The following is a 72,089-nucleotide window of genomic DNA, read 5'->3' as shown; positions in this document are numbered from 1 at the left end:
AATACTGGAGTATCAGCGTTATCCACTGTATAATAAAGCTTGTACTGCAAAAAAATATTTTTCATCGAAAAGTCATATACTGCAAAATGGGCAAGTGCTGAAATCGCATAGTTACATACGTTGTGCAACCGCAAAAGCAATACTGGAGTATCAGCGTTTTCCACTGTATAATAAAGCTTGTACTGCAAAAAAATATTTTTCATCGAAAAGTCATATACTGCAAAATGGGCAAGTGCTGAAATCGCATAGTTACATACGTTGTGCAACCGCAAAAGCAATACTGGAGTATCAGCGTTATCCACTGTATAATAAAGCTTGTACTGCAAAAAAATATTTTTCATCGAAAAGTCATATACTGCAAAATGGACAAGTGCTGAAATCGCACAGTTACATACGTTGTGCAACCGCAAAAGCAATACTGGAGTACCAGCGTTTTCCACTGTATAATAAAGCTTGTACTGAAAAAAATTATTTTTTGTCGAAAAGTCATATCATGCAAAATGGACAAGTGCTGAAATCGCACAGTTACATACGTTGTGCAACCGCAAAAGCAATACTGGAGTACCAGCGTTTTCCACTGTATAATAAAGCTTGTACTGAAAAAAATTATTTTTTATCGAAAAGTCATATACTGCAAAATGGAGAAGTGCTGAAATCGCACAGTTACATACGTTGTGCAACCGCAAAAGCAATACTGGAGTACCAGCGTTTTCCACTGTATAATAAAGCTTGTACTGAAAAAAATTATTTTTTATCGAAAAGTCATATACTGCAAAATGGAGAAGTGCTGAAATCTCATAGTTACATACGTTGTGCAACCGCAAAAGCAATACTGGAGTATCAGCGTTTTCCACTGTATAATGAAGCTTGTACTGCAAAAAAATATTTTTCATCGAAAAGTCATATACTGCAAAATGGACAAGTGCTGAAATCGCATAGTTACATACGTTGTGCAACCACAAAAGCAATACTGGAGTATCAGCGTTTTCCACTGTATAATAAAGCTTGTACTGCAAAAAAATATTTTTCATCGAAAAGTCATATACTGCAAAATGGACAAGTGCTGAAATCGCATAGTTACATACGTTGTGCAACCACAAAAGCAATACTGGAGTATCAGCGTTTTCCACTGTATAATAAAGCTTGTACTGCAAAAACATATTTTTCATCGAAAAGTCATATACTGCAAAATGGACAAGTGCTGAAATCGCATAGTTACATACGTTGTGCAACCGCAAAAGCAATACTGGAGTACCAGCGTTTTCCACTGTATAATAAAGCTTGTACTGAAAAAAATTATTTTTTATCGAAAAGTCATATACTGCAAAATGGACAAATGCTGAAATCGCACAGTTACATACGTTGTGCAACCGCAAAAACAATACTGGAGTACCAGCGTTTTCCACAGTATAATAAAGCTTGTACTGAAAAAAATTATTTTTTATCGAAAAGTCATATACTGCAAAATGGACAAGTGCTGAAATCGCATAGTTACATACGTTGTGCAACCGCAAAAGCAATACTGGAGTATCAGCGTTATCCACTGTATAATAAAGCTTGTACTGAAAAAAATTATTTTTTATCGAAAAGTCATATTATGCAAAATGGACAAGTGCTGAAATCGCACAGTTACATACGTTGTGCAACCGCAAAAGCAATACTGGAGTACCAGCGTTTTCCACAGTATAATAAAGCTTGTACTGAAAAAAATTATTTTTTATCGAAAAGTCATATACTGCAAAATGGACAAGTGCTGAAATCGCATAGTTACATACGTTGTGCAACCGCAAAAGCAATACTGGAGTATCAGCGTTTTCCACTGTATAATAAAGCTTGTACTGCAAAAAAATATTTTTCATCGAAAAGTCATATACTGCAAAATGGACAAGTGCTGAAATCGCATAGTTACATACGTTGTGCAACCGCAAAAGCAATACTGGAGTATCAGCGTTTTCCACTGTATAATAAAGCTTGTACTGCAAAAAAATATTTTTCATCGAAAAGTCATATACTGCAAAATGGACAAGTGCTGAAATCGCATAGTTACATACGTTGTGCAACCGCAAAAGCAATACTGGAGTATCAGCGTTATCCACTGTATAATAAAGCTTGTACTGCAAAAAAATATTTTTCATCGAAAAGTCATATACTGCAAAATGGACAAGTGCTGAAATCGCATAGTTACATACGTTGTGCAACCGCAAAAGCAATACTGGAGTATCAGCGTTATCCACTGTATAATAAAGCTTGTACTGCAAAAAAATATTTTTCATCGAAAAGTCATATACTGCAAAATGGACAAGTGCTGAAATCGCATAGTTACATACGTTGTGCAACCGCAAAAGCAACACTGGTGTATCAGCGTTTTCCACTGTATAATAAAGCTTGTACTGAAAAAAAATATTTTTTATCGAAAAGTCATATACTGCAAAATGGAGAAGTGCTGAAATCTGATAGTTACATACGTTGTGCAACCGCAAAAGCAATACTGGAGTATCAGCGTTATCCACTGTATAATAAAGCTTGTACTGCAAAAAAATATTTTTCATCGAAAAGTCATATACTGCAAAATGGGCAAGTGCTGAAATCGCATAGTTACATACGTTGTGCAACCGCAAAAGCAATACTGGAGTATCAGCGTTTTCCACTGTATAATAAAGCTTGTACTGCAAAAAAATATTTTTCATCGAAAAGTCATATACTGCAAAATGGACAAGTGCTGAAATCGCATAGTTACATACGTTGTGCAACCGCAAAAGCAATACTGGAGTATCAGCGTTATCCACTGTATAATAAAGCTTGTACTGCAAAAAAATATTTTTCATCGAAAAGTCATATACTGCAAAATGGACAAGTGCTGAAATCGCACAGTTACATACGTTGTGCAACCGCAAAAGCAATACTGGAGTACCAGCGTTTTCCACTGTATAATAAAGCTTGTACTGAAAAAAATTATTTTTTGTCGAAAAGTCATATCATGCAAAATGGACAAGTGCTGAAATCGCACAGTTACATACGTTGTGCAACCGCAAAAGCAATACTGGAGTACCAGCGTTTTCCACTGTATAATAAAGCTTGTACTGAAAAAAATTATTTTTTATCGAAAAGTCATATACTGCAAAATGGAGAAGTGCTGAAATCGCACAGTTACATACGTTGTGCAACCGCAAAAGCAATACTGGAGTACCAGCGTTTTCCACTGTATAATAAAGCTTGTACTGAAAAAAATTATTTTTTATCGAAAAGTCATATACTGCAAAATGGAGAAGTGCTGAAATCTCATAGTTACATACGTTGTGCAACCGCAAAAGCAATACTGGAGTATCAGCGTTTTCCACTGTATAATGAAGCTTGTACTGCAAAAAAATATTTTTCATCGAAAAGTCATATACTGCAAAATGGACAAGTGCTGAAATCGCATAGTTACATACGTTGTGCAACCGCAAAAGCAATACTGGAGTATCAGCGTTTTCCACTGTATAATAAAGCTTGTACTGCAAAAAAATATTTTTCATCGAAAAGTCATATACTGCAAAATGGACAAGTGCTGAAATCGCATAGTTACATACGTTGTGCAACCGCAAAAGCAATACTGGAGTATCAGCGTTATCCACTGTATAATGAAGCTTGTACTGCAAAAAAATATTTTTCATCGAAAAGTCATATACTGCAAAATGGACAAGTGCTGAAATCTCATAGTTACATACGTTGTGCAACCGCAAAAGCAATACTGGAGTATCAGCGTTTTCCACTGTATAATAAAGCTTGTACTGCAAAAAAATATTTTTCATCGAAAAGTCATATACTGCAAAATGGACGAGTGCTGAAATCGCATAGTTACATACGTTGTGCAACCGCAAAAGCAATACTGGAGTATCAGCGTTATCCACTGTATAATAAAGCTTGTACTGCAAAAAAATATTTTTCATCGAAAAGTCATATACTGCAAAATGGACAAGTGCTGAAATCGCATAGTTACATACGTTGTGCAACCGCAAAAGCAATACTGGAGTATCAGCGTTATCCACTGTATAATAAAGCTTGTACTGCAAAAACATATTTTTCATCGAAAAGTCATATACCGCAAAATGGACAAGTGCTGAAATCGCATAGTTACATACGTTGTGCAACCGCAAAAGCAATACTGGAGTACCAGCGTTTTCCACTGTATAATAAAGCTTGTACTGAAAAAAATTATTTTTTATCGAAAAGTCATATACTGCAAAATGGACAAATGCTGAAATCGCACAGTTACATACGTTGTGCAACCGCAAAAACAATACTGGAGTACCAGCGTTTTCCACAGTATAATAAAGCTTGTACTGAAAAAAATTATTTTTTATCGAAAAGTCATATACTGCAAAATGGACAAGTGCTGAAATCGCATAGTTACATACGTTGTGCAACCGCAAAAGCAATACTGGAGTATCAGCGTTATCCACTGTATAATAAAGCTTGTACTGAAAAAAATTATTTTTTATCGAAAAGTCATATTATGCAAAATGGACAAGTGCTGAAATCGCACAGTTACATACGTTGTGCAACCGCAAAAGCAATACTGGAGTACCAGCGTTTTCCACAGTATAATAAAGCTTGTACTGAAAAAAATTATTTTTTATCGAAAAGTCATATACTGCAAAATGGACAAGTGCTGAAATCGCACAGTTACATACGTTGTGCAACCGCAAAAGCAATACTGGAGTACCAGCGTTTTCCACTGTATAATAAAGCTTGTACTGAAAAAAAATATTTTTTATCGAAAAGTCATATACTGCAAAATGGAGAAGTGCTGAAATCTCATAGTTACATACATTGTGCAACCGCAAAAGCAATACTGAAGTATCAGCGTTTTCCACTGCAGAATAAAGCTTGTACTGCAAAAAAATATTTTTCATCGAAAAGTCATATACTGCAAAATGGACAAATGCTGAAATCGCACAGTTACATACGTTGTGCAACCGCAAAAACAATACTGGAGTACCAGCGTTTTCTACAGTATAATAAAGCTTGTACTGAAAAAAATTATTTTTTATCGAAAAGTCATATACTGCAAAATGGACAAGTGCTGAAATCGCACAGTTACATACGTTGTGCAACCGCAAAAGCAATACTGGAGTACCAGCGTTTTCCACTGTATAATAAAGCTTGTACTGAAAAAAAATATTTTTTATCGAAAAGTCATATACTGCAAAATGGAGAAGTGCTGAAATTTCATAGCTACATACGTTGTGCAACCGCAAAAGCAATACTGGAGTATCAGCGTTTTCCACTGTATAATAAAGCTTGTACTGCAAAAAAATATTTTTCATCGAAAAATCATATACTGCAAAATGGACAAGTGCTGAAATCTCATAGTTACATACGTTGTGCAACCGCAAAAGCAATACTGGAGTATCAGCGTTATCCACCTTATAATAAAGCTTGTACTGCAAAAAAATATTTTTCATCGAAAAGTCATATACTGCAAAATGGACAAGTGCTGAAATCGCATAGTTACATACGTTGTGCAACCGCAAAAGCAATACTGGAGTATCAGCGTTTTCCACTGTATAATAAAGCTTGTACTGCAAAAAAATATTTTTCATCGAAAAGTCATATACTGCAAAATGGACAAGTGCTGAAATCGCATAGTTACATACGTTGTGCAACCGCAAAAGCAATACTGGAGTATCAGCGTTATCCACTGTATAATAAAGCTTGTACTGCAAAAAAATATTTTTCATCGAAAAGTCATATACTGCAAAATGGACAAGTGCTGAAATCGCATAGTTACATACGTTGTGCAACCGCAAAAGCAATACTGGAGTATCAGCGTTTTCCACTGTATAATAAAGCTTGTACTGAAAAAAATTATTTTTTATCGAAAAGTCATATACTGCAAAATGGACAAGTGCTGAAATCGCATAGTTACATACGTTGTGCAACCGCAAAAGCAATACTGGAGTACCAGCGTTTTCCACTGTATAATAAAGCTTGTACTGAAAAAAATTATTTTTTATCGAAAAGTCATATACTGCAAAATGGAGAAGTGCTGAAATCTCATAGTTACATACGTTGTGCAACCGAAAAAGCAATACTGGAGTATCAGCGTTATCCACTGTATAATAAAGCTTGTACTGAAAAAAATTATTTTTTATCGAAAAGTCATATTATGCAAAATGGACAAGTGCTGAAATCGCACAGTTACATACGTTGTGCAACCGCAAAAGCAATACTGGAGTACCAGCGTTTTCCACAGTATAATAAAGCTTGTACTGAAAAAAATTATTTTTTATCGAAAAGTCATATACTGCAAAATGGACAAGTGCTGAAATCGCATAGTTACATACGTTGTGCAACCGCAAAAGCAATACTGGAGTATCAGCGTTATCCACTGTATAATAAAGCTTGTACTGAAAAAAATTATTTTTTATCGAAAAGTCATATACTGCAAAATGGACAAGTGCTGAAATCGCACAGTTACATACGTTGTGCAACCGCAAAAGCAATACTGGAGTATCAGCGTTTTCCACTGTATAATAAAGCTTGTACTGCAAAAAAATATTTTTCATCGAAAAGTCATATACTGCAAAATGGACAAGTGCTGAAATCGCATAGTTACATACGTTGTGCAACCGCAAAAGCAATACTGGAGTATCAGCGTTATCCACTGTATAATAAAGCTTGTACTGAAAAAAATTATTTTTTATCGAAAAGTCATATACTGCAAAATGGACAAGTGCTGAAATCGCACAGTTACATACGTTGTGCAACCGCAAAAGCAATACTGGAGTATCAGCGTTTTCCACTGTATAATAAAGCTTGTACTGCAAAAAAATATTTTTCATCGAAAAGTCATATACTGCAAAATGGACAAGTGCTGAAATCGCATAGTTACATACGTTGTGCAACCGCAAAAGCAATACTGGAGTATCAGCGTTTTCCACTGTATAATAAAGCTTGTACTGCAAAAAAATATTTTTCATCGAAAAGTCATATACTGCAAAATGGACAAGTGCTGAAATCGCATAGTTACATACGTTGTGCAACCGCAAAAGCAATACTGGAGTATCAGCGTTATCCACTGTATAATAAAGCTTGTACTGCAAAAAAATATTTTTCATCGAAAAGTCATATACTGCAAAATGGACAAGTGCTGAAATCGCATAGTTACATACGTTGTGCAACCGCAAAAGCAATACTGGAGTATCAGCGTTATCCACTGTATAATAAAGCTTGTACTGCAAAAAAATATTTTTCATCGAAAAGTCATATACTGCAAAATGGACAAGTGCTGAAATCGCATAGTTACATACGTTGTGCAACCGCAAAAGCAACACTGGTGTATCAGCGTTTTCCACTGTATAATAAAGCTTGTACTGAAAAAAAATATTTTTTATCGAAAAGTCATATACTGCAAAATGGAGAAGTGCTGAAATCTGATAGTTACATACGTTGTGCAACCGCAAAAGCAATACTGGAGTATCAGCGTTATCCACTGTATAATAAAGCTTGTACTGCAAAAAAATATTTTTCATCGAAAAGTCATATACTGCAAAATGGGCAAGTGCTGAAATCGCATAGTTACATACGTTGTGCAACCGCAAAAGCAATACTGGAGTATCAGCTTTTTCCACTGTATAATAAAGCTTGTACTGCAAAAAAATATTTTTCATCGAAAAGTCATATACTGCAAAATGGGCAAGTGCTGAAATCGCATAGTTACATACGTTGTGCAACCGCAAAAGCAATACTGGAGTATCAGCGTTATCCACTGTATAATAAAGCTTGTACTGCAAAAAAATATTTTTCATCGAAAAGTCATATACTGCAAAATGGACAAGTGCTGAAATCGCACAGTTACATACGTTGTGCAACCGCAAAAGCAATACTGGAGTACCAGCGTTTTCCACTGTATAATAAAGCTTGTACTGAAAAAAATTATTTTTTATCGAAAAGTCATATACTGCAAAATGGAGAAGTGCTGAAATCGCACAGTTACATACGTTGTGCAACCGCAAAAGCAATACTGGAGTACCAGCGTTTTCCACTGTATAATAAAGCTTGTACTGAAAAAAATTATTTTTTATCGAAAAGTCATATACTGCAAAATGGAGAAGTGCTGAAATCTCATAGTTACATACGTTGTGCAACCGCAAAAGCAATACTGGAGTATCAGCGTTTTCCACTGTATAATGAAGCTTGTACTGCAAAAAAATATTTTTCATCGAAAAGTCATATACTGCAAAATGGACAAGTGCTGAAATCGCATAGTTACATACGTTGTGCAACCACAAAAGCAATACTGGAGTATCAGCGTTTTCCACTGTATAATAAAGCTTGTACTGCAAAAAAATATTTTTCATCGAAAAGTCATATACTGCAAAATGGACAAGTGCTGAAATCGCATAGTTACATACGTTGTGCAACCGCAAAAGCAATACTGGAGTATCAGCGTTATCCACTGTATAATGAAGCTTGTACTGCAAAAAAATATTTTTCATCGAAAAGTCATATACTGCAAAATGGACAAGTGCTGAAATCTCATAGTTACATACGTTGTGCAACCGCAAAAGCAATACTGGAGTATCAGCGTTTTCCACTGTATAATAAAGCTTGTACTGCAAAAAAATATTTTTCATCGAAAAGTCATATACTGCAAAATGGACAAGTGCTGAAATCGCATAGTTACATACGTTGTGCAACCGCAAAAGCAATACTGGAGTATCAGCGTTATCCACTGTATAATAAAGCTTGTACTGCAAAAAAATATTTTTCATCGAAAAGTCATATACTGCAAAATGGACAAGTGCTGAAATCGCATAGTTACATACGTTGTGCAACCGCAAAAGCAATACTGGAGTATCAGCGTTATCCACTGTATAATAAAGCTTGTACTGCAAAAACATATTTTTCATCGAAAAGTCATATACCGCAAAATGGACAAGTGCTGAAATCGCATAGTTACATACGTTGTGCAACCGCAAAAGCAATACTGGAGTACCAGCGTTTTCCACTGTATAATAAAGCTTGTACTGAAAAAAATTATTTTTTATCGAAAAGTCATATACTGCAAAATGGACAAATGCTGAAATCGCACAGTTACATACGTTGTGCAACCACAAAAACAATACTGGAGTACCAGCGTTTTCCACAGTATAATAAAGCTTGTACTGAAAAAAATTATTTTTTATCGAAAAGTCATATACTGCAAAATGGACAAGTGCTGAAATCGCATAGTTACATACGTTGTGCAACCGCAAAAGCAATACTGGAGTATCAGCGTTATCCACTGTATAATAAAGCTTGTACTGAAAAAAATTATTTTTTATCGAAAAGTCATATTATGCAAAATGGACAAGTGCTGAAATCGCACAGTTACATACGTTGTGCAACCGCAAAAGCAATACTGGAGTACCAGCGTTTTCCACAGTATAATAAAGCTTGTACTGAAAAAAATTATTTTTTATCGAAAAGTCATATACTGCAAAATGGACAAGTGCTGAAATCGCACAGTTACATACGTTGTGCAACCGCAAAAGCAATACTGGAGTACCAGCGTTTTCCACTGTATAATAAAGCTTGTACTGAAAAAAAATATTTTTTATCGAAAAGTCATATACTGCAAAATGGAGAAGTGCTGAAATCTCATAGTTACATACATTGTGCAACCGCAAAAGCAATACTGAAGTATCAGCGTTTTCCACTGCAGAATAAAGCTTGTACTGCAAAAAAATATTTTTCATCGAAAAGTCATATACTGCAAAATGGACAAATGCTGAAATCGCACAGTTACATACGTTGTGCAACCGCAAAAACAATACTGGAGTACCAGCGTTTTCCACAGTATAATAAAGCTTGTACTGAAAAAAATTATTTTTTATCGAAAAGTCATATACTGCAAAATGGACAAGTGCTGAAATCGCACAGTTACATACGTTGTGCAACCGCAAAAGCAATACTGGAGTACCAGCGTTTTCCACTGTATAATAAAGCTTGTACTGAAAAAAAATATTTTTTATCGAAAAGTCATATACTGCAAAATGGAGAAGTGCTGAAATTTCATAGCTACATACGTTGTGCAACCGCAAAAGCAATACTGGAGTATCAGCGTTTTCCACTGTATAATAAAGCTTGTACTGCAAAAAAATATTTTTCATCGAAAAATCATATACTGCAAAATGGACAAGTGCTGAAATCTCATAGTTACATACGTTGTGCAACCGCAAAAGCAATACTGGAGTATCAGCGTTATCCACTGTATAATAAAGCTTGTACTGCAAAAAAATATTTTTCATCGAAAAGTCATATACTGCAAAATGGACAAGTGCTGAAATCGCATAGTTACATACGTTGTGCAACCGCAAAAGCAATACTGGAGTATCAGCGTTTTCCACTGTATAATAAAGCTTGTACTGCAAAAAAATATTTTTCATCGAAAAGTCATATACTGCAAAATGGACAAGTGCTGAAATCGCATAGTTACATACGTTGTGCAACCGCAAAAGCAATACTGGAGTATCAGCGTTATCCACTGTATAATAAAGCTTGTACTGCAAAAAAATATTTTTCATCGAAAAGTCATATACTGCAAAATGGACAAGTGCTGAAATCGCATAGTTACATACGTTGTGCAACCGCAAAAGCAATACTGGAGTATCAGCGTTTTCCACTGTATAATAAAGCTTGTACTGAAAAAAATTATTTTTTATCGAAAAGTCATATACTGCAAAATGGACAAGTGCTGAAATCGCATAGTTACATACGTTGTGCAACCGCAAAAGCAATACTGGAGTACCAGCGTTTTCCACTGTATAATAAAGCTTGTACTGAAAAAAATTATTTTTTATCGAAAAGTCATATACTGCAAAATGGAGAAGTGCTGAAATCTCATAGTTACATACGTTGTGCAACCGAAAAAGCAATACTGGAGTATCAGCGTTATCCACTGTATAATAAAGCTTGTACTGAAAAAAATTATTTTTTATCGAAAAGTCATATTATGCAAAATGGACAAGTGCTGAAATCGCACAGTTACATACGTTGTGCAACCGCAAAAGCAATACTGGAGTACCAGCGTTTTCCACAGTATAATAAAGCTTGTACTGAAAAAAAATATTTTTTATCGAAAAGTCATATACTGCAAAATGGACAAGTGCTGAAATCGCATAGTTACATACGTTGTGCAACCGCAAAAGCAATACTGGAGTATCAGCGTTATCCACTGTATAATAAAGCTTGTACTGAAAAAAATTATTTTTTATCGAAAAGTCATATACTGCAAAATGGACAAGTGCTGAAATCGCACAGTTACATACGTTGTGCAACCGCAAAAGCAATACTGGAGTACCAGCGTTTTCCACTGTATAATAAAGCTTGTACTGAAAAAAAATATTTTTTATCGAAAAGTCATATACTGCAAAATGGAGAAGTGCTGAAATTTCATAGCTACATACGTTGTGCAACCGCAAAAGCAATACTGGAGTATCAGCGTTTTCCACTGTATAATAAAGCTTGTACTGCAAAAAAATATTTTTCATCGAAAAATCATATACTGCAAAATGGACAAGTGCTGAAATCTCATAGTTACATACGTTGTGCAACCGCAAAAGCAATACTGGAGTATCAGCGTTATCCACTTTATAATAAAGCTTGTACTGCAAAAAAATATTTTTCATCGAAAAGTCATATACTGCAAAATGGACAAGTGCTGAAATCGCATAGTTACATACGTTGTGCAACCGCAAAAGCAATACTGGAGTATCAGCGTTATCCACTGTATAATAAAGCTTGTACTGCAAAAAAATATTTTTCATCGAAAAGTCATATACTGCAAAATGGACAAGTGCTGAAATCGCACAGTTACATACGTTGTGCAACCGCAAAAGCAATACTGGAGTACCAGCGTTTTCCACTGTATAATAAAGCTTGTACTGAAAAAAATTATTTTTTGTCGAAAAGTCATATCATGCAAAATGGACAAGTGCTGAAATCGCACAGTTACATACGTTGTGCAACCGCAAAAGCAATACTGGAGTATCAGCGTTATCCACTGTATAATAAAGCTTGTACTGCAAAAACATATTTTTCATCGAAAAGTCATATACCGCAAAATGGACAAGTGCTGAAATCGCATAGTTACATACGTTGTGCAACCGCAAAAGCAATACTGGAGTATCAGCGTTATCCACTGTATAATAAAGCTTGTACTGCAAAAACATATTTTTCATCGAAAAGTCATATACCGCAAAATGGACAAGTGCTGAAATCGCATAGTTACATACGTTGTGCAACCGCAAAAGCAATACTGGAGTACCAGCGTTTTCCACTGTATAATAAAGCTTGTACTGAAAAAAATTATTTTTTATCGAAAAGTCATATACTGCAAAATGGACAAATGCTGAAATCGCACAGTTACATACGTTGTGCAACCGCAAAAACAATACTGGAGTACCAGCGTTTTCCACAGTATAATAAAGCTTGTACTGAAAAAAATTATTTTTTATCGAAAAGTCATATACTGCAAAATGGACAAGTGCTGAAATCGCATAGTTACATACGTTGTGCAACCGCAAAAGCAATACTGGAGTATCAGCGTTATCCACTGTATAATAAAGCTTGTACTGAAAAAAATTATTTTTTATCGAAAAGTCATATTATGCAAAATGGACAAGTGCTGAAATCGCACAGTTACATACGTTGTGCAACCGCAAAAGCAATACTGGAGTACCAGCGTTTTCCACAGTATAATAAAGCTTGTACTGAAAAAAATTATTTTTTATCGAAAAGTCATATACTGCAAAATGGACAAGTGCTGAAATCGCACAGTTACATACGTTGTGCAACCGCAAAAGCAATACTGGAGTACCAGCGTTTTCCACTGTATAATAAAGCTTGTACTGAAAAAAAATATTTTTTATCGAAAAGTCATATACTGCAAAATGGAGAAGTGCTGAAATCTCATAGTTACATACATTGTGCAACCGCAAAAGCAATACTGAAGTATCAGCGTTTTCCACTGCAGAATAAAGCTTGTACTGCAAAAAAATATTTTTCATCGAAAAGTCATATACTGCAAAATGGACAAATGCTGAAATCGCACAGTTACATACGTTGTGCAACCGCAAAAACAATACTGGAGTACCAGCGTTTTCCACAGTATAATAAAGCTTGTACTGAAAAAAATTATTTTTTATCGAAAAGTCATATACTGCAAAATGGACAAGTGCTGAAATCGCACAGTTACATACGTTGTGCAACCGCAAAAGCAATACTGGAGTACCAGCGTTTTCCACTGTATAATAAAGCTTGTACTGAAAAAAAATATTTTTTATCGAAAAGTCATATACTGCAAAATGGAGAAGTGCTGAAATTTCATAGCTACATACGTTGTGCAACCGCAAAAGCAATACTGGAGTATCAGCGTTTTCCACTGTATAATAAAGCTTGTACTGCAAAAAAATATTTTTCATCGAAAAATCATATACTGCAAAATGGACAAGTGCTGAAATCTCATAGTTACATACGTTGTGCAACCGCAAAAGCAATACTGGAGTATCAGCGTTATCCACCTTATAATAAAGCTTGTACTGCAAAAAAATATTTTTCATCGAAAAGTCATATACTGCAAAATGGACAAGTGCTGAAATCGCATAGTTACATACGTTGTGCAACCGCAAAAGCAATACTGGAGTATCAGCGTTTTCCACTGTATAATAAAGCTTGTACTGCAAAAAAATATTTTTCATCGAAAAGTCATATACTGCAAAATGGACAAGTGCTGAAATCGCATAGTTACATACGTTGTGCAACCGCAAAAGCAATACTGGAGTATCAGCGTTATCCACTGTATAATAAAGCTTGTACTGCAAAAAAATATTTTTCATCGAAAAGTCATATACTGCAAAATGGACAAGTGCTGAAATCGCATAGTTACATACGTTGTGCAACCGCAAAAGCAATACTGGAGTATCAGCGTTTTCCACTGTATAATAAAGCTTGTACTGAAAAAAATTATTTTTTATCGAAAAGTCATATACTGCAAAATGGACAAGTGCTGAAATCGCATAGTTACATACGTTGTGCAACCGCAAAAGCAATACTGGAGTACCAGCGTTTTCCACTGTATAATAAAGCTTGTACTGAAAAAAATTATTTTTTATCGAAAAGTCATATACTGCAAAATGGAGAAGTGCTGAAATCTCATAGTTACATACGTTGTGCAACCGAAAAAGCAATACTGGAGTATCAGCGTTATCCACTGTATAATAAAGCTTGTACTGAAAAAAATTATTTTTTATCGAAAAGTCATATTATGCAAAATGGACAAGTGCTGAAATCGCACAGTTACATACGTTGTGCAACCGCAAAAGCAATACTGGAGTACCAGCGTTTTCCACAGTATAATAAAGCTTGTACTGAAAAAAATTATTTTTTATCGAAAAGTCATATACTGCAAAATGGACAAGTGCTGAAATCGCATAGTTACATACGTTGTGCAACCGCAAAAGCAATACTGGAGTATCAGCGTTATCCACTGTATAATAAAGCTTGTACTGAAAAAAATTATTTTTTATCGAAAAGTCATATACTGCAAAATGGACAAGTGCTGAAATCGCACAGTTACATACGTTGTGCAACCGCAAAAGCAATACTGGAGTATCAGCGTTTTCCACTGTATAATAAAGCTTGTACTGCAAAAAAATATTTTTCATCGAAAAGTCATATACTGCAAAATGGACAAGTGCTGAAATCGCATAGTTACATACGTTGTGCAACCGCAAAAGCAATACTGGAGTATCAGCGTTATCCACTGTATAATAAAGCTTGTACTGAAAAAAATTATTTTTTATCGAAAAGTCATATACTGCAAAATGGACAAGTGCTGAAATCGCACAGTTACATACGTTGTGCAACCGCAAAAGCAATACTGGAGTATCAGCGTTTTCCACTGTATAATAAAGCTTGTACTGCAAAAAAATATTTTTCATCGAAAAGTCATATACTGCAAAATGGACAAGTGCTGAAATCGCATAGTTACATACGTTGTGCAACCGCAAAAGCAATACTGGAGTATCAGCGTTTTCCACTGTATAATAAAGCTTGTACTGCAAAAAAATATTTTTCATCGAAAAGTCATATACTGCAAAATGGACAAGTGCTGAAATCGCATAGTTACATACGTTGTGCAACCGCAAAAGCAATACTGGAGTATCAGCGTTATCCACTGTATAATAAAGCTTGTACTGCAAAAAAATATTTTTCATCGAAAAGTCATATACTGCAAAATGGACAAGTGCTGAAATCGCATAGTTACATACGTTGTGCAACCGCAAAAGCAATACTGGAGTATCAGCGTTATCCACTGTATAATAAAGCTTGTACTGCAAAAAAATATTTTTCATCGAAAAGTCATATACTGCAAAATGGACAAGTGCTGAAATCGCATAGTTACATACGTTGTGCAACCGCAAAAGCAACACTGGTGTATCAGCGTTTTCCACTGTATAATAAAGCTTGTACTGAAAAAAAATATTTTTTATCGAAAAGTCATATACTGCAAAATGGAGAAGTGCTGAAATCTGATAGTTACATACGTTGTGCAACCGCAAAAGCAATACTGGAGTATCAGCGTTATCCACTGTATAATAAAGCTTGTACTGCAAAAAAATATTTTTCATCGAAAAGTCATATACTGCAAAATGGGCAAGTGCTGAAATCGCATAGTTACATACGTTGTGCAACCGCAAAAGTAATACTGGAGTATCAGCTTTTTCCACTGTATAATAAAGCTTGTACTGCAAAAAAATATTTTTCATCGAAAAGTCATATACTGCAAAATGGGCAAGTGCTGAAATCGCATAGTTACATACGTTGTGCAACCGCAAAAGCAATACTGGAGTATCAGCGTTATCCACTGTATAATAAAGCTTGTACTGCAAAAAAATATTTTTCATCGAAAAGTCATATACTGCAAAATGGACAAGTGCTGAAATCGCACAGTTACATACGTTGTGCAACCGCAAAAGCAATACTGGAGTACCAGCGTTTTCCACTGTATAATAAAGCTTGTACTGAAAAAAATTATTTTTTGTCGAAAAGTCATATCATGCAAAATGGACAAGTGCTGAAATCGCACAGTTACATACGTTGTGCAACCGCAAAAGCAATACTGGAGTACCAGCGTTTTCCACTGTATAATAAAGCTTGTACTGAAAAAAATTATTTTTTATCGAAAAGTCATATACTGCAAAATGGAGAAGTGCTGAAATCGCACAGTTACATACGTTGTGCAACCGCAAAAGCAATACTGGAGTACCAGCGTTTTCCACTGTATAATAAAGCTTGTACTGAAAAAAATTATTTTTTATCGAAAAGTCATATACTGCAAAATGGAGAAGTGCTGAAATCTCATAGTTACATACGTTGTGCAACCGCAAAAGCAATACTGGAGTATCAGCGTTTTCCACTGTATAATGAAGCTTGTACTGCAAAAAAATATTTTTCATCGAAAAGTCATATACTGCAAAATGGACAAGTGCTGAAATCGCATAGTTACATACGTTGTGCAACCACAAAAGCAATACTGGAGTATCAGCGTTTTCCACTGTATAATAAAGCTTGTACTGCAAAAAAATATTTTTCATCGAAAAGTCATATACTGCAAAATGGACAAGTGCTGAAATCGCATAGTTACATACGTTGTGCAACCGCAAAAGCAATACTGGAGTATCAGCGTTATCCACTGTATAATGAAGCTTGTACTGCAAAAAAATATTTTTCATCGAAAAGTCATATACTGCAAAATGGACAAGTGCTGAAATCTCATAGTTACATACGTTGTGCAACCGCAAAAGCAATACTGGAGTATCAGCGTTTTCCACTGTATAATAAAGCTTGTACTGCAAAAAAATATTTTTCATCGAAAAGTCATATACTGCAAAATGGACAAGTGCTGAAATCGCATAGTTACATACGTTGTGCAACCGCAAAAGCAATACTGGAGTATCAGCGTTATCCACTGTATAATAAAGCTTGTACTGCAAAAAAATATTTTTCATCGAAAAGTCATATACTGCAAAATGGACAAGTGCTGAAATCGCATAGTTACATACGTTGTGCAACCGCAAAAGCAATACTGGAGTATCAGCGTTATCCACTGTATAATAAAGCTTGTACTGCAAAAACATATTTTTCATCGAAAAGTCATATACCGCAAAATGGACAAGTGCTGAAATCGCATAGTTACATACGTTGTGCAACCGCAAAAGCAATACTGGAGTACCAGCGTTTTCCACTGTATAATAAAGCTTGTACTGAAAAAAATTATTTTTTATCGAAAAGTCATATACTGCAAAATGGACAAATGCTGAAATCGCACAGTTACATACGTTGTGCAACCGCAAAAACAATACTGGAGTACCAGCGTTTTCCACAGTATAATAAAGCTTGTACTGAAAAAAATTATTTTTTATCGAAAAGTCATATACTGCAAAATGGACAAGTGCTGAAATCGCATAGTTACATACGTTGTGCAACCGCAAAAGCAATACTGGAGTATCAGCGTTATCCACTGTATAATAAAGCTTGTACTGAAAAAAATTATTTTTTATCGAAAAGTCATATTATGCAAAATGGACAAGTGCTGAAATCGCACAGTTACATACGTTGTGCAACCGCAAAAGCAATACTGGAGTACCAGCGTTTTCCACAGTATAATAAAGCTTGTACTGAAAAAAATTATTTTTTATCGAAAAGTCATATACTGCAAAATGGACAAGTGCTGAAATCGCACAGTTACATACGTTGTGCAACCGCAAAAGCAATACTGGAGTACCAGCGTTTTCCACTGTATAATAAAGCTTGTACTGAAAAAAAATATTTTTTATCGAAAAGTCATATACTGCAAAATGGAGAAGTGCTGAAATCTCATAGTTACATACATTGTGCAACCGCAAAAGCAATACTGAAGTATCAGCGTTTTCCACTGCAGAATAAAGCTTGTACTGCAAAAAAATATTTTTCATCGAAAAGTCATATACTGCAAAATGGACAAATGCTGAAATCGCACAGTTACATACGTTGTGCAACCGCAAAAACAATACTGGAGTACCAGCGTTTTCCACAGTATAATAAAGCTTGTACTGAAAAAAATTATTTTTTATCGAAAAGTCATATACTGCAAAATGGACAAGTGCTGAAATCGCACAGTTACATACGTTGTGCAACCGCAAAAGCAATACTGGAGTACCAGCGTTTTCCACTGTATAATAAAGCTTGTACTGAAAAAAAATATTTTTTATCGAAAAGTCATATACTGCAAAATGGAGAAGTGCTGAAATTTCATAGCTACATACGTTGTGCAACCGCAAAAGCAATACTGGAGTATCAGCGTTTTCCACTGTATAATAAAGCTTGTACTGCAAAAAAATATTTTTCATCGAAAAATCATATACTGCAAAATGGACAAGTGCTGAAATCTCATAGTTACATACGTTGTGCAACCGCAAAAGCAATACTGGAGTATCAGCGTTATCCACTGTATAATAAAGCTTGTACTGCAAAAAAATATTTTTCATCGAAAAGTCATATACTGCAAAATGGACAAGTGCTGAAATCGCATAGTTACATACGTTGTGCAACCGCAAAAGCAATACTGGAGTATCAGCGTTTTCCACTGTATAATAAAGCTTGTACTGCAAAAAAATATTTTTCATCGAAAAGTCATATACTGCAAAATGGACAAGTGCTGAAATCGCATAGTTACATACGTTGTGCAACCGCAAAAGCAATACTGGAGTATCAGCGTTATCCACTGTATAATAAAGCTTGTACTGCAAAAAAATATTTTTCATCGAAAAGTCATATACTGCAAAATGGACAAGTGCTGAAATCGCATAGTTACATACGTTGTGCAACCGCAAAAGCAATACTGGAGTATCAGCGTTTTCCACTGTATAATAAAGCTTGTACTGAAAAAAATTATTTTTTATCGAAAAGTCATATACTGCAAAATGGACAAGTGCTGAAATCGCATAGTTACATACGTTGTGCAACCGCAAAAGCAATACTGGAGTACCAGCGTTTTCCACTGTATAATAAAGCTTGTACTGAAAAAAATTATTTTTTATCGAAAAGTCATATACTGCAAAATGGAGAAGTGCTGAAATCTCATAGTTACATACGTTGTGCAACCGAAAAAGCAATACTGGAGTATCAGCGTTATCCACTGTATAATAAAGCTTGTACTGAAAAAAATTATTTTTTATCGAAAAGTCATATTATGCAAAATGGACAAGTGCTGAAATCGCACAGTTACATACGTTGTGCAACCGCAAAAGCAATACTGGAGTACCAGCGTTTTCCACAGTATAATAAAGCTTGTACTGAAAAAAAATATTTTTTATCGAAAAGTCATATACTGCAAAATGGACAAGTGCTGAAATCGCATAGTTACATACGTTGTGCAACCGCAAAAGCAATACTGGAGTATCAGCGTTATCCACTGTATAATAAAGCTTGTACTGAAAAAAATTATTTTTTATCGAAAAGTCATATACTGCAAAATGGACAAGTGCTGAAATCGCACAGTTACATACGTTGTGCAACCGCAAAAGCAATACTGGAGTACCAGCGTTTTCCACTGTATAATAAAGCTTGTACTGAAAAAAAATATTTTTTATCGAAAAGTCATATACTGCAAAATGGAGAAGTGCTGAAATTTCATAGCTACATACGTTGTGCAACCGCAAAAGCAATACTGGAGTATCAGCGTTTTCCACTGTATAATAAAGCTTGTACTGCAAAAAAATATTTTTCATCGAAAAATCATATACTGCAAAATGGACAAGTGCTGAAATCTCATAGTTACATACGTTGTGCAACCGCAAAAGCAATACTGGAGTATCAGCGTTATCCACTTTATAATAAAGCTTGTACTGCAAAAAAATATTTTTCATCGAAAAGTCATATACTGCAAAATGGACAAGTGCTGAAATCGCATAGTTACATACGTTGTGCAACCGCAAAAGCATTACTGGAGTACCAGCGTTTTCCATGGTATAATAAAGCTTGTACTGAAAAAAATTCATTTTTTGTCGAAAAGTCATATACTGCAATAGGAGAAGTGCTGAAATTTCATAGATACATACGTTGTGCAACCGCAAAAGCAATACTGGAGTATCAGCGTTTTCCACTGTATAATAAAGCTTGTACTGCAAAAAAATATTTTTCATCGAAAAGTCATATACTGCAAAATGGACAAGTGCTGAAATCTCATAGTTACATACGTTGTGCAACCGCAAAAGCAATACTGGAGTATCAGCGTTTTCCACTGTATAATAAAGCTTGTACTGCAAAAAAATATTTTTCATCGAAAAGTCATATACTGCAAAATGGACAAGTGCTGAAATCGCATAGTTACATACGTTGTGCAACCGCAAAAGCAATACTGGAGTATCAGCGTTATCCACTGTATAATAAAGCTTGTACTGCAAAAAAATATTTTTCATCGAAAAGTCATATACTGCAAAATGGACAAGTGCTGAAATCGCATAGTTACATACGTTGTGCAACCGCAAAAGCAATACTGGAGTATCAGCGTTTTCCACTGTATAATAAAGCTTGTACTGAAAAAAAATATTTTTTATCGAAAAGTCATATACTGCAAAATGGACAAGTGCTGAAATCGCATAGTTACATACGTTGTGCAACCGCAAAAGCAATACTGGAGTACCAGCGTTTTCCACTGTATAATAAAGCTTGTACTGAAAAAAATTATTTTTTATCGAAAAGTCATATACTGCAAAATGGAGAAGTGCTGAAATTTCACAGTTACATACGTTGTGCAACCGCAAAAGCAATACTGGAGTACCAGCGTTTTCCACTGTATAATAAAGCTTGTACTGAAAAAAATTATTTTTTATCGAAAAGTCATATACTGCAAAATGGAGAAGTGCTGAAATCTCATAGTTACATACGTTGTGCAACCGCAAAAGCAATACTGGAGTATCAGCGTTTTCCACTGTATAATGAAGCTTGTACTGCAAAAAAATATTTTTCATCGAAAAGTCATATACTGCAAAATGGACAAGTGCTGAAATCGCATAGTTACATACGTTGTGCAACCGCAAAAGCAATACTGGAGTATCAGCGTTTTCCACTGTATAATAAAGCTTGTACTGCAAAAAAATATTTTTCATCGAAAAGTCATATACTGCAAAATGGACAAGTGCTGAAATCGCATAGTTACATACGTTGTGCAACCGCAAAAGCAATACTGGAGTATCAGCGTTATCCACTGTATAATGAAGCTTGTACTGCAAAAAAATATTTTTTATCGAAAAGTCATATACTGCAAAATGGAGAAGTGCTGAAATCTCATAGTTACATACGTTGTGCAACCGAAAAAGCAATACTGGAGTATCAGCGTTATCCACTGTATAATAAAGCTTGTACTGCAAAAAAATATTTTTCATCGAAAAGTCATATACTGCAAAATGGACAAGTGCTGAAATCGCATAGTTACATACGTTGTGCAACCGCAAAAGCAATACTGGAGTACCAGCGTTTTCCACTGTATAATAAAGCTTGTACTGAAAAAAATTATTTTTTATCGAAAAGTCATATACTGCAAAATGGAGAAGTGCTGAAATCTCATAGTTACATACGTTGTGCAACCGAAAAAGCAATACTGGAGTATCAGCGTTATCCACTGTATAATAAAGCTTGTACTGAAAAAAATTATTTTTTATCGAAAAGTCATATTATGCAAAATGGACAAGTGCTGAAATCGCACAGTTACATACGTTGTGCAACCGCAAAAGCAATACTGGAGTACCAGCGTTTTCCACAGTATAATAAAGCTTGTACTGAAAAAAATTATTTTTTATCGAAAAGTCATATACTGCAAAATGGACAAGTGCTGAAATCGCATAGTTACATACGTTGTGCAACCGCAAAAGCAATACTGGAGTATCAGCGTTATCCACTGTATAATAAAGCTTGTACTGAAAAAAATTATTTTTTATCGAAAAGTCATATACTGCAAAATGGACAAGTGCTGAAATCGCACAGTTACATACGTTGTGCAACCGCAAAAGCAATACTGGAGTACCAGCGTTTTCCACTGTATAATAAAGCTTGTACTGAAAAAAAATATTTTTTATCGAAAAGTCATATACTGCAAAATGGAGAAGTGCTGAAATTTCATAGCTACATACGTTGTGCAACCGCAAAAGCAATACTGGAGTATCAGCGTTTTCCACTGTATAATAAAGCTTGTACTGCAAAAAAATATTTTTCATCGAAAAATCATATACTGCAAAATGGACAAGTGCTGAAATCTCATAGTTACATACGTTGTGCAACCGCAAAAGCAATACTGGAGTATCAGCGTTATCCACTTTATAATAAAGCTTGTACTGCAAAAAAATATTTTTCATCGAAAAGTCATATACTGCAAAATGGACAAGTGCTGAAATCGCATAGTTACATACGTTGTGCAACCGCAAAAGCATTACTGGAGTACCAGCGTTTTCCATGGTATAATAAAGCTTGTACTGAAAAAAATTCATTTTTTGTCGAAAAGTCATATACTGCAATAGGAGAAGTGCTGAAATTTCATAGATACATACGTTGTGCAACCGCAAAAGCAATACTGGAGTATCAGCGTTTTCCACTGTATAATAAAGCTTGTACTGCAAAAAAATATTTTTCATCGAAAAGTCATATACTGCAAAATGGACAAGTGCTGAAATCTCATAGTTACATACGTTGTGCAACCGCAAAAGCAATACTGGAGTATCAGCGTTTTCCACTGTATAATAAAGCTTGTACTGCAAAAAAATATTTTTCATCGAAAAGTCATATACTGCAAAATGGACAAGTGCTGAAATCGCATAGTTACATACGTTGTGCAACCGCAAAAGCAATACTGGAGTATCAGCGTTATCCACTGTATAATAAAGCTTGTACTGCAAAAAAATATTTTTCATCGAAAAGTCATATACTGCAAAATGGACAAGTGCTGAAATCGCATAGTTACATACGTTGTGCAACCGCAAAAGCAATACTGGAGTATCAGCGTTTTCCACTGTATAATAAAGCTTGTACTGAAAAAAAATATTTTTCATCGAAAAGTCATATACTGCAAAATGGACAAGTGCTGAAATCGCATAGTTACATACGTTGTGCAACCGCAAAAGCAATACTGGAGTATCAGCGTTATCCACTGTATAATAAAGCTTGTACTGCAAAAACATATTTTTCATCGAAAAGTCATATACTGCAAAATGGACAAGTGCTGAAATCGCATAGTTACATACGTTGTGCAACCGCAAAAGCAATACTGGAGTATCAGCGTTTTCCACTGTATAATAAAGCTTGTACTGAAAAAAATTATTTTTTATCGAAAAGTCATATACTGCAAAATGGACAAGTGCTGAAATCGCATAGTTACATACGTTGTGCAACCGCAAAAGCAATACTGGAGTACCAGCGTTTTCCACTGTATAATAAAGCTTGTACTGAAAAAAATTATTTTTTATCGAAAAGCCATATACTGCAAAATGGAGAAGTGCTGAAATCTCATAGTTACATACGTTGTGCAACCGAAAAAGCAATACTGGAGTATCAGCGTTATCCACTGTATAATAAAGCTTGTACTGCAAAAAATTATTTTTTATCGAAAAGTCATATTATGCAAAATGGACAAGTGCTGAAATCGCATAGTTACATACGTTGTGCAACCGCAAAAGCAATACTGGAGTATCAGCGTTTTCCACTGTATAATGAAGCTTGTACTGAAAAAAATTATTTTTTATCGAAAAGTCATATACTGCAAAATGGACAAGTGCTGAAATCGCATAGTTACATACGTTGTGCAACCGCAAAAGCAATACTGGAGTACCAGCGTTTTCCACTGTATAATAAAGCTTGTACTGAAAAAAATTATTTTTTATCGAAAAGTCATATACTGCAAAATGGAGAAGTGCTGAAATCTCATAGTTACATACGTTGTGCAACCGAAAAAGCAATACTGGAGTATCAGCGTTATCCACTGTATAATAAAGCTTGTACTGAAAAAAATTATTTTTTATCGAAAAGTCATATTATGCAAAATGGACAAGTGCTGAAATCGCATAGTTACATACGTTGTGCAACCGCAAAAGCAATACTGGAGTATCAGCGTTTTCCACTGTATAATGAAGCTTGTACTGCAAAAAAATATTTTTCATCGAAAAGTCATATACTGCAAAATGGACAAGTGCTGAAATCGCATAGTTACATACGTTGTGCAACCGCAAAAGCAATACTGGAGTATCAGCGTTATCCACTGTATAATAAAGCTTGTACTGAAAAAAATTATTTTTTATCGAAAAGTCATAGTATGCAAAATGGACAAGTGCTGGAATCGCATAGTTACATACGTTGTGCAACCGCAAAAGCAATACTGGAGTACCAGCGTTTTCCACTGTTTAATAAAGCTTGTACTGAAAAAAATTCATTTTTTATCGAAAAGTCATATACTGCAATAGGAGAAATGCTGAAATCGCATAGTTACATACGTTGTGCAACCGCAAAAGCAATACTGGAGTACCAGCGTTTTCCACAGTATAATAAAGCTTGTACTGAAAAAAATTATTTTTTATCGAAAAGTCATATACTGCAAAATGGACAAGTGCTGAAATCGCATAGTTACATACGTTGTGCAACCGCAAAAGCAATACTGGAGTATCAGCGTTATCCACTGTATAATAAAGCTTGTACTGCAAAAAAATATTTTTCATCGAAAAGTCATATACTGCAAAATGGACAAGTGCTGAAATCGCATAGTTACATACGTTGTGCAACCGCAAAAGCAATACTGGAGTATCAGCGTTATCCACTGTATAATAAAGCTTGTACTGCAAAAACATATTTTTCATCGAAAAGTCATATACTGCAAAATGGACAAGTGCTGAAATCGCATAGTTACATACGTTGTGCAACCGCAAAAGCAATACTGGAGTATCAGCGTTTTCCACTGTATAATAAAGCTTGTACTGAAAAAAATTATTTTTTATCGAAAAGTCATATACTGCAAAATGGACAAGTGCTGAAATCGCATAGTTACATACGTTGTGCAACCGCAAAAGCAATACTGGAGTACCAGCGTTTTCCACTGTATAATAAAGCTTGTACTGAAAAAAATTATTTTTTATCGAAAAGCCATATACTGCAAAATGGAGAAGTGCTGAAATCTCATAGTTACATACGTTGTGCAACCGAAAAAGCAATACTGGAGTATCAGCGTTATCCACTGTATAATAAAGCTTGTACTGCAAAAAATTATTTTTTATCGAAAAGTCATATTATGCAAAATGGACAAGTGCTGAAATCGCATAGTTACATACGTTGTGCAACCGCAAAAGCAATACTGGAGTATCAGCGTTTTCCACTGTATAATGAAGCTTGTACTGAAAAAAATTATTTTTGATCGAAAAGTCATATACTGCAAAATGGACAAGTGCTGAAATCGCATAGTTACATACGTTGTGCAATCGCAAAAGCAATACTGGAGTACCAGCGTTTTCCACTGTATAATAAAGCTTGTACTGAAAAAAATTATTTTTTATCGAAAAGTCATATACTGCAAAATGGACAAGTGCTGAAATCTCATAGTTACATACGTTGTGCAACCGAAAAAGCAATACTGGAGTATCAGCGTTATCCACTGTATAATAAAGCTTGTACTGAAAAAAATTATTTTTTATCGAAAAGTCATATTATGCAAAATGGACAAGTGCTGAAATCGCATAGTTACATACGTTGTGCAACCGCAAAAGCAATACTGGAGTATCAGCGTTTTCCACTGTATAATGAAGCTTGTACTGCAAAAAAATATTTTTCATCGAAAAGTCATATACTGCAAAATGGACAAGTGCTGAAATCGCATAGTTACATACGATGTGCAACCGCAAAAGCAATACTGGAGTATCAGCGTTATCCACTGTATAATAAAGCTTGTACTGAAAAAAATTATTTTTTATCGAAAAGTCATAGTATGCAAAATGGACAAGTGCTGGAATCGCATAGTTACATACGTTGTGCAACCGCAAAAGCAATACTGGAGTACCAGCGTTTTCCACTGTTTAATAAAGCTTGTACTGAAAAAAATTCATTTTTTATCGAAAAGTCATATACTGCAATAGGAGAAATGCTGAAATCGCATAGTTACATACGTTGTGCAACCGCAAAAGCAATACTGGAGTATCAGCGTTATCCACTGTATAATAAAGCTTGTACTGCAAAAACATATTTTTCATCGAAAAGTCATATACTGCAAAATGGACAAGTGCTGAAATCGCATAGTTACATACGTTGTGCAACCGCAAAAGCAATACTGGAGTATCAGCGTTTTCCACTGTATAATAAAGCTTGTACTGAAAAAAATTATTTTTTATCGAAAAGTCATATACTGCAAAATGGACAAGTGCTGAAATCGCATAGTTACATACGTTGTGCAACCGCAAAAGCAATACTGGAGTACCAGCGTTTTCCACTGTATAATAAAGCTTGTACTGAAAAAAATTATTTTTTATCGAAAAGCCATATACTGCAAAATGGATAAGTGCTGAAATCTCATAGTTACATACGTTGTGCAACCGAAAAAGCAATACTGGAGTATCAGCGTTATCCACTGTATAATAAAGCTTGTACTGCAAAAAATTATTTTTTATCGAAAAGTCATATTATGCAAAATGGACAAGTGCTGAAATCGCATAGTTACATACGTTGTGCAACCGCAAAAGCAATACTGGAGTATCAGCGTTTTCCACTGTATAATGAAGCTTGTACTGAAAAAAATTATTTTTTATCGAAAAGTCATATACTGCAAAATGGACAAGTGCTGAAATCGCATAGTTACATACGTTGTGCAACCGCAAAAGCAATACTGGAGTACCAGCGTTTTCCACTGTATAATAAAGCTTGTACTGAAAAAAATTTTTTTTTATCGAAAAGTCATATACTGCAAAATGGAGAAGTGCTGAAATCTCATAGTTACATACGTTGTGCAACCGAAAAAGCAATACTGGAGTATCAGCGTTATCCACTGTATAATAAAGCTTGTACTGAAAAAAATTATTTTTTATCGAAAAGTCATATTATGCAAAATGGACAAGTGCTGAAATCGCATAGTTACATACGTTGTGCAACCGCAAAAGCAATACTGGAGTATCAGCGTTTTCCACTGTATAATGAAGCTTGTACTGCAAAAAAATATTTTTCATCGAAAAGTCATATACTGCAAAATGGACAAGTGCTGAAATCGCATAGTTACATACGTTGTGCAACCGCAAAAGCAATACTGGAGTATCAGCGTTATCCACTGTATAATAAAGCTTGTACTGAAAAAAATTATTTTTTATCGAAAAGTCATAGTATGCAAAATGGACAAGTGCTGGAATCGCATAGTTACATACGTTGTGCAACCGCAAAAGCAATACTGGAGTACCAGCGTTTTCCACTGTTTAATAAAGCTTGTACTGAAAAAAATTCATTTTTTATCGAAAAGTCATATACTGCAATAGGAGAAATGCTGAAATCGCATAGTTACATACGTTGTGCAACCGCAAAAGCAATACTGGAGTACCAGCGTTTTCCACAGTATAATAAAGCTTGTACTGAAAAAAATTATTTTTTATCGAAAAGTCATATACTGCAAAATGGACAAGTGCTGAAATCGCATAGTTACATACGTTGTGCAACCGCAAAAGCAATACTGGAGTATCAGCGTTATCCACTGTATAATAAAGCTTGTACTGCAAAAAAATATTTTTCATCGAAAAGTCATATACTGCAAAATGGACAAGTGCTGAAATCGCATAGTTACATACGTTGTGCAACCGCAAAAGCAATACTGGAGTACCAGCGTTTTCCACTGTATAATAAAGCTTGTACTGAAAAAAAATATTTTTTAACGAAAAGTCATATACTGCAAAATGGACAAGTGCTGAAATCGCACAGTTACATACGTTGTGCAACCGCAAAAGCAATACTGGAGTACCAGCGTTTTCCACAGTACAATAAAGCTTGTACTGAAAAAAATTATTTTTTATCGAAAAGTCATATACTGCAAAATGGACAAGTGCTGAAATCGCACAGTTACATACGTTGTGCAACCGCAAAAGCAATACTGGAGTACCAGCGTTTTCCACTGTATAATAAAGCTTGTACTGAAAAAAAATATTTTTCATCGAAAAGTCATATACTGCAAAATGGAGAAGTGCTGAAATCTCATAGCTGCAAACGTTGTGCAACCGCAAAAGCAATACTGGAGTATCAGCGTTTTCCACTGTATAATAAAGCTTGTACTGCAAAAAAATATTTTTCATCGAAAAGTCATATACTGCAAAATGGACAAGTGCTGAAATCGCATAGTTACATACGTTGTGCAACCGCAAAAGCAATACTGGAGTATCAGCGTTTTCCACTGTATAATAAAGCTTGTACTGAAAAAAAATATTTTTTATCGAAAAGTCATATACTGCAAAATGGACAAGTGCTGAAATCGCATAGTTACATACGTTGTGCAACCGCAAAAGCAATACTGGAGTATCAGCGTTTTCCACTGTATAATGAAGCTTGTACTGCAAAAAAATATTTTTCATCGAAAAGTCATATACTGCAAAATGGACAAGTGCTGAAATCGCATAGTTACATACGTTGTGCAACCGCAAAAGCAATACTGGAGTATCAGCGTTTTCCACTGTATAATAAAGCTTGTACTGCAAAAACATATTTTTCATCGAAAAGTCATATACCGCAAAATGGACAAGTGCTGAAATCGCACAGTTACATACGTTGTGCAACCGCAAAAGCAATACTGGAGTATCAGCGTTTTCCACTGTATAATAAAGCTTGTACTGCAAAAAATTATTTTTTATAGAAAAGTCATATACTGCAAAATGGACAAGTGCTGAAATCGCATAGTTACATACGTTGTGCAACCGCAAAAGCAATACTGGAGTATCAGCGTTATCCACTGTATAATAAAGCTTGTACTGAAAAAAAATATTTTTTATCGAAAAGTCATATACTGCAAAATGGACAAGTGCTGAAATCGCATAGTTACATACGTTGTGCAACCGCAAAAGCAATACTGGAGTATCAGCGTTATCCACTGTATAATAAAGCTTGTACTGCAAAAAAATATTTTTCATCGAAAAGTCATATACTGCAAAATGGACAAGTGCTGAAATCGCATAGTTACATACGTTGTGCAACCGCAAAAGCAATACTGGAGTACCAGCGTTTTCCACAGTATAATAAAGCTTGTACTGAAAAAAATTATTTTTTATCGAAAAGTCATATACTGCAAAATGGACAAGTGCTGAAATCGCACAGTTACATACGTTGTGCAACCGCAAAAGCAAAACTGGAGTACCAGCGTTTTCCACTGTATAATAAAGCTTGTACTGAAAAAAAATATTTTTTATCGAAAAGTCATATACTGCAAAATGGAGAAGTGCTGAAATCTCATAGTTACATACATTGTGCAACCGCAAAAGCAATACTGGAGTATCAGCGTTTTCCACTGCATAATAAAGCTTGTACTGCAAAAAAATATTTTTTATCGAAAAGTCATATACTGCAAAATGGACAAGTGCTGAAATCGCACAGTTACATACGTTGTGCAACCGCAAAAGCAATACTGGAGTACCAGCGTTTTCCACTGTATAATAAAGCTTGTACTGAAAAAAAATATTTTTCATCGAAAAGTCATATACTGCAAAATGGAGAAGTGCTGAAATCTCATAGCTACAAACGTTGTGCAACCGCAAAAGCAATACTGGAGTATCAGCGTTTTCCACTGTATAATAAAGCTTGTACTGCAAAAAAATATTTTTCATCGAAAAGTCATATACTGCAAAATGGACAAGTGCTGAAATCGCATAGTTACATACGTTGTGCAACCGCAAAAGCAATACTGGAGTATCAGCGTTATCCACTGTATAATAAAGCTTGTACTGCAAAAAAATATTTTTCATCGAAAAGTCATATACTGCAAAATGGACAAGTGCTGAAATCGCATAGTTACATACGTTGTGCAACCGCAAAAGCAATACTGGAGTATCAGCGTTTTCCACTGTATAATAAAGCTTGTACTGAAAAAAAATATTTTTCATCGAAAAGTCATATACTGCAAAATGGACAAGTGCTGAAATCGCATAGTTACATACGTTGTGCAACCGCAAAAGCAATACTGGAGTATCAGCGTTTTCCACTGTATAATGAAGCTTGTACTGCAAAAAAATATTTTTCATCGAAAAGTCACATACTGCAAAATGGACAAGTGCTGAAATCGCATAGTTACATACGTTGTGCAACCGCAAAAGCAATACTGGAGTATCAGCGTTTTCCACTGAAAAATAAAGCTTGTACTGCAAAAAAATATTTTTCATCGAAAAGTCATATACTGCAAAATGGACAAGTGCTGAAATCGCATAGTTACATACGTTGTGCAACCGCAAAAGCAATACTGGAGTATCAGCGTTATCCACTGTATAATAAAGCTTGTACTGCAAAAAAATATTTTTCATCGAAATGTCATATACTGCAAAATGGACAAGTGCTGAAATCGCATAGTTACATACGTTGTGCAACCGCAAAAGCAATACTGGAGTATCAGCGTTATCCACTGTATAATAAAGCTTGTACTGCAAAAAAATATTTTTCATCGAAAAGTCATATACTGCAAAATGGACAAGTGCTGAAATCGCATAGTTACATACGTTGTGCAACCGCAAAAGCAATACTGGAGTATCAGCGTTATCCACTGTATAATAAAGCTTGTACTGCAAAAAAATATTTTTCATCGAAAAGTCATATACTGCAAAATGGACAAGTGCTGAAATCGCATAGTTACATACGTTGTGCAACCGCAAAAGCAATACTGGAGTATCAGCGTTTTCCACTGTATAATGAAGCTTGTACTGCAAAAAAATATTTTTCATCGAAAAGTCATATACTGCAAAATGGACAAGTGCTGAAATCGCATAGTTACATACGTTGTGCAACCGCAAAAGCAATACTGGAGTATCAGCGTTTTCCACTGTATAATAAAGCTTGTACTGCAAAAAAATATTTTTCATCGAAAAGTCATATACTGCAAAATGGACAAGTGCTGAAATCGCATAGTTACATACGTTGTGCAACCGCAAAAGCAATACTGGAGTATCAGCGTTTTCCACTGTATAATAAAGCTTGTACTGCAAAAAAATATTTTTCATCGAAAAGTCATATACTGCAAAATGGACAAGTGCTGAAATCGCATAGTTACATACGTTGTGCAACCGCAAAAGCAATACTGGAGTATCAGCGTTTTCCACTGTATAATAAAGCTTGTACTGCAAAAAATTATTTTTCATCGAAAAGTCATATTATGCAAAATGGACAAGTGCTGAAATCGCATAGTTACATACGTTGTGCAACCGCAAAAGCAATACTGGAGTATCAGCGTTTTCCACTGTATAATAAAGCTTGTACTGCAAAAAAATATTTTTCATCGAAAAGTCATATACTGCAAAATGGACAAGTGCTGAAATCGCATAGTTACATACGTTGTGCAACCGCAAAAGCAATACTGGAGTATCAGCGTTTTCCACTGTATAATAAAGCTTGTACTGAAAAAAAATATTTTTTATCGAAAAGTCTTATACTGCAAAATGGAGAAGTGCTGAAATCTGATAGTTACATACGTTGTGCAACCGCAAAAGCAATACTGGAGTATCAGCGTTATCCACTGTATAATAAAGCTTGTACTGCAAAAAAATATTTTTCATCGAAAAGTCATATACTGCAAAATGGACAAGTGCTGAAATCGCATAGTTACATACGTTGTGCAACCGCAAAAGCAATACTGGAGTATCAGCGTTTTCCACTGTATAATAAAGCTTGTACTGCAAAAAAATATTTTTCATCGAAAAGTCAAATACTGCAAAATAAACAAGTGCTGAAATCGCATAGTTACATACGTTGTGCAACCGCAAAAGCAATACTGGAGTATCAGCGTTATCCACTGTATAATAAAGCTTGTACTGCAAAAAAATATTTTTCATCGAAAAGTCATATACTGCAAAATGGACAAGTGCTGAAATCGCACAGTTACATACGTTGTGCAACCGCAAAAGCAATACTGGAGTACCAGCGTTTTCCACTGTATAATAAAGCTTGTACTGAAAAAAATTATTTTTTGTCGAAAAGTCATATCATGCAAAATGGACAAGTGCTGAAATCGCACAGTTACATACGTTGTGCAACCGCAAAAGCAATACTGGAGTACCAGCGTTTTCCACTGTATAATAAAGCTTGTTCTGAAAAAAATTATTTTTTATCGAAAAGTCATATACTGCAAAATGGAGAAGTGCTGAAATCGCACAGTTACATACGTTGTGCAACCGCAAAAGCAATACTGGAGTACCAGCGTTTTCCACTGTATAATAAAGCTTGTACTGAAAAAAATTATTTTTTATCGAAAAGTCATATACTGCAAAATGGAGAAGTGCTGAAATCTCATAGTTACATACGTTGTGCAACCGCAAAAGCAATACTGGAGTATCAGCGTTTTCCACTGTATAATGAAGCTTGTACTGCAAAATAATATTTTTCATCGAAAAGTCATATACTGCAAAATGGACAAGTGCTGAAATCGCATAGTTACATACGTTGTGCAACCGCAAAAGCAATACTGGAGTATCAGCGTTATCCGCTGTATAACAAAGCTTGTACTGCAAAAAAATATTTTTCATCGAAAAGTCATATACTGCAAAATGGACAAATGCTGAAATCGCATAGTTACATACGTTGTGCAACCGCAAAAGCAATACTGGAGTACCAGCGTTTTCCACAGTATAATAAAGCTTGTACTGAAAAAAATTATTTTTCATCGAAAAGTCATATACTGCAAAATGGACAAGTGCTGAAATCGCACAGTTACATACGTTGTGCAACCGCAAAAGCAAAACTGGAGTACCAGCGTTTTCCACTGTATAATAAAGCTTGTACTGAAAAAAAATATTTTTTATCGAAAAGTCATATACTGCAAAATGGAGAAGTGCTGAAATCTCATAGTTACATACATTGTGCAACCGCAAAAGCAATACTGGAGTATCAGCGTTTTCCACTGCATAATAAAGCTTGTACTGCAAAAAAATATTTTTCATCGAAAAGTCATATACTGCAAAATGGACAAATGCTGAAATCGCATAGTTACATACGTTGTGCAACCGCAAAAGCAATACTGGAGTATCAGCGTTATGCACTGTATAATAAAGCTTATACTGAAAAAAATTATTTTTTATCGAAAAGTCATATTATGCAAAATGGACAAGTGCTGAAATCGCACAGTTACATACGTTGTGCAACCGCAAAAGCAATACTGGAGTATCAGCGTTATGCACTGTATAATAAAGCTTGTACTGAAAAAAATTATTTTTTATCGAAAAGTCATATACTGCAAAATGGACAAGTGCTGAAATCGCACAGTTACATACGTTGTGCAACCGCAAAAGCAATACTGGAGTACCAGCGTTTTCCACTGTATAACAAAGCTTGTACTGCAAAAAAATATTTTTCATCGAAAAGTCATATACTGCAAAATGGACAAATGCTGAAATCGCATAGTTACATACGTTGTGCAACCGCAAAAGCAATACTGGAGTACCAGCGTTTTCCACAGTATAATAAAGCTTGTACTGAAAAAAATTATTTTTTATCGAAAAGTCATATACTGAAAAATGGACAAGTGCTGAAATCGCACAGTTACATACGTTGTGCAACCGCAAAAGCAAAACTGGAGTACCAGCGTTTTCCACTGTATAATAAAGCTTGTACTGAAAAAAAATATTTTTTATCGAAAAGTCATATACTGCAAAATGGACAAATGCTGAAATCTCATAGTTACATACATTGTGCAACCGCAAAAGCAATACTGGAGTATCAGCGTTTTCCACTGCATAATAAAGCTTGTACTGCAAAAAAATATTTTTCATCGAAAAGTCATATACTGCAAAATGGACAAATGCTGAAATCGCATAGTTACATACGTTGTGCAACCGCAAAAGCAATACTGGAGTATCAGCGTTATGCACTGTATAATAAAGCTTGTACTGAAAAAAATTATTTTTTATCGAAAAGTCATATTATGCAAAATGGACAAGTGCTGAAATCGCACAGTTACATACGTTGTGCAACCGCAAAAGCAATACTGGAGTACCAGCGTTTTCCACTGTATAATAAAGCTTGTACTGAAAAAAATTATTTTTTATCGAAAAGTCATATACTGCAAAATGGACAAGTGCTGAAATCGCACAGTTACATACGTTGTGCAACCGCAAAAGCAATACTGGAGTACCAGCGTTTTCCACTGTATAATAAAGCTTGTACTGAAAAAAAATATTTTTCATCGAAAAGTCATATACTGCAAAATGGAGAAGTGCTGAAATCTCATAGCTGCAAACGTTGTGCAACCGCAAAAGCAATACTGGAGTATCAGCGTTTTCCACTGTATAATAAAGCTTGTACTGCAAAAAAATATTTTTCATCGAAAAGTCATATACTGCAAAATGGACAAGTGCTGAAATCGCATAGTTACATACGTTGTGCAACCGCAAAAGCAATACTGGAGTATCAGCGTTTTCCACTGTATAATAAAGCTTGTACTGAAAAAAAATATTTTTCATCGAAAAGTCATATACTGCAAAATGGACAAGTGCTGAAATCGCATAGTTACATACGTTGTGCAACCGCAAAAGCAATACTGGAGTATCAGCGTTTTCCACTGTATAATGAAGCTTGTACTGCAAAAAAATATTTTTCATCGAAAAGTCATATACTGCAAAATGGACAAGTGCTGAAATCGCATAGTTACATACGTTGTGCAACCGCAAAAGCAATACTGGAGTATCAGCGTTTTCCACTGTATAATAAAGCTTGTACTGCAAAAAAATATTTTTCATCGAAAAGTCATATACTGCAAAATGGACAAGTGCTGAAATCGCATAGTTACATACGTTGTGCAACCGCAAAAGCAATACTGGAGTATCAGCGTTTTCCACTGTATAATAAAGCTTGTACTGCAAAAAAATATTTTTCATCGAAAAGTCATATACTGCAAAATGGACAAGTGCTGAAATCGCATAGTTACATACGTTGTGCAACCGCAAAAGCAATACTGGAGTATCAGCGTTATCCACTGTATAATAAAGCTTGTACTGCAAAAAAATATTTTTCATCGAAAAGTCATATACTGCAAAATGGACAAGTGCTGAAATCGCATAGTTACATACGTTGTGCAACCGCAAAAGCAATACTGGAGTATCAGCGTTATCCACTGTATAATAAAGCTTGTACTGCAAAAAAATATTTTTCATCGAAAAGTCATATACTGCAAAATGGACAAGTGCTGAAATCGCATAGTTACATACGTTGTGCAACCGCAAAAGCAATACTGGAGTACCAGCGTTTTCCACTGTATAATAAAGCTTGTACTGAAAAAAATTATTTTTTATCGAAAAGTCATATACTGCAAAATGGACAAGTGCTGAAATCGCACAGTTACATACGTTGTGCAACCGCAAAAGCAATACTGGAGTACCAGCGTTTTCCACTGTATAATAAAGCTTGTACTGAAAAAAAATATTTTTCATCGAAAAGTCATATACTGCAAAATGGAGAAGTGCTGAAATCTCATAGCTGCAAACGTTGTGCAACCGCAAAAGCAATACTGGAGTATCAGCGTTTTCCACTGTATAATAAAGCTTGTACTGCAAAAAAATATTTTTCATCGAAAAGTCATATACTGCAAAATGGACAAGTGCTGAAATCGCATAGTTACATACGTTGTGCAACCGCAAAAGCAATACTGGAGTATCAGCGTTTTCCACTGTATAATAAAGCTTGTACTGAAAAAAAATATTTTTCATCGAAAAGTCATATACTGCAAAATGGACAAGTGCTGAAATCGCATAGTTACATACGTTGTGCAACCGCAAAAGCAATACTGGAGTATCAGCGTTTTCCACTGTATAATGAAGCTTGTACTGCAAAAAAATATTTTTCATCGAAAAGTCATATACTGCAAAATGGACAAGTGCTGAAATCGCATAGTTACATACGTTGTGCAACCGCAAAAGCAATACTGGAGTATCAGCGTTTTCCACTGTATAATAAAGCTTGTACTGCAAAAAAATATTTTTCATCGAAAAGTCATATACTGCAAAATGGACAAGTGCTGAAATCGCATAGTTACATACGTTGTGCAACCGCAAAAGCAATACTGGAGTATCAGCGTTTTCCACTGTATAATAAAGCTTGTACTGCAAAAAAATATTTTTCATCGAAAAGTCATATACTGCAAAATGGACAAGTGCTGAAATCGCATAGTTACATACGTTGTGCAACCGCAAAAGCAATACTGGAGTATCAGCGTTATCCACTGTATAATAAAGCTTGTACTGCAAAAAAATATTTTTCATCGAAAAGTCATATACTGCAAAATGGACAAGTGCTGAAATCGCATAGTTACATACGTTGTGCAACCGCAAAAGCAATACTGGAGTATCAGCGTTATCCACTGTATAATAAAGCTTGTACTGCAAAAAAATATTTTTCATCGAAAAGTCATATACTGCAAAATTGACAAGTGCTGAAATCGCATAGTTACATACGTTGTGCAACCGCAAAAGCAACACTGGTGTATCAGCGTTTTCCACTGTATAATAAAGCTTGTACTGAAAAAAAATATTTTTTATCGAAAAGTCATATACTGCAAAATGGAGAAGTGCTGAAATCTGATAGTTACATACGTTGTGCAACCGCAAAAGCAATACTGGAGTATCAGCGTTATCCACTGTATAATAAAGCTTGTACTGCAAAAAAATATTTTTCATCGAAAAGTCATATACTGCAAAATGGGCAAGTGCTGAAATCGCATAGTTACATACGTTGTGCAACCGCAAAAGCAATACTGGAGTATCAGCGTTTTCCACTGTATAATAAAGCTTGTACTGCAAAAAAATATTTTTCATCGAAAAGTCATATACTGCAAAATGGACAAGTGCTGAAATCGCATAGTTACATACGTTGTGCAACCGCAAAAGCAATACTGGAGTATCAGCGTTATCCACTGTATAATAAAGCTTGTACTGCAAAAAAATATTTTTCATCGAAAAGTCATATACTGCAAAATGGACAAGTGCTGAAATCGCACAGTTACATACGTTGTGCAACCGCAAAAGCAATACTGGAGTACCAGCGTTTTCCACTGTATAATAAAGCTTGTACTGAAAAAAATTATTTTTTGTCGAAAAGTCATATCATGCAAAATGGACAAGTGCTGAAATCGCACAGTTACATACGTTGTGCAACCGCAAAAGCAATACTGGAGTACCAGCGTTTTCCACTGTATAATAAAGCTTGTACTGAAAAAAATTATTTTTTATCGAAAAGTCATATACTGCAAAATGGAGAAGTGCTGAAATCGCACAGTTACATACGTTGTGCAACCGCAAAAGCAATACTGGAGTACCAGCGTTTTCCACTGTATAATAAAGCTTGTACTGAAAAAAATTATTTTTTATCGAAAAGTCATATACTGCAAAATGGAGAAGTGCTGAAATCTCATAGTTACATACGTTGTGCAACCGCAAAAGCAATACTGGAGTATCAGCGTTTTCCACTGTATAATGAAGCTTGTACTGCAAAAAAATATTTTTCATCGAAAAGTCATATACTGCAAAATGGACAAGTGCTGAAATCGCATAGTTACATACGTTGTGCAACCGCAAAAGCAATACTGGAGTATCAGCGTTTTCCACTGTATAATAAAGCTTGTACTGCAAAAAAATATTTTTCATCGAAAAGTCATATACTGCAAAATGGACAAGTGCTGAAATCGCATAGTTACATACGTTGTGCAACCGCAAAAGCAATACTGGAGTATCAGCGTTATCCACTGTATAATGAAGCTTGTACTGCAAAAAAATATTTTTCATCGAAAAGTCATATACTGCAAAATGGACAAGTGCTGAAATCTCATAGTTACATACGTTGTGCAACCGCAAAAGCAATACTGGAGTATCAGCGTTTTCCACTGTATAATAAAGCTTGTACTGCAAAAAAATATTTTTCATCTAAAAGTCATATACTGCAAAATGGACAAGTGCTGAAATCGCATAGTTACATACGTTGTGCAACCGCAAAAGCAATACTGGAGTATCAGCGTTATCCACTGTATAATAAAGCTTGTACTGCAAAAAAATATTTTTCATCGAAAAGTCATATACTGCAAAATGGACAAGTGCTGAAATCGCATAGTTACATACGTTGTGCAACCGCAAAAGCAATACTGGAGTATCAGCGTTATCCACTGTATAATAAAGCTTGTACTGCAAAAACATATTTTTCATCGAAAAGTCATATACCGCAAAATGGACAAGTGCTGAAATCGCATAGTTACATACGTTGTGCAACCGCAAAAGCAATACTGGAGTACCAGCGTTTTCCACTGTATAATAAAGCTTGTACTGAAAAAAATTATTTTTTATCGAAAAGTCATATACTGCAAAATGGACAAATGCTGAAATCGCACAGTTACATACGTTGTGCAACCGCAAAAACAATACTGGAGTACCAGCGTTTTCCACAGTATAATAAAGCTTGTACTGAAAAAAATTATTTTTTATCGAAAAGTCATATACTGCAAAATGGACAAGTGCTGAAATCGCATAGTTACATACGTTGTGCAACCGCAAAAGCAATACTGGAGTATCAGCGTTATCCACTGTATAATAAAGCTTGTACTGAAAAAAATTATTTTTTATCGAAAAGTCATATTATGCAAAATGGACAAGTGCTGAAATCGCACAGTTACATACGTTGTGCAACCGCAAAAGCAATACTGGAGTACCAGCGTTTTCCACAGTATAATAAAGCTTGTACTGAAAAAAATTATTTTTTATCGAAAAGTCATATACTGCAAAATGGACAAGTGCTGAAATCGCACAGTTACATACGTTGTGCAACCGCAAAAGCAATACTGGAGTACCAGCGTTTTCCACTGTATAATAAAGCTTGTACTGAAAAAAAATATTTTTTATCGAAAAGTCATATACTGCAAAATGGAGAAGTGCTGAAATCTCATAGTTACATACATTGTGCAACCGCAAAAGCAATACTGAAGTATCAGCGTTTTCCACTGCAGAATAAAGCTTGTACTGCAAAAAAATATTTTTCATCGAAAAGTCATATACTGCAAAATGGACAAATGCTGAAATCGCACAGTTACATACGTTGTGCAACCGCAAAAACAATACTGGAGTACCAGCGTTTTCCACAGTATAATAAAGCTTGTACTGAAAAAAATTATTTTTTATCGAAAAGTCATATACTGCAAAATGGACAAGTGCTGAAATCGCACAGTTACATACGTTGTGCAACCGCAAAAGCAATACTGGAGTACCAGCGTTTTCCACTGTATAATAAAGCTTGTACTGAAAAAAAATATTTTTTATCGAAAAGTCATATACTGCAAAATGGAGAAGTGCTGAAATTTCATAGCTACATACGTTGTGCAACCGCAAAAGCAATACTGGAGTATCAGCGTTTTCCACTGTATAATAAAGCTTGTACTGCAAAAAAATATTTTTCATCGAAAAATCATATACTGCAAAATGGACAAGTGCTGAAATCTCATAGTTACATACGTTGTGCAACCGCAAAAGCAATACTGGAGTATCAGCGTTATCCACCTTATAATAAAGCTTGTACTGCAAAAAAATATTTTTCATCGAAAAGTCATATACTGCAAAATGGACAAGTGCTGAAATCGCATAGTTACATACGTTGTGCAACCGCAAAAGCAATACTGGAGTATCAGCGTTTTCCACTGTATAATAAAGCTTGTACTGCAAAAAAATATTTTTCATCGAAAAGTCATATACTGCAAAATGGACAAGTGCTGAAATCGCATAGTTACATACGTTGTGCAACCGCAAAAGCAATACTGGAGTATCAGCGTTATCCACTGTATAATAAAGCTTGTACTGCAAAAAAATATTTTTCATCGAAAAGTCATATACTGCAAAATGGACAAGTGCTGAAATCGCATAGTTACATACGTTGTGCAACCGCAAAAGCAATACTGGAGTATCAGCGTTTTCCACTGTATAATAAAGCTTGTACTGAAAAAAATTATTTTTTATCGAAAAGTCATATACTGCAAAATGGACAAGTGCTGAAATCGCATAGTTACATACGTTGTGCAACCGCAAAAGCAATACTGGAGTACCAGCGTTTTCCACTGTATAATAAAGCTTGTACTGAAAAAAATTATTTTTTATCGAAAAGTCATATACTGCAAAATGGAGAAGTGCTGAAATCTCATAGTTACATACGTTGTGCAACCGAAAAAGCAATACTGGAGTATCAGCGTTATCCACTGTATAATAAAGCTTGTACTGAAAAAAATTATTTTTTATCGAAAAGTCATATTATGCAAAATGGACAAGTGCTGAAATCGCACAGTTACATACGTTGTGCAACCGCAAAAGCAATACTGGAGTACCAGCGTTTTCCACAGTATAATAAAGCTTGTACTGAAAAAAATTATTTTTTATCGAAAAGTCATATACTGCAAAATGGACAAGTGCTGAAATCGCATAGTTACATACGTTGTGCAACCGCAAAAGCAATACTGGAGTATCAGCGTTATCCACTGTATAATAAAGCTTGTACTGAAAAAAATTATTTTTTATCGAAAAGTCATATACTGCAAAATGGACAAGTGCTGAAATCGCACAGTTACATACGTTGTGCAACCGCAAAAGCAATACTGGAGTATCAGCGTTTTCCACTGTATAATAAAGCTTGTACTGCAAAAAAATATTTTTCATCGAAAAGTCATATACTGCAAAATGGACAAGTGCTGAAATCGCATAGTTACATACGTTGTGCAACCGCAAAAGCAATACTGGAGTATCAGCGTTATCCACTGTATAATAAAGCTTGTACTGAAAAAAATTATTTTTTATCGAAAAGTCATATACTGCAAAATGGACAAGTGCTGAAATCGCACAGTTACATACGTTGTGCAACCGCAAAAGCAATACTGGAGTATCAGCGTTTTCCACTGTATAATAAAGCTTGTACTGCAAAAAAATATTTTTCATCGAAAAGTCATATACTGCAAAATGGACAAGTGCTGAAATCGCATAGTTACATACGTTGTGCAACCGCAAAAGCAATACTGGAGTATCAGCGTTTTCCACTGTATAATAAAGCTTGTACTGCAAAAAAATATTTTTCATCGAAAAGTCATATACTGCAAAATGGACAAGTGCTGAAATCGCATAGTTACATACGTTGTGCAACCGCAAAAGCAATACTGGAGTATCAGCGTTATCCACTGTATAATAAAGCTTGTACTGCAAAAAAATATTTTTCATCGAAAAGTCATATACTGCAAAATGGACAAGTGCTGAAATCGCATAGTTACATACGTTGTGCAACCGCAAAAGCAATACTGGAGTATCAGCGTTATCCACTGTATAATAAAGCTTGTACTGCAAAAAAATATTTTTCATCGAAAAGTCATATACTGCAAAATGGACAAGTGCTGAAATCGCATAGTTACATACGTTGTGCAACCGCAAAAGCAACACTGGTGTATCAGCGTTTTCCACTGTATAATAAAGCTTGTACTGAAAAAAAATATTTTTTATCGAAAAGTCATATACTGCAAAATGGAGAAGTGCTGAAATCTGATAGTTACATACGTTGTGCAACCGCAAAAGCAATACTGGAGTATCAGCGTTATCCACTGTATAATAAAGCTTGTACTGCAAAAAAATATTTTTCATCGAAAAGTCATATACTGCAAAATGGGCAAGTGCTGAAATCGCATAGTTACATACGTTGTGCAACCGCAAAAGCAATACTGGAGTATCAGCGTTTTCCACTGTATAATAAAGCTTGTACTGCAAAAAAATATTTTTCATCGAAAAGTCATATACTGCAAAATGGACAAGTGCTGAAATCGCATAGTTACATACGTTGTGCAACCGCAAAAGCAATACTGGAGTATCAGCGTTATCCACTGTATAATAAAGCTTGTACTGCAAAAAAATATTTTTCATCGAAAAGTCATATACTGCAAAATGGACAAGTGCTGAAATCGCACAGTTACATACGTTGTGCAACCGCAAAAGCAATACTGGAGTACCAGCGTTTTCCACTGTATAATAAAGCTTGTACTGAAAAAAATTATTTTTTGTCGAAAAGTCATATCATGCAAAATGGACAAGTGCTGAAATCGCACAGTTACATACGTTGTGCAACCGCAAAAGCAATACTGGAGTACCAGCGTTTTCCACTGTATAATAAAGCTTGTACTGAAAAAAATTATTTTTTATCGAAAAGTCATATACTGCAAAATGGAGAAGTGCTGAAATCGCACAGTTACATACGTTGTGCAACCGCAAAAGCAATACTGGAGTACCAGCGTTTTCCACTGTATAATAAAGCTTGTACTGAAAAAAATTATTTTTTATCGAAAAGTCATATACTGCAAAATGGACAAGTGCTGAAATCTCATAGTTACATACGTTGTGCAACCGCAAAAGCAATACTGGAGTATCAGCGTTTTCCACTGTATAATAAAGCTTGTACTGCAAAAAAATATTTTTCATCGAAAAGTCATATACTGCAAAATGGACAAGTGCTGAAATCGCATAGTTACATACGTTGTGCAACCGCAAAAGCAATACTGGAGTATCAGCGTTATCCACTGTATAATAAAGCTTGTACTGCAAAAAAATATTTTTCATCGAAAAGTCATATACTGCAAAATGGACAAGTGCTGAAATCGCATAGTTACATACGTTGTGCAACCGCAAAAGCAATACTGGAGTATCAGCGTTATCCACTGTATAATAAAGCTTGTACTGCAAAAACATATTTTTCATCGAAAAGTCATATACCGCAAAATGGACAAGTGCTGAAATCGCATAGTTACATACGTTGTGCAACCGCAAAAGCAATACTGGAGTACCAGCGTTTTCCACTGTATAATAAAGCTTGTACTGAAAAAAATTATTTTTTATCGAAAAGTCATATACTGCAAAATGGACAAATGCTGAAATCGCACAGTTACATACGTTGTGCAACCGCAAAAACAATACTGGAGTACCAGCGTTTTCCACAGTATAATAAAGCTTGTACTGAAAAAAATTATTTTTTATCGAAAAGTCATATACTGCAAAATGGACAAGTGCTGAAATCGCATAGTTACATACGTTGTGCAACCGCAAAAGCAATACTGGAGTATCAGCGTTATCCACTGTATAATAAAGCTTGTACTGAAAAAAATTATTTTTTATCGAAAAGTCATATTATGCAAAATGGACAAGTGCTGAAATCGCACAGTTACATACGTTGTGCAACCGCAAAAGCAATACTGGAGTACCAGCGTTTTCCACAGTATAATAAAGCTTGTACTGAAAAAAATTATTTTTTATCGAAAAGTCATATACTGCAAAATGGACAAGTGCTGAAATCGCACAGTTACATACGTTGTGCAACCGCAAAAGCAATACTGGAGTACCAGCGTTTTCCACTGTATAATAAAGCTTGTACTGAAAAAAAATATTTTTTATCGAAAAGTCATATACTGCAAAATGGAGAAGTGCTGAAATCTCATAGTTACATACATTGTGCAACCGCAAAAGCAATACTGAAGTATCAGCGTTTTCCACTGCAGAATAAAGCTTGTACTGCAAAAAAATATTTTTCATCGAAAAGTCATATACTGCAAAATGGACAAATGCTGAAATCGCACAGTTACATACGTTGTGCAACCGCAAAAACAATACTGGAGTACCAGCGTTTTCCACAGTATAATAAAGCTTGTACTGAAAAAAATTATTTTTTATCGAAAAGTCATATACTGCAAAATGGACAAGTGCTGAAATCGCACAGTTACATACGTTGTGCAACCGCAAAAGCAATACTGGAGTACCAGCGTTTTCCACTGTATAATAAAGCTTGTACTGAAAAAAAATATTTTTTATCGAAAAGTCATATACTGCAAAATGGAGAAGTGCTGAAATTTCATAGCTACATACGTTGTGCAACCGCAAAAGCAATACTGGAGTATCAGCGTTTTCCACTGTATAATAAAGCTTGTACTGCAAAAAAATATTTTTCATCGAAAAATCATATACTGCAAAATGGACAAGTGCTGAAATCTCATAGTTACATACGTTGTGCAACCGCAAAAGCAATACTGGAGTATCAGCGTTATCCACTGTATAATAAAGCTTGTACTGCAAAAAAATATTTTTCATCGAAAAGTCATATACTGCAAAATGGACAAGTGCTGAAATCGCATAGTTACATACGTTGTGCAACCGCAAAAGCAATACTGGAGTATCAGCGTTTTCCACTGTATAATAAAGCTTGTACTGCAAAAAAATATTTTTCATCGAAAAGTCATATACTGCAAAATGGACAAGTGCTGAAATCGCATAGTTACATACGTTGTGCAACCGCAAAAGCAATACTGGAGTATCAGCGTTATCCACTGTATAATAAAGCTTGTACTGCAAAAAAATATTTTTCATCGAAAAGTCATATACTGCAAAATGGACAAGTGCTGAAATCGCATAGTTACATACGTTGTGCAACCGCAAAAGCAATACTGGAGTATCAGCGTTTTCCACTGTATAATAAAGCTTGTACTGAAAAAAATTATTTTTTATCGAAAAGTCATATACTGCAAAATGGACAAGTGCTGAAATCGCATAGTTACATACGTTGTGCAACCGCAAAAGCAATACTGGAGTACCAGCGTTTTCCACTGTATAATAAAGCTTGTACTGAAAAAAATTATTTTTTATCGAAAAGTCATATACTGCAAAATGGAGAAGTGCTGAAATCTCATAGTTACATACGTTGTGCAACCGAAAAAGCAATACTGGAGTATCAGCGTTATCCACTGTATAATAAAGCTTGTACTGAAAAAAATTATTTTTTATCGAAAAGTCATATTATGCAAAATGGACAAGTGCTGAAATCGCACAGTTACATACGTTGTGCAACCGCAAAAGCAATACTGGAGTACCAGCGTTTTCCACAGTATAATAAAGCTTGTACTGAAAAAAATTATTTTTTATCGAAAAGTCATATACTGCAAAATGGACAAGTGCTGAAATCGCATAGTTACATACGTTGTGCAACCGCAAAAGCAATACTGGAGTATCAGCGTTATCCACTGTATAATAAAGCTTGTACTGAAAAAAATTATTTTTTATCGAAAAGTCATATACTGCAAAATGGACAAGTGCTGAAATCGCACAGTTACATACGTTGTGCAACCGCAAAAGCAATACTGGAGTACCAGCGTTTTCCACTGTATAATAAAGCTTGTACTGAAAAAAAATATTTTTTATCGAAAAGTCATATACTGCAAAATGGAGAAGTGCTGAAATTTCATAGCTACATACGTTGTGCAACCGCAAAAGCAATACTGGAGTATCAGCGTTTTCCACTGTATAATAAAGCTTGTACTGCAAAAAAATATTTTTCATCGAAAAATCATATACTGCAAAATGGACAAGTGCTGAAATCTCATAGTTACATACGTTGTGCAACCGCAAAAGCAATACTGGAGTATCAGCGTTATCCACTTTATAATAAAGCTTGTACTGCAAAAAAATATTTTTCATCGAAAAGTCATATACTGCAAAATGGACAAGTGCTGAAATCGCATAGTTACATACGTTGTGCAACCGCAAAAGCATTACTGGAGTACCAGCGTTTTCCATGGTATAATAAAGCTTGTACTGAAAAAAATTCATTTTTTGTCGAAAAGTCATATACTGCAATAGGAGAAGTGCTGAAATTTCATAGATACATACGTTGTGCAACCGCAAAAGCAATACTGGAGTATCAGCGTTTTCCACTGTATAATAAAGCTTGTACTGCAAAAAAATATTTTTCATCGAAAAGTCATATACTGCAAAATGGACAAGTGCTGAAATCTCATAGTTACATACGTTGTGCAACCGCAAAAGCAATACTGGAGTATCAGCGTTTTCCACTGTATAATAAAGCTTGTACTGCAAAAAAATATTTTTCATCGAAAAGTCATATACTGCAAAATGGACAAGTGCTGAAATCGCATAGTTACATACGTTGTGCAACCGCAAAAGCAATACTGGAGTATCAGCGTTATCCACTGTATAATAAAGCTTGTACTGCAAAAAAATATTTTTCATCGAAAAGTCATATACTGCAAAATGGACAAGTGCTGAAATCGCATAGTTACATACGTTGTGCAACCGCAAAAGCAATACTGGAGTATCAGCGTTTTCCACTGTATAATAAAGCTTGTACTGAAAAAAAATATTTTTTATCGAAAAGTCATATACTGCAAAATGGACAAGTGCTGAAATCGCATAGTTACATACGTTGTGCAACCGCAAAAGCAATACTGGAGTACCAGCGTTTTCCACTGTATAATAAAGCTTGTACTGAAAAAAATTATTTTTTATCGAAAAGTCATATACTGCAAAATGGAGAAGTGCTGAAATTTCACAGTTACATACGTTGTGCAACCGCAAAAGCAATACTGGAGTACCAGCGTTTTCCACTGTATAATAAAGCTTGTACTGAAAAAAATTATTTTTTATCGAAAAGTCATATACTGCAAAATGGAGAAGTGCTGAAATCTCATAGTTACATACGTTGTGCAACCGCAAAAGCAATACTGGAGTATCAGCGTTTTCCACTGTATAATGAAGCTTGTACTGCAAAAAAATATTTTTCATCGAAAAGTCATATACTGCAAAATGGACAAGTGCTGAAATCGCATAGTTACATACGTTGTGCAACCGCAAAAGCAATACTGGAGTATCAGCGTTTTCCACTGTATAATAAAGCTTGTACTGCAAAAAAATATTTTTCATCGAAAAGTCATATACTGCAAAATGGACAAGTGCTGAAATCGCATAGTTACATACGTTGTGCAACCGCAAAAGCAATACTGGAGTATCAGCGTTATCCACTGTATAATGAAGCTTGTACTGCAAAAAAATATTTTTTATCGAAAAGTCATATACTGCAAAATGGAGAAGTGCTGAAATCTCATAGTTACATACGTTGTGCAACCGAAAAAGCAATACTGGAGTATCAGCGTTATCCACTGTATAATAAAGCTTGTACTGCAAAAAAATATTTTTCATCGAAAAGTCATATACTGCAAAATGGACAAGTGCTGAAATCGCATAGTTACATACGTTGTGCAACCGCAAAAGCAATACTGGAGTACCAGCGTTTTCCACTGTATAATAAAGCTTGTACTGAAAAAAATTATTTTTTATCGAAAAGTCATATACTGCAAAATGGAGAAGTGCTGAAATCTCATAGTTACATACGTTGTGCAACCGAAAAAGCAATACTGGAGTATCAGCGTTATCCACTGTATAATAAAGCTTGTACTGAAAAAAATTATTTTTTATCGAAAAGTCATATTATGCAAAATGGACAAGTGCTGAAATCGCACAGTTACATACGTTGTGCAACCGCAAAAGCAATACTGGAGTACCAGCGTTTTCCACAGTATAATAAAGCTTGTACTGAAAAAAATTATTTTTTATCGAAAAGTCATATCCCAGTCAAAAATTATCTACCCCTTTAGTATGGGCCTAGCTTGGTTTAAGCTCGGTTTAGTGCGTTTAAGCTTGGCACGGCCAATCAGCACTTATTCGGACGTCAGCCAAACTTATACGTTCGGTTTACGAATGGTGCGCCGTGCTCAAGTTTGCATAATTTCCCCGTGCGCAAAATAATTTTGAAGTGTAATACGGTGCTTGAAGGTGGGTTTCGGCGGCGGGAATTTTGCTGCGTATACCTGCGTCACACATATCATATTGTTTTGTCATAAGGTGGGCATAGAAGCATGAAGTTGATTTTATTTCATTTTGAGGTAGTTTGGTTGTACCTCTCTTGGTGAGTTCTGCCGTGGGGTTGTGACACCTGCAGTTTTGGAGGGCAAATTATTGTCAGTGAATTTTTACCATAATATTTGTTGATTTTGCAAGCTAACTAAAATGTTTTTTTAAATATTACATAGCGAAGCTGAGGCGCTGCTTCGTCATGGTTGGATGAACAACAAGCAGGCAGGACAGGCTAGGAGGCTTGGCTAACTGCGTAATTAATGAGTTGTTTGTTGTAGTAATGACTTGACGGCGGGAAACCTTGTCTAAATTTACAGGTGGTTTACGACAGCAGTTGTTTTATGTCAGGTATTTCTGTTTGATATACTTGCGACTCAAATTTAGATCAAGGGTGAATACGCATCTTGCATGTTTGGGTGTAATGCGTCGATTGTTAATCTGGTGGAGGGGTAGACCACGCCAATTGCAAGTTAAGCTTTCTTCAACTGTCGTCATGTTAACGTCACCACAACCTTACAAAATATAAGGAATTTATACCGCTTGAGTTCAACAGAAAATCGAGGCCTTTGTCTGATTTGCTTTACTGGAAAGCAACAGAATTTAGACTATTTATGCTGTATGTGGGAGTGGTGCTGTGCTGTTGAAAGATAAAAATGTGCTGTGCCATAAACGTATTGTCATTTTCTGCATTTTTCTTTAGCTACGAGATGTTTGTTGTCGCCAAACATTAACACACATGAGTTTAGGTTATGTGTCCAAATGCTAAAAGACTTTGTTAGCAAATCTTCACATATTTATGGTAAAGCATTTGTCAGTTACAATGTTCATTGTTTGATCCACTTGTGTAATGATTATGAAAAACATGGTTCATTGGAAAGCATTGGCTGTTTTCAATTTGAAAATTATTTGGGTTGTTTGAAAAAAAGTTTTGAATTTGGCTACAAACCTATGCAACAAATTGCAAGATTTGCATTTTATGAAAACCAAACTTCCCATTATATGTTTCTTAATTCCACATAATATCCAGTCGAAAAAATTGTCAAAGCAATATTGCCTTTTGGCGTCTTCTTAAAAACCTTGTCAACTTAAAACATGTCGGAATTTACAAAGTGTGTGGTTTGAATGGTGATTATTTTCTGCTGAAAGTTAATGATCAAATTAAAAATGTGTTCTGTTGCCATATAAAGGACATTTCATTGTCAATAATTTGCTTGATGCCACATGATATATCTGCATGTATATTTGTTTCTTCCACAGTACATTAGAATGGAAAATTTTGTTTGTATAAAATCCCCAAAGGCTGGATGGTCGGCACCAATGCATGTGAGTGGACACCCATCAATTTGGATGTATAAAGATTCTTGAAAAATGAAATTTCTGTGGATGCAGCTTGGCAGACGTGTCCTTCCACCATTCTTTGTGAAGGGAGTAAGTTGTGTATTTGTGCCAAATAATTGTGCATTTTTGTTTCATGCACTTTGTTCTTTTCAGGCACAAATGCCCGTTGTTTGAAAAGAAAATGTAGATCTGCTGATCTGGAAAGGGACATTCTAATGAGCGAATCCACTGAAAGCAGTTCTTCTTCCACAATACATCTCTTGCAAAAAAGGTGTCCATAAACCTTGTGCTGATTTTTATGCATAAAACTGGCACATATTATTCATCTTTATTTTTTTAATTGACTGGGGACCTTTGCTCGTGCATTTGCTTATTTTAGTTTACTTTCAACAGGTTCTTGCCACCCAAGCAGCAAAAACAATGTCACAATGACAGGAGCATGAACTGTCTGAAAACATTGGCATCCTTATCGACAAAACAATAAAGGTGAAGGAAGAAATGCGGAGGATTGGTGACCGAATTCAGAGAATGGAAACTCTGACAGAAAAAAAACACGTGTGTGGCAGAAAAGTTTTTGCCGCAATCAGCTGTCAACGAAGAACATCTGATGGCTCTACTTACTAAACCAAATGTGAGCTTTCTTTTTACCTAATGCACTGAGGCTTTTGTCTGCATGCTTTACACTGTAAATGACATCTGCTATACATTTCAATCATTTTGTATGTTGATACTTTTCGAAAGGACAAAGTAAAACTTGCCCAAGTGATGGACATGGACCAACTTCGTGGCACCTTCCGGAATTCTGTAAAGCTGTTTATGACAAAACACCTGGCTCTTCAATTTTGTTTTGGCGCAGGAAAGCAAAAATCCCATTCAAATCACATCCTCTGTTGGCATTTATGTTGGGTGAGTCAAATTGCTTTGGAAATCTCACAAGACACGCCACACTGCGGGCCTCATTGTAAAGCCTTCCGATTGTGAAGTTGTCACAACTTTCACATATTTAATTCCCACATGTCAAATATTTAATTTCTGTGCACGACAGAATGTTACCAAAATTTTAACTAAATCATATGTTTTATGTTCTGCAGACGCATTGAAAGATGCAAGACGCAGGCAGTGAAATACCAAGAAATCGCCACGGCGGGGAAACGAGTTTTACCTGGAGTTGTTGCCGGAGTGACGACAGAATATCAAGAAACGGCAATCAATCCTCAATAAAGCCCACCACGTCCCAGAGTACATAGTTTCCTCGAACAGTGCACTTCAAGTTACTCTGTACTTCCACTGCGCTTGCCACTGTATTTTTATTTATGTGTTGTTGCTTTCAATAAAATATTGTGTTAATTTAAGTCGTGTTACGTGCGAGACGGTGAAGTAGCGAGTTTGATCAGGTCATATTTTGAAAGCAGCCAGGCAATATCATTATGTTCGGTAAACGCACGGCGAAAGCTCGCTCGGCCAAGCTTGGATTTGTTCAATTGTAGAACATACGCCGAACATATATCCAACATTTAAGTACGGAGAACATGCGCCGCCCAAGCTTGATGCCAAGCGTATCTTGACATAAAGTGACAAGGGCCGTGCCTAAATTTATGACTGGGATACTGCAAAATGGACAAGTGCTGAAATCGCATAGTTACATACGTTGTGCAACCGCAAAAGCAATACTGGAGTATCAGCGTTATCCACTGTATAATAAAGCTTGTACTGAAAAAAATTATTTTTTATCGAAAAGTCATATACTGCAAAATGGACAAGTGCTGAAATCGCACAGTTACATACGTTGTGCAACCGCAAAAGCAATACTGGAGTACCAGCGTTTTCCACTGTATAATAAAGCTTGTACTGAAAAAAAATATTTTTTATCGAAAAGTCATATACTGCAAAATGGAGAAGTGCTGAAATTTCATAGCTACATACGTTGTGCAACCGCAAAAGCAATACTGGAGTATCAGCGTTTTCCACTGTATAATAAAGCTTGTACTGCAAAAAAATATTTTTCATCGAAAAATCATATACTGCAAAATGGACAAGTGCTGAAATCTCATAGTTACATACGTTGTGCAACCGCAAAAGCAATACTGGAGTATCAGCGTTATCCACTTTATAATAAAGCTTGTACTGCAAAAAAATATTTTTCATCGAAAAGTCATATACTGCAAAATGGACAAGTGCTGAAATCGCATAGTTACATACGTTGTGCAACCGCAAAAGCATTACTGGAGTACCAGCGTTTTCCATGGTATAATAAAGCTTGTACTGAAAAAAATTCATTTTTTGTCGAAAAGTCATATACTGCAATAGGAGAAGTGCTGAAATTTCATAGATACATACGTTGTGCAACCGCAAAAGCAATACTGGAGTATCAGCGTTTTCCACTGTATAATAAAGCTTGTACTGCAAAAAAATATTTTTCATCGAAAAGTCATATACTGCAAAATGGACAAGTGCTGAAATCTCATAGTTACATACGTTGTGCAACCGCAAAAGCAATACTGGAGTATCAGCGTTTTCCACTGTATAATAAAGCTTGTACTGCAAAAAAATATTTTTCATCGAAAAGTCATATACTGCAAAATGGACAAGTGCTGAAATCGCATAGTTACATACGTTGTGCAACCGCAAAAGCAATACTGGAGTATCAGCGTTATCCACTGTATAATAAAGCTTGTACTGCAAAAAAATATTTTTCATCGAAAAGTCATATACTGCAAAATGGACAAGTGCTGAAATCGCATAGTTACATACGTTGTGCAACCGCAAAAGCAATACTGGAGTATCAGCGTTTTCCACTGTATAATAAAGCTTGTACTGAAAAAAAATATTTTTTATCGAAAAGTCATATACTGCAAAATGGACAAGTGCTGAAATCGCATAGTTACATACGTTGTGCAACCGCAAAAGCAATACTGGAGTACCAGCGTTTTCCACTGTATAATAAAGCTTGTACTGAAAAAAATTATTTTTTATCGAAAAGTCATATACTGCAAAATGGAGAAGTGCTGAAATTTCACAGTTACATACGTTGTGCAACCGCAAAAGCAATACTGGAGTACCAGCGTTTTCCACTGTATAATAAAGCTTGTACTGAAAAAAATTATTTTTTATCGAAAAGTCATATACTGCAAAATGGAGAAGTGCTGAAATCTCATAGTTACATACGTTGTGCAACCGCAAAAGCAATACTGGAGTATCAGCGTTTTCCACTGTATAATGAAGCTTGTACTGCAAAAAAATATTTTTCATCGAAAAGTCATATACTGCAAAATGGACAAGTGCTGAAATCGCATAGTTACATACGTTGTGCAACCGCAAAAGCAATACTGGAGTATCAGCGTTTTCCACTGTATAATAAAGCTTGTACTGCAAAAAAATATTTTTCATCGAAAAGTCATATACTGCAAAATGGACAAGTGCTGAAATCGCATAGTTACATACGTTGTGCAACCGCAAAAGCAATACTGGAGTATCAGCGTTATCCACTGTATAATGAAGCTTGTACTGCAAAAAAATATTTTTCATCGAAAAGTCATATACTGCAAAATGGACAAGTGCTGAAATCTCATAGTTACATACGTTGTGCAACCGCAAAAGCAATACTGGAGTATCAGCGTTTTCCACTGTATAATAAAGCTTGTACTGCAAAAAAATATTTTTCATCGAAAAGTCATATACTGCAAAATGGACAAGTGCTGAAATCGCATAGTTACATACGTTGTGCAACCGCAAAAGCAATACTGGAGTATCAGCGTTATCCACTGTATAATAAAGCTTGTACTGCAAAAAAATATTTTTCATCGAAAAGTCATATACTGCAAAATGGACAAGTGCTGAAATCGCATAGTTACATACGTTGTGCAACCGCAAAAGCAATACTGGAGTATCAGCGTTATCCACTGTATAATAAAGCTTGTACTGCAAAAACATATTTTTCATCGAAAAGTCATATACCGCAAAATGGACAAGTGCTGAAATCGCATAGTTACATACGTTGTGCAACCGCAAAAGCAATACTGGAGTACCAGCGTTTTCCACTGTATAATAAAGCTTGTACTGAAAAAAATTATTTTTTATCGAAAAGTCATATACTGCAAAATGGACAAATGCTGAAATCGCACAGTTACATACGTTGTGCAACCGCAAAAACAATACTGGAGTACCAGCGTTTTCCACAGTATAATAAAGCTTGTACTGAAAAAAATTATTTTTTATCGAAAAGTCATATACTGCAAAATGGACAAGTGCTGAAATCGCATAGTTACATACGTTGTGCAACCGCAAAAGCAATACTGGAGTATCAGCGTTATCCACTGTATAATAAAGCTTGTACTGAAAAAAATTATTTTTTATCGAAAAGTCATATTATGCAAAATGGACAAGTGCTGAAATCGCACAGTTACATACGTTGTGCAACCGCAAAAGCAATACTGGAGTACCAGCGTTTTCCACAGTATAATAAAGCTTGTACTGAAAAAAATTATTTTTTATCGAAAAGTCATATACTGCAAAATGGACAAGTGCTGAAATCGCACAGTTACATACGTTGTGCAACCGCAAAAGCAATACTGGAGTACCAGCGTTTTCCACTGTATAATAAAGCTTGTACTGAAAAAAAATATTTTTTATCGAAAAGTCATATACTGCAAAATGGAGAAGTGCTGAAATCTCATAGTTACATACATTGTGCAACCGCAAAAGCAATACTGAAGTATCAGCGTTTTCCACTGCAGAATAAAGCTTGTACTGCAAAAAAATATTTTTCATCGAAAAGTCATATACTGCAAAATGGACAAATGCTGAAATCGCACAGTTACATACGTTGTGCAACCGCAAAAACAATACTGGAGTACCAGCGTTTTCCACAGTATAATAAAGCTTGTACTGAAAAAAATTATTTTTTATCGAAAAGTCATATACTGCAAAATGGACAAGTGCTGAAATCGCACAGTTACATACGTTGTGCAACCGCAAAAGCAATACTGGAGTACCAGCGTTTTCCACTGTATAATAAAGCTTGTACTGAAAAAAAATATTTTTTATCGAAAAGTCATATACTGCAAAATGGAGAAGTGCTGAAATTTCATAGCTACATACGTTGTGCAACCGCAAAAGCAATACTGGAGTATCAGCGTTTTCCACTGTATAATAAAGCTTGTACTGCAAAAAAATATTTTTCATCGAAAAATCATATACTGCAAAATGGACAAGTGCTGAAATCTCATAGTTACATACGTTGTGCAACCGCAAAAGCAATACTGGAGTATCAGCGTTATCCACCTTATAATAAAGCTTGTACTGCAAAAAAATATTTTTCATCGAAAAGTCATATACTGCAAAATGGACAAGTGCTGAAATCGCATAGTTACATACGTTGTGCAACCGCAAAAGCAATACTGGAGTATCAGCGTTTTCCACTGTATAATAAAGCTTGTACTGCAAAAAAATATTTTTCATCGAAAAGTCATATACTGCAAAATGGACAAGTGCTGAAATCGCATAGTTACATACGTTGTGCAACCGCAAAAGCAATACTGGAGTATCAGCGTTATCCACTGTATAATAAAGCTTGTACTGCAAAAAAATATTTTTCATCGAAAAGTCATATACTGCAAAATGGACAAGTGCTGAAATCGCATAGTTACATACGTTGTGCAACCGCAAAAGCAATACTGGAGTATCAGCGTTTTCCACTGTATAATAAAGCTTGTACTGAAAAAAATTATTTTTTATCGAAAAGTCATATACTGCAAAATGGACAAGTGCTGAAATCGCATAGTTACATACGTTGTGCAACCGCAAAAGCAATACTGGAGTACCAGCGTTTTCCACTGTATAATAAAGCTTGTACTGCAAAAAAATATTTTTCATCGAAAAGTCATATACTGCAAAATGGACAAGTGCTGAAATCTCATAGTTACATACGTTGTGCAACCGCAAAAGCAATACTGGAGTATCAGCGTTTTCCACTGTATAATAAAGCTTGTACTGCAAAAAAATATTTTTCATCGAAAAGTCATATACTGCAAAATGGACAAGTGCTGAAATCGCATAGTTACATACGTTGTGCAACCGCAAAAGCAATACTGGAGTATCAGCGTTATCCACTGTATAATAAAGCTTGTACTGCAAAAAAATATTTTTCATCGAAAAGTCATATACTGCAAAATGGACAAGTGCTGAAATCGCATAGTTACATACGTTGTGCAACCGCAAAAGCAATACTGGAGTATCAGCGTTTTCCACTGTATAATAAAGCTTGTACTGAAAAAAAATATTTTTTATCGAAAAGTCATATACTGCAAAATGGACAAGTGCTGAAATCGCATAGTTACATACGTTGTGCAACCGCAAAAGCAATACTGGAGTACCAGCGTTTTCCACTGTATAATAAAGCTTGTACTGAAAAAAATTATTTTTTATCGAAAAGTCATATACTGCAAAATGGAGAAGTGCTGAAATTTCACAGTTACATACGTTGTGCAACCGCAAAAGCAATACTGGAGTACCAGCGTTTTCCACTGTATAATAAAGCTTGTACTGAAAAAAATTATTTTTTATCGAAAAGTCATATACTGCAAAATGGAGAAGTGCTGAAATCTCATAGTTACATACGTTGTGCAACCGCAAAAGCAATACTGGAGTATCAGCGTTTTCCACTGTATAATGAAGCTTGTACTGCAAAAAAATATTTTTCATCGAAAAGTCATATACTGCAAAATGGACAAGTGCTGAAATCGCATAGTTACATACGTTGTGCAACCGCAAAAGCAATACTGGAGTATCAGCGTTTTCCACTGTATAATAAAGCTTGTACTGCAAAAAAATATTTTTCATCGAAAAGTCATATACTGCAAAATGGACAAGTGCTGAAATCGCATAGTTACATACGTTGTGCAACCGCAAAAGCAATACTGGAGTATCAGCGTTATCCACTGTATAATGAAGCTTGTACTGCAAAAAAATATTTTTTATCGAATAGTCATATACTGCAAAATGGAGAAGTGCTGAAATCTCATAGTTACATACGTTGTGCAACCGAAAAAGCAATACTGGAGTATCAGCGTTATCCACTGTATAATAAAGCTTGTACTGCAAAAAAATATTTTTCATCGAAAAGTCATATACTGCAAAATGGACAAGTGCTGAAATCGCATAGTTACATACGTTGTGCAACCGCAAAAGCAATACTGGAGTACCAGCGTTTTCCACTGTATAATAAAGCTTGTACTGAAAAAAATTATTTTTTATCGAAAAGTCATATACTGCAAAATGGAGAAGTGCTGAAATCTCATAGTTACATACGTTGTGCAACCGAAAAAGCAATACTGGAGTATCAGCGTTATCCACTGTATAATAAAGCTTGTACTGAAAAAAATTATTTTTTATCGAAAAGTCATATTATGCAAAATGGACAAGTGCTGAAATCGCACAGTTACATACGTTGTGCAACCGCAAAAGCAATACTGGAGTACCAGCGTTTTCCACAGTATAATAAAGCTTGTACTGAAAAAAATTATTTTTTATCGAAAAGTCATATCCCAGTCAAAAATTATCTACCCCTTTAGTATGGGCCTAGCTTGGTTTAAGCTCGGTTTAGTGCGTTTAAGCTTGGCACGGCCAATCAGCACTTATTCGGACGTCAGCCAAACTTATACGTTCGGTTTACGAATGGTGCGCCGTGCTCAAGTTTGCATAATTTCCCCGTGCGCAAAATAATTTTGAAGTGTAATACGGTGCTTGAAGGTGGGTTTCGGCGGCGGGAATTTTGCTGCGTATACCTGCGTCACACATATCATATTGTTTTGTCATAAGGTGGGCATAGAAGCATGAAGTTGATTTTATTTCATTTTGAGGTAGTTTGGTTGTACCTCTCTTGGTGAGTTCTGCCGTGGGGTTGTGACACCTGCAGTTTTGGAGGGCAAATTATTGTCAGTGAATTTTTACCATAATATTTGTTGATTTTGCAAGCTAACTAAAATGTTTTTTTAAATATTACATAGCGAAGCTGAGGCGCTGCTTCGTCATGGTTGGATGAACAACAAGCAGGCAGGACAGGCTAGGAGGCTTGGCTAACTGCGTAATTAATGAGTTGTTTGTTGTAGTAATGACTTGACGGCGGGAAACCTTGTCTAAATTTACAGGTGGTTTACGACAGCAGTTGTTTTATGTCAGGTATTTCTGTTTGATATACTTGCGACTCAAATTTAGATCAAGGGTGAATACGCATCTTGCATGTTTGGGTGTAATGCGTCGATTGTTAATCTGGTGGAGGGGTAGACCACGCCAATTGCAAGTTAAGCTTTCTTCAACTGTCGTCATGTTAACGTCACCACAACCTTACAAAATATAAGGAATTTATACCGCTTGAGTTCAACAGAAAATCGAGGCCTTTGTCTGATTTGCTTTACTGGAAAGCAACAGAATTTAGACTATTTATGCTGTATGTGGGAGTGGTGCTGTGCTGTTGAAAGATAAAAATGTGCTGTGCCATAAACGTATTGTCATTTTCTGCATTTTTCTTTAGCTACGAGATGTTTGTTGTCGCCAAACATTAACACACATGAGTTTAGGTTATGTGTCCAAATGCTAAAAGACTTTGTTAGCAAATCTTCACATATTTATGGTAAAGCATTTGTCAGTTACAATGTTCATTGTTTGATCCACTTGTGTAATGATTATGAAAAACATGGTTCATTGGAAAGCATTGGCTGTTTTCAATTTGAAAATTATTTGGGTTGTTTGAAAAAAAGTTTTGAATTTGGCTACAAACCTATGCAACAAATTGCAAGATTTGCATTTTATGAAAACCAAACTTCCCATTATATGTTTCTTAATTCCACATAATATCCAGTCGAAAAAATTGTCAAAGCAATATTGCCTTTTGGCGTCTTCTTAAAAACCTTGTCAACTTAAAACATGTCGGAATTTACAAAGTGTGTGGTTTGAATGGTGATTATTTTCTGCTGAAAGTTAATGATCAAATTAAAAATGTGTTCTGTTGCCATATAAAGGACATTTCATTGTCAATAATTTGCTTGATGCCACATGATATATCTGCATGTATATTTGTTTCTTCCACAGTACATTAGAATGGAAAATTTTGTTTGTATAAAATCCCCAAAGGCTGGATGGTCGGCACCAATGCATGTGAGTGGACACCCATCAATTTGGATGTATAAAGATTCTTGAAAAATGAAATTTCTGTGGATGCAGCTTGGCAGACGTGTCCTTCCACCATTCTTTGTGAAGGGAGTAAGTTGTGTATTTGTGCCAAATAATTGTGCATTTTTGTTTCATGCACTTTGTTCTTTTCAGGCACAAATGCCCGTTGTTTGAAAAGAAAATGTAGATCTGCTGATCTGGAAAGGGACATTCTAATGAGCGAATCCACTGAAAGCAGTTCTTCTTCCACAATACATCTCTTGCAAAAAAGGTGTCCATAAACCTTGTGCTGATTTTTATGCATAAAACTGGCACATATTATTCATCTTTATTTTTTTAATTGACTGGGGACCTTTGCTCGTGCATTTGCTTATTTTAGTTTACTTTCAACAGGTTCTTGCCACCCAAGCAGCAAAAACAATGTCACAATGACAGGAGCATGAACTGTCTGAAAACATTGGCATCCTTATCGACAAAACAATAAAGGTGAAGGAAGAAATGCGGAGGATTGGTGACCGAATTCAGAGAATGGAAACTCTGACAGAAAAAAAACACGTGTGTGGCAGAAAAGTTTTTGCCGCAATCAGCTGTCAACGAAGAACATCTGATGGCTCTACTTACTAAACCAAATGTGAGCTTTCTTTTTACCTAATGCACTGAGGCTTTTGTCTGCATGCTTTACACTGTAAATGACATCTGCTATACATTTCAATCATTTTGTATGTTGATACTTTTCGAAAGGACAAAGTAAAACTTGCCCAAGTGATGGACATGGACCAACTTCGTGGCACCTTCCGGAATTCTGTAAAGCTGTTTATGACAAAACACCTGGCTCTTCAATTTTGTTTTGGCGCAGGAAAGCAAAAATCCCATTCAAATCACATCCTCTGTTGGCATTTATGTTGGGTGAGTCAAATTGCTTTGGAAATCTCACAAGACACGCCACACTGCGGGCCTCATTGTAAAGCCTTCCGATTGTGAAGTTGTCACAACTTTCACATATTTAATTCCCACATGTCAAATATTTAATTTCTGTGCACGACAGAATGTTACCAAAATTTTAACTAAATCATATGTTTTATGTTCTGCAGACGCATTGAAAGATGCAAGACGCAGGCAGTGAAATACCAAGAAATCGCCACGGCGGGGAAACGAGTTTTACCTGGAGTTGTTGCCGGAGTGACGACAGAATATCAAGAAACGGCAATCAATCCTCAATAAAGCCCACCACGTCCCAGAGTACATAGTTTCCTCGAACAGTGCACTTCAAGTTACTCTGTACTTCCACTGCGCTTGCCACTGTATTTTTATTTATGTGTTGTTGCTTTCAATAAAATATTGTGTTAATTTAAGTCGTGTTACGTGCGAGACGGTGAAGTAGCGAGTTTGATCAGGTCATATTTTGAAAGCAGCCAGGCAATATCATTATGTTCGGTAAACGCACGGCGAAAGCTCGCTCGGCCAAGCTTGGATTTGTTCAATTGTAGAACATACGCCGAACATATATCCAACATTTAAGTACGGAGAACATGCGCCGCCCAAGCTTGATGCCAAGCGTATCTTGACATAAAGTGACAAGGGCCGTGCCTAAATTTATGACTGGGATACTGCAAAATGGACAAGTGCTGAAATCGCATAGTTACATACGTTGTGCAACCGCAAAAGCAATACTGGAGTATCAGCGTTATCCACTGTATAATAAAGCTTGTACTGAAAAAAATTATTTTTTATCGAAAAGTCATATACTGCAAAATGGACAAGTGCTGAAATCGCACAGTTACATACGTTGTGCAACCGCAAAAGCAATACTGGAGTACCAGCGTTTTCCACTGTATAATAAAGCTTGTACTGAAAAAAAATATTTTTTATCGAAAAGTCATATACTGCAAAATGGAGAAGTGCTGAAATTTCATAGCTACATACGTTGTGCAACCGCAAAAGCAATACTGGAGTATCAGCGTTTTCCACTGTATAATAAAGCTTGTACTGCAAAAAAATATTTTTCATCGAAAAATCATATACTGCAAAATGGACAAGTGCTGAAATCTCATAGTTACATACGTTGTGCAACCGCAAAAGCAATACTGGAGTATCAGCGTTATCCACTTTATAATAAAGCTTGTACTGCAAAAAAATATTTTTCATCGAAAAGTCATATACTGCAAAATGGACAAGTGCTGAAATCGCATAGTTACATACGTTGTGCAACCGCAAAAGCAATACTGGAGTATCAGCGTTATCCACTGTATAATAAAGCTTGTACTGCAAAAACATATTTTTCATCGAAAAGTCATATACCGCAAAATGGACAAGTGCTGAAATCGCATAGTTACATACGTTGTGCAACCGCAAAAGCAATACTGGAGTACCAGCGTTTTCCACTGTATAATAAAGCTTGTACTGAAAAAAATTATTTTTTATCGAAAAGTCATATACTGCAAAATGGACAAATGCTGAAATCGCACAGTTACATACGTTGTGCAACCGCAAAAACAATACTGGAGTACCAGCGTTTTCCACAGTATAATAAAGCTTGTACTGAAAAAAATTATTTTTTATCGAAAAGTCATATACTGCAAAATGGACAAGTGCTGAAATCGCATAGTTACATACGTTGTGCAACCGCAAAAGCAATACTGGAGTATCAGCGTTATCCACTGTATAATAAAGCTTGTACTGAAAAAAATTATTTTTTATCGAAAAGTCATATTATGCAAAATGGACAAGTGCTGAAATCGCACAGTTACATACGTTGTGCAACCGCAAAAGCAATACTGGAGTACCAGCGTTTTCCACAGTATAATAAAGCTTGTACTGAAAAAAATTATTTTTTATCGAAAAGTCATATACTGCAAAATGGACAAGTGCTGAAATCGCACAGTTACATACGTTGTGCAACCGCAAAAGCAATACTGGAGTACCAGCGTTTTCCACTGTATAATAAAGCTTGTACTGAAAAAAAATATTTTTTATCGAAAAGTCATATACTGCAAAATGGAGAAGTGCTGAAATCTCATAGTTACATACATTGTGCAACCGCAAAAGCAATACTGAAGTATCAGCGTTTTCCACTGCAGAATAAAGCTTGTACTGCAAAAAAATATTTTTCATCGAAAAGTCATATACTGCAAAATGGACAAATGCTGAAATCGCACAGTTACATACGTTGTGCAACCGCAAAAACAATACTGGAGTACCAGCGTTTTCCACAGTATAATAAAGCTTGTACTGAAAAAAATTATTTTTTATCGAAAAGTCATATACTGCAAAATGGACAAGTGCTGAAATCGCACAGTTACATACGTTGTGCAACCGCAAAAGCAATACTGGAGTACCAGCGTTTTCCACTGTATAATAAAGCTTGTACTGAAAAAAAATATTTTTTATCGAAAAGTCATATACTGCAAAATGGAGAAGTGCTGAAATTTCATAGCTACATACGTTGTGCAACCGCAAAAGCAATACTGGAGTATCAGCGTTTTCCACTGTATAATAAAGCTTGTACTGCAAAAAAATATTTTTCATCGAAAAATCATATACTGCAAAATGGACAAGTGCTGAAATCTCATAGTTACATACGTTGTGCAACCGCAAAAGCAATACTGGAGTATCAGCGTTATCCACCTTATAATAAAGCTTGTACTGCAAAAAAATATTTTTCATCGAAAAGTCATATACTGCAAAATGGACAAGTGCTGAAATCGCATAGTTACATACGTTGTGCAACCGCAAAAGCAATACTGGAGTATCAGCGTTTTCCACTGTATAATAAAGCTTGTACTGCAAAAAAATATTTTTCATCGAAAAGTCATATACTGCAAAATGGACAAGTGCTGAAATCGCATAGTTACATACGTTGTGCAACCGCAAAAGCAATACTGGAGTATCAGCGTTATCCACTGTATAATAAAGCTTGTACTGCAAAAAAATATTTTTCATCGAAAAGTCATATACTGCAAAATGGACAAGTGCTGAAATCGCATAGTTACATACGTTGTGCAACCGCAAAAGCAATACTGGAGTATCAGCGTTTTCCACTGTATAATAAAGCTTGTACTGAAAAAAATTATTTTTTATCGAAAAGTCATATACTGCAAAATGGACAAGTGCTGAAATCGCATAGTTACATACGTTGTGCAACCGCAAAAGCAATACTGGAGTACCAGCGTTTTCCACTGTATAATAAAGCTTGTACTGCAAAAAAATATTTTTCATCGAAAAGTCATATACTGCAAAATGGACAAGTGCTGAAATCTCATAGTTACATACGTTGTGCAACCGCAAAAGCAATACTGGAGTATCAGCGTTATCCACTGTATAATGAAGCTTGTACTGCAAAAAAATATTTTTTATCGAATAGTCATATACTGCAAAATGGAGAAGTGCTGAAATCTCATAGTTACATACGTTGTGCAACCGAAAAAGCAATACTGGAGTATCAGCGTTATCCACTGTATAATAAAGCTTGTACTGCAAAAAAATATTTTTCATCGAAAAGTCATATACTGCAAAATGGACAAGTGCTGAAATCGCATAGTTACATACGTTGTGCAACCGCAAAAGCAATACTGGAGTACCAGCGTTTTCCACTGTATAATAAAGCTTGTACTGAAAAAAATTATTTTTTATCGAAAAGTCATATACTGCAAAATGGAGAAGTGCTGAAATCTCATAGTTACATACGTTGTGCAACCGAAAAAGCAATACTGGAGTATCAGCGTTATCCACTGTATAATAAAGCTTGTACTGAAAAAAATTATTTTTTATCGAAAAGTCATATTATGCAAAATGGACAAGTGCTGAAATCGCACAGTTACATACGTTGTGCAACCGCAAAAGCAATACTGGAGTACCAGCGTTTTCCACAGTATAATAAAGCTTGTACTGAAAAAAATTATTTTTTATCGAAAAGTCATATCCCAGTCAAAAATTATCTACCCCTTTAGTATGGGCCTAGCTTGGTTTAAGCTCGGTTTAGTGCGTTTAAGCTTGGCACGGCCAATCAGCACTTATTCGGACGTCAGCCAAACTTATACGTTCGGTTTACGAATGGTGCGCCGTGCTCAAGTTTGCATAATTTCCCCGTGCGCAAAATAATTTTGAAGTGTAATACGGTGCTTGAAGGTGGGTTTCGGCGGCGGGAATTTTGCTGCGTATACCTGCGTCACACATATCATATTGTTTTGTCATAAGGTGGGCATAGAAGCATGAAGTTGATTTTATTTCATTTTGAGGTAGTTTGGTTGTACCTCTCTTGGTGAGTTCTGCCGTGGGGTTGTGACACCTGCAGTTTTGGAGGGCAAATTATTGTCAGTGAATTTTTACCATAATATTTGTTGATTTTGCAAGCTAACTAAAATGTTTTTTTAAATATTACATAGCGAAGCTGAGGCGCTGCTTCGTCATGGTTGGATGAACAACAAGCAGGCAGGACAGGCTAGGAGGCTTGGCTAACTGCGTAATTAATGAGTTGTTTGTTGTAGTAATGACTTGACGGCGGGAAACCTTGTCTAAATTTACAGGTGGTTTACGACAGCAGTTGTTTTATGTCAGGTATTTCTGTTTGATATACTTGCGACTCAAATTTAGATCAAGGGTGAATACGCATCTTGCATGTTTGGGTGTAATGCGTCGATTGTTAATCTGGTGGAGGGGTAGACCACGCCAATTGCAAGTTAAGCTTTCTTCAACTGTCGTCATGTTAACGTCACCACAACCTTACAAAATATAAGGAATTTATACCGCTTGAGTTCAACAGAAAATCGAGGCCTTTGTCTGATTTGCTTTACTGGAAAGCAACAGAATTTAGACTATTTATGCTGTATGTGGGAGTGGTGCTGTGCTGTTGAAAGATAAAAATGTGCTGTGCCATAAACGTATTGTCATTTTCTGCATTTTTCTTTAGCTACGAGATGTTTGTTGTCGCCAAACATTAACACACATGAGTTTAGGTTATGTGTCCAAATGCTAAAAGACTTTGTTAGCAAATCTTCACATATTTATGGTAAAGCATTTGTCAGTTACAATGTTCATTGTTTGATCCACTTGTGTAATGATTATGAAAAACATGGTTCATTGGAAAGCATTGGCTGTTTTCAATTTGAAAATTATTTGGGTTGTTTGAAAAAAAGTTTTGAATTTGGCTACAAACCTATGCAACAAATTGCAAGATTTGCATTTTATGAAAACCAAACTTCCCATTATATGTTTCTTAATTCCACATAATATCCAGTCGAAAAAATTGTCAAAGCAATATTGCCTTTTGGCGTCTTCTTAAAAACCTTGTCAACTTAAAACATGTCGGAATTTACAAAGTGTGTGGTTTGAATGGTGATTATTTTCTGCTGAAAGTTAATGATCAAATTAAAAATGTGTTCTGTTGCCATATAAAGGACATTTCATTGTCAATAATTTGCTTGATGCCACATGATATATCTGCATGTATATTTGTTTCTTCCACAGTACATTAGAATGGAAAATTTTGTTTGTATAAAATCCCCAAAGGCTGGATGGTCGGCACCAATGCATGTGAGTGGACACCCATCAATTTGGATGTATAAAGATTCTTGAAAAATGAAATTTCTGTGGATGCAGCTTGGCAGACGTGTCCTTCCACCATTCTTTGTGAAGGGAGTAAGTTGTGTATTTGTGCCAAATAATTGTGCATTTTTGTTTCATGCACTTTGTTCTTTTCAGGCACAAATGCCCGTTGTTTGAAAAGAAAATGTAGATCTGCTGATCTGGAAAGGGACATTCTAATGAGCGAATCCACTGAAAGCAGTTCTTCTTCCACAATACATCTCTTGCAAAAAAGGTGTCCATAAACCTTGTGCTGATTTTTATGCATAAAACTGGCACATATTATTCATCTTTATTTTTTTAATTGACTGGGGACCTTTGCTCGTGCATTTGCTTATTTTAGTTTACTTTCAACAGGTTCTTGCCACCCAAGCAGCAAAAACAATGTCACAATGACAGGAGCATGAACTGTCTGAAAACATTGGCATCCTTATCGACAAAACAATAAAGGTGAAGGAAGAAATGCGGAGGATTGGTGACCGAATTCAGAGAATGGAAACTCTGACAGAAAAAAAACACGTGTGTGGCAGAAAAGTTTTTGCCGCAATCAGCTGTCAACGAAGAACATCTGATGGCTCTACTTACTAAACCAAATGTGAGCTTTCTTTTTACCTAATGCACTGAGGCTTTTGTCTGCATGCTTTACACTGTAAATGACATCTGCTATACATTTCAATCATTTTGTATGTTGATACTTTTCGAAAGGACAAAGTAAAACTTGCCCAAGTGATGGACATGGACCAACTTCGTGGCACCTTCCGGAATTCTGTAAAGCTGTTTATGACAAAACACCTGGCTCTTCAATTTTGTTTTGGCGCAGGAAAGCAAAAATCCCATTCAAATCACATCCTCTGTTGGCATTTATGTTGGGTGAGTCAAATTGCTTTGGAAATCTCACAAGACACGCCACACTGCGGGCCTCATTGTAAAGCCTTCCGATTGTGAAGTTGTCACAACTTTCACATATTTAATTCCCACATGTCAAATATTTAATTTCTGTGCACGACAGAATGTTACCAAAATTTTAACTAAATCATATGTTTTATGTTCTGCAGACGCATTGAAAGATGCAAGACGCAGGCAGTGAAATACCAAGAAATCGCCACGGCGGGGAAACGAGTTTTACCTGGAGTTGTTGCCGGAGTGACGACAGAATATCAAGAAACGGCAATCAATCCTCAATAAAGCCCACCACGTCCCAGAGTACATAGTTTCCTCGAACAGTGCACTTCAAGTTACTCTGTACTTCCACTGCGCTTGCCACTGTATTTTTATTTATGTGTTGTTGCTTTCAATAAAATATTGTGTTAATTTAAGTCGTGTTACGTGCGAGACGGTGAAGTAGCGAGTTTGATCAGGTCATATTTTGAAAGCAGCCAGGCAATATCATTATGTTCGGTAAACGCACGGCGAAAGCTCGCTCGGCCAAGCTTGGATTTGTTCAATTGTAGAACATACGCCGAACATATATCCAACATTTAAGTACGGAGAACATGCGCCGCCCAAGCTTGATGCCAAGCGTATCTTGACATAAAGTGACAAGGGCCGTGCCTAAATTTATGACTGGGATACTGCAAAATGGACAAGTGCTGAAATCGCATAGTTACATACGTTGTGCAACCGCAAAAGCAATACTGGAGTATCAGCGTTATCCACTGTATAATAAAGCTTGTACTGAAAAAAATTATTTTTTATCGAAAAGTCATATACTGCAAAATGGACAAGTGCTGAAATCGCACAGTTACATACGTTGTGCAACCGCAAAAGCAATACTGGAGTACCAGCGTTTTCCACTGTATAATAAAGCTTGTACTGAAAAAAAATATTTTTTATCGAAAAGTCATATACTGCAAAATGGAGAAGTGCTGAAATTTCATAGCTACATACGTTGTGCAACCGCAAAAGCAATACTGGAGTATCAGCGTTTTCCACTGTATAATAAAGCTTGTACTGCAAAAAAATATTTTTCATCGAAAAATCATATACTGCAAAATGGACAAGTGCTGAAATCTCATAGTTACATACGTTGTGCAACCGCAAAAGCAATACTGGAGTATCAGCGTTATCCACTTTATAATAAAGCTTGTACTGCAAAAAAATATTTTTCATCGAAAAGTCATATACTGCAAAATGGACAAGTGCTGAAATCGCATAGTTACATACGTTGTGCAACCGCAAAAGCAATACTGGAGTATCAGCGTTATCCACTGTATAATAAAGCTTGTACTGCAAAAACATATTTTTCATCGAAAAGTCATATACCGCAAAATGGACAAGTGCTGAAATCGCATAGTTACATACGTTGTGCAACCGCAAAAGCAATACTGGAGTACCAGCGTTTTCCACTGTATAATAAAGCTTGTACTGAAAAAAATTATTTTTTATCGAAAAGTCATATACTGCAAAATGGACAAATGCTGAAATCGCACAGTTACATACGTTGTGCAACCGCAAAAACAATACTGGAGTACCAGCGTTTTCCACAGTATAATAAAGCTTGTACTGAAAAAAATTATTTTTTATCGAAAAGTCATATACTGCAAAATGGACAAGTGCTGAAATCGCATAGTTACATACGTTGTGCAACCGCAAAAGCAATACTGGAGTATCAGCGTTATCCACTGTATAATAAAGCTTGTACTGAAAAAAATTATTTTTTATCGAAAAGTCATATTATGCAAAATGGACAAGTGCTGAAATCGCACAGTTACATACGTTGTGCAACCGCAAAAGCAATACTGGAGTACCAGCGTTTTCCACAGTATAATAAAGCTTGTACTGAAAAAAATTATTTTTTATCGAAAAGTCATATACTGCAAAATGGACAAGTGCTGAAATCGCACAGTTACATACGTTGTGCAACCGCAAAAGCAATACTGGAGTACCAGCGTTTTCCACTGTATAATAAAGCTTGTACTGAAAAAAAATATTTTTTATCGAAAAGTCATATACTGCAAAATGGAGAAGTGCTGAAATCTCATAGTTACATACATTGTGCAACCGCAAAAGCAATACTGAAGTATCAGCGTTTTCCACTGCAGAATAAAGCTTGTACTGCAAAAAAATATTTTTCATCGAAAAGTCATATACTGCAAAATGGACAAATGCTGAAATCGCACAGTTACATACGTTGTGCAACCGCAAAAACAATACTGGAGTACCAGCGTTTTCCACAGTATAATAAAGCTTGTACTGAAAAAAATTATTTTTTATCGAAAAGTCATATACTGCAAAATGGACAAGTGCTGAAATCGCACAGTTACATACGTTGTGCAACCGCAAAAGCAATACTGGAGTACCAGCGTTTTCCACTGTATAATAAAGCTTGTACTGAAAAAAAATATTTTTTATCGAAAAGTCATATACTGCAAAATGGAGAAGTGCTGAAATTTCATAGCTACATACGTTGTGCAACCGCAAAAGCAATACTGGAGTATCAGCGTTTTCCACTGTATAATAAAGCTTGTACTGCAAAAAAATATTTTTCATCGAAAAATCATATACTGCAAAATGGACAAGTGCTGAAATCTCATAGTTACATACGTTGTGCAACCGCAAAAGCAATACTGGAGTATCAGCGTTATCCACCTTATAATAAAGCTTGTACTGCAAAAAAATATTTTTCATCGAAAAGTCATATACTGCAAAATGGACAAGTGCTGAAATCGCATAGTTACATACGTTGTGCAACCGCAAAAGCAATACTGGAGTATCAGCGTTTTCCACTGTATAATAAAGCTTGTACTGCAAAAAAATATTTTTCATCGAAAAGTCATATACTGCAAAATGGACAAGTGCTGAAATCGCATAGTTACATACGTTGTGCAACCGCAAAAGCAATACTGGAGTATCAGCGTTATCCACTGTATAATAAAGCTTGTACTGCAAAAAAATATTTTTCATCGAAAAGTCATATACTGCAAAATGGACAAGTGCTGAAATCGCATAGTTACATACGTTGTGCAACCGCAAAAGCAATACTGGAGTATCAGCGTTTTCCACTGTATAATAAAGCTTGTACTGAAAAAAATTATTTTTTATCGAAAAGTCATATACTGCAAAATGGACAAGTGCTGAAATCGCATAGTTACATACGTTGTGCAACCGCAAAAGCAATACTGGAGTACCAGCGTTTTCCACTGTATAATAAAGCTTGTACTGCAAAAAAATATTTTTCATCGAAAAGTCATATACTGCAAAATGGACAAGTGCTGAAATCTCATAGTTACATACGTTGTGCAACCGCAAAAGCAATACTGGAGTATCAGCGTTTTCCACTGTATAATAAAGCTTGTACTGCAAAAAAATATTTTTCATCGAAAAGTCATATACTGCAAAATGGACAAGTGCTGAAATCGCATAGTTACATACGTTGTGCAACCGCAAAAGCAATACTGGAGTATCAGCGTTATCCACTGTATAATAAAGCTTGTACTGCAAAAAAATATTTTTCATCGAAAAGTCATATACTGCAAAATGGACAAGTGCTGAAATCGCATAGTTACATACGTTGTGCAACCGCAAAAGCAATACTGGAGTATCAGCGTTTTCCACTGTATAATAAAGCTTGTACTGAAAAAAAATATTTTTTATCGAAAAGTCATATACTGCAAAATGGACAAGTGCTGAAATCGCATAGTTACATACGTTGTGCAACCGCAAAAGCAATACTGGAGTACCAGCGTTTTCCACTGTATAATAAAGCTTGTACTGAAAAAAATTATTTTTTATCGAAAAGTCATATACTGCAAAATGGAGAAGTGCTGAAATTTCACAGTTACATACGTTGTGCAACCGCAAAAGCAATACTGGAGTACCAGCGTTTTCCACTGTATAATAAAGCTTGTACTGAAAAAAATTATTTTTTATCGAAAAGTCATATACTGCAAAATGGAGAAGTGCTGAAATCTCATAGTTACATACGTTGTGCAACCGCAAAAGCAATACTGGAGTATCAGCGTTTTCCACTGTATAATGAAGCTTGTACTGCAAAAAAATATTTTTCATCGAAAAGTCATATACTGCAAAATGGACAAGTGCTGAAATCGCATAGTTACATACGTTGTGCAACCGCAAAAGCAATACTGGAGTATCAGCGTTTTCCACTGTATAATAAAGCTTGTACTGCAAAAAAATATTTTTCATCGAAAAGTCATATACTGCAAAATGGACAAGTGCTGAAATCGCATAGTTACATACGTTGTGCAACCGCAAAAGCAATACTGGAGTATCAGCGTTATCCACTGTATAATGAAGCTTGTACTGCAAAAAAATATTTTTTATCGAATAGTCATATACTGCAAAATGGAGAAGTGCTGAAATCTCATAGTTACATACGTTGTGCAACCGAAAAAGCAATACTGGAGTATCAGCGTTATCCACTGTATAATAAAGCTTGTACTGCAAAAAAATATTTTTCATCGAAAAGTCATATACTGCAAAATGGACAAGTGCTGAAATCGCATAGTTACATACGTTGTGCAACCGCAAAAGCAATACTGGAGTACCAGCGTTTTCCACTGTATAATAAAGCTTGTACTGAAAAAAATTATTTTTTATCGAAAAGTCATATACTGCAAAATGGAGAAGTGCTGAAATCTCATAGTTACATACGTTGTGCAACCGAAAAAGCAATACTGGAGTATCAGCGTTATCCACTGTATAATAAAGCTTGTACTGAAAAAAATTATTTTTTATCGAAAAGTCATATTATGCAAAATGGACAAGTGCTGAAATCGCACAGTTACATACGTTGTGCAACCGCAAAAGCAATACTGGAGTACCAGCGTTTTCCACAGTATAATAAAGCTTGTACTGAAAAAAATTATTTTTTATCGAAAAGTCATATCCCAGTCAAAAATTATCTACCCCTTTAGTATGGGCCTAGCTTGGTTTAAGCTCGGTTTAGTGCGTTTAAGCTTGGCACGGCCAATCAGCACTTATTCGGACGTCAGCCAAACTTATACGTTCGGTTTACGAATGGTGCGCCGTGCTCAAGTTTGCATAATTTCCCCGTGCGCAAAATAATTTTGAAGTGTAATACGGTGCTTGAAGGTGGGTTTCGGCGGCGGGAATTTTGCTGCGTATACCTGCGTCACACATATCATATTGTTTTGTCATAAGGTGGGCATAGAAGCATGAAGTTGATTTTATTTCATTTTGAGGTAGTTTGGTTGTACCTCTCTTGGTGAGTTCTGCCGTGGGGTTGTGACACCTGCAGTTTTGGAGGGCAAATTATTGTCAGTGAATTTTTACCATAATATTTGTTGATTTTGCAAGCTAACTAAAATGTTTTTTTAAATATTACATAGCGAAGCTGAGGCGCTGCTTCGTCATGGTTGGATGAACAACAAGCAGGCAGGACAGGCTAGGAGGCTTGGCTAACTGCGTAATTAATGAGTTGTTTGTTGTAGTAATGACTTGACGGCGGGAAACCTTGTCTAAATTTACAGGTGGTTTACGACAGCAGTTGTTTTATGTCAGGTATTTCTGTTTGATATACTTGCGACTCAAATTTAGATCAAGGGTGAATACGCATCTTGCATGTTTGGGTGTAATGCGTCGATTGTTAATCTGGTGGAGGGGTAGACCACGCCAATTGCAAGTTAAGCTTTCTTCAACTGTCGTCATGTTAACGTCACCACAACCTTACAAAATATAAGGAATTTATACCGCTTGAGTTCAACAGAAAATCGAGGCCTTTGTCTGATTTGCTTTACTGGAAAGCAACAGAATTTAGACTATTTATGCTGTATGTGGGAGTGGTGCTGTGCTGTTGAAAGATAAAAATGTGCTGTGCCATAAACGTATTGTCATTTTCTGCATTTTTCTTTAGCTACGAGATGTTTGTTGTCGCCAAACATTAACACACATGAGTTTAGGTTATGTGTCCAAATGCTAAAAGACTTTGTTAGCAAATCTTCACATATTTATGGTAAAGCATTTGTCAGTTACAATGTTCATTGTTTGATCCACTTGTGTAATGATTATGAAAAACATGGTTCATTGGAAAGCATTGGCTGTTTTCAATTT

This window comes from Ascidia mentula, chromosome 8, assembly GCF_947561715.1.
Source record: "Ascidia mentula chromosome 8, kaAscMent1.1, whole genome shotgun sequence".
NCBI lineage: Eukaryota > Metazoa > Chordata > Ascidiacea > Phlebobranchia > Ascidiidae > Ascidia > Ascidia mentula.
Note: the sequence above shows the minus strand (reverse complement) of the source record.